General features: G+C 37.5%; 1 long non-coding RNA gene across 1 annotated transcript; it reads right to left on the bottom strand.

Moving 5' to 3' along the window:
- Positions 1-52251: 52251 nt before the first annotated feature.
- Positions 52252-65342, bottom strand: LOC309865089. Its single transcript, XR_014311944.1, has 2 exons — positions 65140-65342; positions 52252-52856 (listed from the first exon to the last, which is right to left on the bottom strand). It is a non-coding gene; the product is annotated as an uncharacterized lncRNA (long non-coding RNA).
- Positions 65343-72089: the final 6747 nt, after the last annotated feature.

Here is a 72089-nt window from a genome sequence, read left to right as displayed (position 1 = left end):
GATAAAATTGGCAAAGTGTGATATATTTTAAGTTCATACCATGGTAATTTGATATGTGTTTATATTCCCCCATCTAGTTAATTAATACATCCATTTCGATATAGACACACACACACATGTGTTTGTGTGTGTTATGTGAAAACATTTAAGTTCCTCTTTCTTGACAAATTTCATTATATAATAGTGTAATCAACTATAGTCATAATGTTTTACATTACATTCTTAGACTACATTCATCTTATAGCTAAAGCATATGTTTTAACCAACCTCTTCCCATTTCCCCCAAACCAGGAAACCACTTCTCTACTATTTCAATGACTTTAATCTCCCTATAAATATACATATAAATGATACCATGTTTATTTGTCTTTCTCTGTTTTTTTATTACCTTTTTGTTAAGTAACATATAATGTATTATTAGCCCCAGTGATACAGGTCAAAATTTTTTTTCAATATTTCTTTCTGATAGTTCATTATTGGTGTAATTTTTCTTTTTTAAAAATTTTCTTAAATTAACATATAATGTATTATTAGCCCCAGGGGTAGAGGTCTATGAATCACCAGGTTTACAATTCACAGCACTCACCTATAGCACATATCTTCCCCAAAGTCCATAACCCAACCATCCTCTCCATAAGCTCCATCCCCCAGCAACCCTCAGTTTGGTTTGTGAGATTAAGAATCTCTTATGGTGGGACACCTGGGTGGCTCAGGTGGTTGAGCAGCTGCCTTTGGCTCAGGTCATGATCCCAGCATCCTGGGATCAAGTCCCGCATCAGGCTCCTTGCTCGGCAGGGAGCCTGCTTCTCTCTCTGCCTCTGCCTGCCATTCTGTATGCCTGTGCTCGCTCTCTCTCCCTCTCTCTCTCTCTCTGACAAATAAATAAAATCTTTAAAAAAAAAAAAAAAAGAATCTCTTTGGTATGTCTCCCTCCTGATCCCATCTTGTTTCGTTTTTTCCCTTCCCTACCCCCCAAGTCCCCCACTTTGCATCTCAACTTCCCCATATTAGGGAGATCATATGATAATTGTCTTTCTCTGATTGGCTTATTTTGCTCAGCATAATACCCTCTAGTTCCATCCACATCATTGCAAATGGCAAGATTTCATTTCTTTTGATGGCTCCATAGTATTCCATTGTGTACGTATACCACTTTTTCTTTATCCATTCATCTGTTGATGGACATCTAGGTCCTTTCCATAGTTTGGCTATTGTGGACATGGCTGCTAATAAACATTCGGGTGCATGTGTCCCTTCGGATGACTACATTCATATCTTTAGGATAAATACCCAGTAGTGTGATTGCTGGGTCATAGGGTAGCTCTATTTTCAGCTTTTTGAGGAACCTCCATGCTGTTTTCCAGAGTGCCTGCACCAGCTTGCATTCCCACAAACAGTGTAGGAGGGTTCCCCTTTCTCCACATCGCCACCAGCATCTGTTGTTTCCTGACTTGTTAATTTTAGCCATTCTGACTGGTGTGAGGTGGTATCCCATTGTAGTTTTGACTTGTATTTCCCTGATGCTGAGTGATGTGGAGCACTTTTTCATGTGTCTTTTGGCGGTCTGAATGTCTTCTTTGCAGAAATGTCTGTTCATGCCCTCTGCCCATTTCTTGTTTGGATTAGACTTTCTTTGGGTGTTGAGATTGATAAGTTCTTTATAGATTTTGGATACTAGCCTTTATCTGAAATGTCATTTGCAAATATCCTCTTCCATTCTGTCAGTTGTCTTTTGGTTTTGTTGACTGTTTCCTTTGCTGTGCAATAACATTTGATCTTGATGAAGTCCCAATTGTTCATTTTTGCCCTTGCTTCACTTGGCTTTGGTGATGTTTCTAGGAAGAAACTGCTGCAGCTGAGTTGGAAGAGGTTGCTGCCTGTGTTCTCCTCAAGGATTTTGATGGATTCCTTTCTCACATTGAGGTCCTTCATCCATTTGGAGTCTGTGTGTGGTGTAAGCAAATGGTCCAGTTTCATTGTTCTGTGTGTGGCTGTCCAATTTTCCCAACACCATTTGGTGAAGAGGCTGTCTTTTTTCCATTGGACATTCTTTCCTACTTTGTTGAAGATTAGTTGACCGTAGAGTTGAGGGTCTATTTCTGGACTCTCTATTCTGTTCCATTGATCTATGTGTCTGTTTCTGTGCCAGTACCATACTGTCTTGATGATGACAGCTTTGTAATAGAGCTTGAAGTCTGGAATTGTGATACCACCACCTTTGGCTTTTTTTTTCAACATTCTATTTGAGGTCTTTTCTGGTTCCATATAAATTTTAGGATTATTTGTTCCATTTCTTTGAAAAAAATTGATGGTATTTTGATAAGGGTTGAATTAAATGTATAGATTGCTTTAGGTAGCATAGACATTTTGACAATATTTGTTCTTCCAATCCATGAGCATGGAACGCTTTTCCATCTCTTTGTGTCTTCCTCAATTTCTTTCATGAGAACTTTATAGATTTCTGAGTACAGATTCTTTGCCTCTTTGGTTAGGTTTATTCCTAGGTATCTTATGGTTTTGGGTGCAATTGTAAATGGGATTGATTCCTTAATTTCTCTTTCTTCTGTCTTGCTGTTGGTGTATAGAAATGCAACTGACTTCTATGCATTGATTTTAAATCCTGACACTTTATTGAATTCCTGTACAAGTTCTAGCAGATTTGGAGTGGAGTCTTTTTGGTTTTCCACATAAAGTATCATATCATCTGCAAAGAGTGAGGGTTTGACTTCTTCTTTGCCAATCTGGATGCCTTTAATTTCCTTTTGTTGTCTGACTATTGAGGTTAGGACTTCTAGTACTATGTTGAATAGCAGTGGTGATCATGGACATTCGTACCATGTTCCTGACCTTAGTGGTAAAGCTCTCAGTTTTTCTCCATTGAGAATGATATTCGTGGTGGGTTTTTCATAGATGGCTTTGATGATATTGAAATATGTGCCCTCTATCCCTACACTTTGAAGACTTTTGATCAAGAAAGGATTCTGTACATTGTCAAATGCTTTCTCAGCATCTATTGAGAGTATCATATGGTTCTTGTTCTTTCTTTTATTAATGTATTGTATCACATTGATTGATTTGCAGATGTTGAATCAAACTTGTAGCCCTGGAATAAATCCCAGTTGGTCATGGTGAATAGTCCTTTTAATGTACTGTTGAATCCTATTGGCTAGTATTTTGGTGAGAATTTTCGCATCTGTGTTCATCAAGGATATTGGTCTGTATTCTCTTTTTTGATGGGGTCTTTGGTTTTGGGATCAAGGTAATGTTGGTCTCATAAAATAAGTTTGGAACTTTGTCTTCCATTTCTATTTCTTGGAACAGTTTCAGAAGAGTAGGTATTAATTCTTCTTTAAATGTTTGGTAGAATTTGGGGAACCTGGGTGGCTCAGTGGGTTAAAGCCTCTGCCTTTGGCTTGGGTCATGATCTCGGAGTCCTGGGATCGAGCCCCACATTGGGCTCTCTGCTCAGTGGGAAGTCTGCTTCCCCATTTCTCTCTGCCTGCTTCTTTGCCTACTTGTGATCTCTGTCAAATAAATTTAAAAAAAAAAATGTTTGGTAGAATTCTCCTGGAAAGCCATCTGGCCCTGGGCTCTTGTTTGCTGGGAGAGTTTTGATGACTGCTTCAATCTCCTTACTGGTTATGGTTCTGTTCAGGTTTTCTATCAAAACTTGTTCAGTTTTGATAGTTTATACATTTCTAGGAATGCATCCATTTCTTTAAGATTGTCAAATTTGCTGGTGTATATTTGCTCATAATATGGCCTTATAATTGTTTGTATTTCTTTGGTGTTGGTTGTGATCTCTCCTCTTTCATTCATGATTTTATTAATTTGGGTCCTTTCTGTTTTCTTTTTGATAAGTCTGGTCAGGGGTTTATCAGTCTTATTAATTCTTTCAAAGAACCAGCTCCTAGTTTTGTTGATGTGTTCTACTGTTCTTTTGGTTTCTATGTCATTGATTTCTGCCTGATCCTCATGATTTCTCTTCTCCTGCTGGGTTTAGGCTTTCTTTGTTGTTCTTTCTCCAGCTCCTTTGCTATATACTTTCCTCTCAGGACCACCTTTGCTGTGTCCCAAAGATTTTGAACAGTTGTACTTTCATTATCATTTGTTTCCATGAATTTTTAAAATTCTTCTTTAATTTCCTGGTTGACCCATTCATTCTTTAGTAGGATGCTCTTTAGCCTCCATGTATTTGAGTTCTTTCCAACTTTCCTCTTGTGGTTGAGTTCTAGTTTCAAAGTGTTGTGGTCTGAAAATATGTAGGGAATGATCTCAATCTTTTGGTACTGTTTGAGACCTGATTTGTGACCTGGGCTTTGATCTATTCAGGAGAATGTTCCATGTGCACTAGAGAAGAATGTATATTCTGTTGCTTTGGGATGAAACATTCTGAATATATCTGTATGTCCATCTGGTCTGGTGTGTCACTTAAAGCCTTTATTTTCTTGTTGATCTTTTGCTTAGATTACCTGTCCATTTCAGTGATGAGGGTATTAAAGTCCCCTACTATTACTGTATTATTGTCAATGTGTTTTTGATTTATTATTACTTGGTTTATATAATTGGCTATTCCCATGTTAGGGGCATAGATATTTACAACTGTTAGATATTCTTGTTGGACAGACTCTTTAAGTATGATATAGTGTCCTTCCTTATCTCTTATTATAATCTTTGGCTTAAAATCTAATTTGTCTGATATAAGGATTGCCACCCCAGCTTTCTTTGGATGTCCATTAGCATGGCAAATGGTATTCTACCCCCTCACTTTAAATCCAGAGGTGTCTTTGGGTATAAAATGAGTTTCTTGTATACAGAATATTGGTGGGTCTTGTTTTTTTATCCATTCTGATACCCTGTGTGTTTTGGCTGGGGCAGTTAGCCAATTTACATTCAGTCTAACTATTGAAAGATATGAATTTAGTACCATTGTATTGCCTGTAAGGTGACTTACTGTATATTGTCTCTGTTCCTTTCTGGTCTGTAACTGGTGGGCTCTCTCTTTGCTTGGAGGACCTCTTTTAATATTTCCTGTAGGGCAGGTTTGATGTTTGCAAATTCTTTTAGTTTTTATTTGTCCTGGGAGCTTTTTATGTCTCCTATTTTCAATGACAGCCTAGCTGGATATAGCATTCTTGGTTGCATATTTTTCTCATTTAGTGCTCTGAATATATCATGCCAGTCCTTTCTGGCCTGAGAGATTTTTGTGGCTAAGTCTCCTGTCAATACAATATTTCTATTTTTGTATGTTACAGACCTCTTGTCCTAAGCTGCTTTCAGGATTTTCTCTTTGTCACTAATACTTGTAAGTTTTACTATTAGATGACAGGGTTTGGACCTATTTTTATTGATTTTGAGGGGGTTCTCTGTGCCTCCTGGATTTTGGTGCTTGTTCCCTTTGCCATAATAGGGAAATTCTCTAAAATAATTCACTCCAATATATCTTCTGCCCCCCCCTTTCTTCTTCTTCTGAAATACCAATTATTCTAATATTGTTTCATCTTATGGTATCACTTATCTCTTGAATTCTCCCCTTGTGGTTCAGTAGTTTTTTGCCTCTCTTTTGCTCAGCTTCTTTATTCCCCATTATTTGGTTTTCTATATCACTAATTCTCTCTTCTGCCTCATTTATTCTAGCAATAAGAGTCTCCATCTTTTATTGCACCTCATTAATAGCTTTTTTTTATTTCAGTTTGGTCAGATTTTAGTTCTTTTATTTCTCCAGAAAGGGCTTTTATTTCTCCAGGCAGGGTTTCTCTATTATCTCCCATGCCTTTTTTGATCCCATCTAGCTCCTTGAGAATCGTCATTCTGAACTCTAGATCTGCATATTACCAACATCCATAGTGATTAGGTCCCTAGCCTTTGGTACTGCCTCTTGTTCTTTTTTGTGTGTGTGTGGTGAGTTTTTCTGCCTTGTCATTTTATCCAGATAAGAATATATGGACAGAGAATAAAATACTAAAAGGGTTGAAAAGACCCCAGAAAAATGTTCACTAATCAAATCAGAAGAGATCCCAAATTGGGAGAGAAAAAAGGAGTAAAAAGAAGTTAAAAACAATTTTTTTAATTAAAGAAAAAAATTATATATATGCATATTAGAAATATAATATGCATATTATATATAATATATGCATGTGTGTGTGTGTATATATATATATATATATACACACAAAAATAAGGGTAAACATGATGAAGGGATGGAATATGACTGTAAACATGAAAATTTGTTTAAAAATTCTAAAAAAGGAATTGATAAGTTATTTGGAAAAAGAAAGAAAAAGAAAGTGGAGAGAATGTGCGTAGGCTGGAGACTAGAACAAAGCCTTGTGCTAGATTTGGAGTATATATTGATCTATTAGAAGAAATTATTTCCCAAAAATTTTTCAGAAGAAAAAACCCTATATGTATACAAAAAATAAGGTTAGATACAATGAAGGATAAAAATGAGTGTAATAATGAAGGTTTAAAAAGATTTTTTTAGAAAGGTATTGTTAAGATACACTAGTTTAAAAATGTTAAAAGAGGAAAGAGAAAAAGTCTAAAAAACTAAAATAAGAAAAAAATAAAATTTAAAAAATTTAATTAACTTTGTAAGACTAAAGAATCATGGGAAGAAAGCCATGAATTCCATGCTTTGTTTTCCCCTCCTCTGGAATTCTGCCATTCTCCTTGATCAGTGAGCTTGGTTTTGGCTGGGTGTTCTTGCTGATCTTCTTGGGGAAGGGTCTATTGTAGTGATTTTCAAATGTATTTGCCTGAGGCAGAATTGTACTACCCTTGCCAGGGGCCTGGCTAAGTAATCTGCTTGGGTTCGCTCTCAGAAGATTTTGTTCCCTGAATGTTTTCCATAGAGCTCTGGAGGATGGGAATGAAAATGGCAGCCTCCCAATCTCTGGCCAGAGGAGATGACAGCTTGGGGCCCCACTCCTCACTGTCCCTTGAAGAAAAACACTCATCACTCCCATCTCCCTGGTCTCTGGCTGCACTCTGAACTCAACCAGTTTGTGATCAAGAACCTCCATTTCTGCACCAGCCCCATTTGGAGTCTCCCAACCCAGCAAATTCCTGCCTCTAGAGAAGGAAGGTGGGTCTCCCCAGATCTGGCACTTGTGGGGTCCCTGCTCAAAGAGCAGTGGTCCTACTGTGCCACAGATCACAGTTTAAGGTAATCCCAAGCTGAGAGCTCACTCCTTGGCTCCATCTCTGTACCTGACTTCCCTGCTCTGATACCTGTGAGCTCTGCTATACTCAGACACCTCTGATCCTTCTGTGACCCCATGGGACTTGAGACCACACTGTCCCCATGATGGTTCCACCCCTCCTTGGCCACTGGAGCAATGTCCCTCAGTGGAGCAGACTTCCCAAAGTTTGAATTTTGTGCTCCATTGCTCTGCCACTTGCTGGGAGCTGGCCCCTCCCCCCATGGTCTGTGGCTTTGGATTCACTTCTCCGCATGTCCTACCTTTCAGAAAGTGGTCAATTTTCTGTTTCTAGAATTGCTGCTCTTCTTCTATTCAATCTCCTGTTGGGTTTATAGGTGTTCAGAATGGTTTGATAACTATCTAGCTGAACTCCTGTGACCTGATGTCATCTCAGTTGGCTACTTCTCCGCCATATTGACTCTTACTGAGTTTCTCTGTTTTTGTTTTTGTTTTTTTAACATAATGCTTTCAAGGTCCATTCATGTTGTCACAAATGGCAAGATGTTTTTCTCTTCTCAAAGAGAATGATATACCATTGTATATGTGTACCACAACTTCTTTATCCATTCATCTGTTGACAGATACTAGGTTGATTCTATATTTTGGCTATTGTGAATAATGCTGCAATGAACATGAGAGTACAGATCTCTTCAATATCTTGTTTTTATTTCCTTTGATAGACAAAAGTGGTATTGCTAGACATATGGTAGTTCCATTTTTATTTCTGAGGAACCTCCATACTTTTTTCATAGTGACTGCACCAATTTACATTTCCACCAACATTACACAAGAATTACATGTTGTCCATATCCTGGTCAACACTGATCATCTCTTCTTTTTGTTGGTAACCATTTGATATGTGGGAAGTGATATCTCATTGTGGTTTTTATTTGCATTTCTCTGAAGATTAGTGATGTTGAGTGCCTTTTCATGCACCATTTGGTCACTTGAAAGTCTTCTTTGTAAAAAGCTTTTATTTAGTTTCTTGGTCCATTTTCTTTTACTTTGCCCAGTATTAGTTATTTTAAAATATTGGAAACCTTGACATTTAAAAAATTCAGTATTTGTTTCAAATAAGAACTCCAGTATTGAAATTTGAATAAATTGCCTCAGAGAAAATCACTGGTAAACATTACAAATAGCATTACTGGTTTGCAAAAGTCACCAACATAGTATAATGGTTTTGGTAGAGCCAGGCACAATATCTGAGAAAAAAAAGAAAAGAAAAAAAGCTTTCAGCAGAAGCAATGCTGAAAACCATAAAATCAGTAATTAGATTTAGAGAAAAACCCTGTGGGAAATAAAGCCACTGTGAGGCAGTCAGCTAATCTAGAGCTGGTTAAAATTATAGCATATCTTAGATGCCAAGTGATACCTATTGCTGATATAAATTGAAGGAACAACAGCAAAAAAAAAAAAAAAAAAAAAAAACATAACTCTGATGACTGAGGTGGCAGAGTAGGAAGACCCAGAGCTTATCCCTTCCCACAACATACCAAAACTAACCACATTTAGAGCACTCTCTGAGAATGACCTAAAGGCCAGCAGAGCAGCTCTTCCACAACTAAAGATAGAAAAAGCCACACCAAGTTATGTGAAAGGAGTAAATATAACCTCAGAATCCACAATCCCAGCACAGGGACCAACAGTGGGAGCAGAATCACAAATACAGAGCTTCTCCTGAGGAGTGAGAGATTCAAGCCCCATTGTAGGCACACATACCCAGGGGACCTGTATTGGGAAAACAAGCCCATATAGTATCCTCCTTTGAAATCAGCAGGGCTTAACTCTGATAGAGCTGGAGGGCTATAGGATGCCAAGAATCCACTCTTAAAGGGCCCACACACAAACTCACTTCCTCCAAGATTCAGCAGAAAGGCAGCAGTTTAAAAGTCCTTGGGCAATATGTGAAGATTTATTGACCAGTTTTAGGGAGTGCAACATAGGAGCAGGGATCTGTAGTAACTTTCTTCAGGAATGAAGCACTGGCAGACACCATTATTTTTACCCCCCTCTACCCAACTGGCCCAGTGCTAGCAGGTACCATTTCTGACACTGTCCATCTACCTTATTAGCATTGCTTACCCAGACTTGCCATTCCCCTATGGACCTGCCCCAGCAGGAGACTCTCCAACATGGCTCCCATAGTGAATCACCTGGTAAGCAGCCTTGGCCAGAACCCGTTCTCCCCCAAAGTGACTTCCACACTGCCACACTCATCAGGTAGACTCAGCTAGGAAAAATGTTCCCACCAAAGAGATTCCTGCTCCACAAAACACAACAGGTGGCTTTGAATGTAAATAATGCCTCTCCAGGATCTTCTGCCCAGTAGAGCCAGATATACACACCACTGCAGCTACAACAGTTGTGGCCAGCAATTGCAAACAGCTTATCTGATGCCAGCCCCATCCTTGAGCAACACTTAAAGCCCAGCCACAATAGAATCGTCCACACAGTGCATACAAAGGACATCCCTGAAGTCCCTGGTTCTGGTGACAAGGTAGGAATGCACTTCTGGGATACACAGGACATTTTCTACATAGGGTGATGGCTTCAAGACTGGGAGACAGGGGGAGGAGTCAAGATGGCGGAGAAGTAGCAGGCTGAGACTACTTCAGCTAGCAGGAGATCAGCTAGATAGCTTATCTAAAGATTTCAAATACCTGCAAATCCAACGGCAAATTGAAGAGAAGAACAGCAATTCTAGAAACAGAAAAACACTTTCTGAAAGGTAGGACTGGCAGAGAAGTGAATCCAAAACGACAGGAAGATAGACCCTGGGAGGAGGGGCCGGCTCCCAGCAAGCGGCAGAGCAACGGAGTACAAAATCAGGACTTTTAAAAGTCTGTTCTGCTGAGGAACATTGCTCCAGAGGCTAAACCGGGGCGAAGCCCACGTGGGGTAAGCGTGGCCTCAGGTCCTGCGGGGTCACAGAAGGATCGGGGGTGTCTGAGTGTCACAGAGCTTGCGGGTATTGGAACGGGAAAGCTGACTACAGAGACAGAGCTGACAGTGAGCTCACAGCTCGGTGTTATCTTGAACCGGCCACAGGCTCGGTGAGCTCGGAGCGTGGCCAGAGGTCAGGTGGATGGGAGTTACTAGACGCTGTTCTCTGAGGGCGCACTGAGGAGTGGGGCCCCGGGTTCGCAGCTCCTCCAGGCCGGAGACAGGGAGGCTGCCATTTGTATTCCCGTCATCTGTAACTCTACGGAAAGCGCTCAGGGAACAAAAGCTCCTGAAAGCAAACCTGAGCGGATTACTCAGTCTGGCCTCTGGTAAGGGCGGTGCAATTCCACCTGAGGCAAAGACACTTGAGAATCACTACAAAAGGCCCCTCCCCCAGAAGATACAAGAAATCCAGCCAAGATCAAGTTGACCTACCAAGGAGTGCAGTTTCAATACCAAGGAGAGCAGCAGAAGTCCAGAGGAGGAGAAAACAAAGCATGGAACTCATGGCTTTCTCCCTGTGATTCTTTAGTCTTGCAGTTAATTTAATTTTTTTCTTTTTCATTTTTTTTCCTCTTCTTCTGCTAAAATTATTTTTAACTTTTACCCTTTTCTTTTTGTAACGTTTTTTAACTAGTTTATCTAATATATATATTTTTTTCTTTTTTATACTTTTCTTTATTCATTTTCTTTTTTTAATTCTTTGTTTTTTCTTTTTCTTTCTTTCTTGTTGAACCTCTTTTTATCCCCTTCCTCCCCACCTCACGATTTGGGATCTCTTCTGATTTGGTTAAAGCATATTTTCCTGGGGTTGTTGCCACCCTTTTAGTATTTTACTTGCCCCTTCATATACTCTTAGCTGGACAAAACAACAAGACGGAAAAATTCACCACAAAAAAAAAAGAACAAGAGGCAGTACCGAAGGCTAGGGACCTAATCAATACAGACATTGGTAATATGTCAGATCTAGAGTTCAGAATGACAATTCTCAAGGTTCTAGTCGGGCTCAAAAAAGGCATGGAAGATATTAGAGAAACCCTCTCTGGAGATATAAAAGCCCTTTCTGGAGAAATAAAAGAACTAAAATCTAACCAAGTTGAAATCAAAAAAGCTATTAATGAGGTGCAATAAAATATGGAGGCTCTCACTGCTAGGATAAATGAGGCAGAAGAAAGAATTAGTGATATAGAAGACCAAATGACAGAGAATAAAGAAGCTGAGCAAAAGAGGGACAAACAGCTACTGGACCACGAAGGGAGAATTCGAGAGATAAGTGACACCATAAGATGAAACAATATTAGAAAAATTGGGATTCCAGAAGAGGAAGAAAGAGAGAGGGGAACAGAAGGTACACTGGAGATAATTATTGGGGAGAATCTCCCCAATATGGCAAAGGGAACGGGCATCAAAATTCAGGAGGTTCAGAGAACACCCCTCAAAATCAATAAGAATAGGCCCACACCCCGTCACCTAATAGTAAAATTTATAAGCCTTAGAAACAAAGAGAAAATCATGAAAGCAGCCCGGGAAAAGAAGTCTGTAACATACAATGGTAAAAATATTAGATTGGCAGCTGACTAATCCACAGAGACCTGGCAGGCCAGAAAGAGCTGGCATGATATATTCAGAGCACTAAATGAGAAAAACATGCAGCCAAGAATACTATATCCAGCTAGGCTATCATTGAAAATAGAAGGAGAGATTAAAAGCTTCCAGGAAAAACAAAAACTGAAAGAATTTGCAAACACCAAACCAGCTCTACAGGAAATATTGAAAGGGGTCCTCTAAGCAAAGAGAGAGCCTACTAGTGGTAGATCGGAAAGGAACAGAGACAATATACAGTAACAGTCACCTTCCAGGCAATACAATGGCACTAAATTCATATCACTCAATAGTTACCCTGAATGTTAATGGGCTAAATGCCCCAATCAAAAGACACAGGGTATCAGAATGGATAAAAAGACAAAACCCATCTATATGTTGCCTACAAGACACTCATTTTAAGCCCAAAGACACCTCCAGATTTAAAGTGAGGGGGTGGAAAAGAATTTACCACGCTAATGGACATCAGAAGAAAGCAGGAGTGGCAATCCTTATATCAGATCAATTAGATTTTAAGCCAAAGACTATAATAAGAGATGAGGAAGGACACTATATCATACTCAAAGGGTCTGTCCAACAAGAAGATCTAACAATTTTAAATATCTATGGCCCCAATGTGGGAGCAGCCAACTATATAAACCAATTAATAACAAAATCAAAGAAACACATCAACAATAATACAATAATAGTAGGGGACTTTAACACTCCCCTCACTGAAATGGACAGATCATCCAAGCAAAAGATCAGCAAGGAAATAAAGGCCTTAAATGACACACTGGACCAGATGGACATCACAGATATATTCAGAACACTTCATCCCAATCAACAGAATACACATTCTTCTCTAGTGCACATGGAACATTCTCCAGAATAGATCACACCCTCGGTCCTAAATCAGGACTCAACCGGTATCGAAAGATTGGGGTCATTCCCTGCATATTTTCAGACCACAATGCTCTGAAGCTAAAACTCAACCACAAGAGGAAGTTTGGAAAGAACCCAAATACATGGAGACTAAACAGCATCCTTCTAAAGAATGAATGGGTCAACCGGGAAATTAAAGAAGAATTGAAAAAAATCATGGAAACAAATGATAATGAAAATACAATGGTTCAAAATCTGTGGGACACAACAAAGGCAGTCCTGAAAGGAAAATATATAGCGGTACAAGCCTTTCTCAAGAAACAGAAAGGTTTCAGGTACACAAACTAACCCTAAATCCTAAAGGAGCTGGAGAAAGAATAACAAAGAAACCCTAAGCCCAGCAGGAGAAGGGAAATCATAAAGATCAGAGCAGAAATCAAGGAAATAGAAACCAAAAAAACAATAGAAAAAATCAACGAAAGTAGGAGCTGGTTCTTTGAAAGAATTAATAAGACTGATAAACCCCTGGCCAGACTTATCAAAAAGAAAAGATAAAGGACCCAAATTAATAAAATCATGAATGAAAGAGGAGAGATCACAACTAACACCAAAGAAATACAAACAATTATAAGAACATACTATGAGCAACTCTACGCCAACAAATTTGACAATCTGGAAGAAATGGATGCATTCCTAGAGACATTCAAACTACCACAACTGAACCAGGAAGAAATAGAAAACCTGAAAAGACCCATAACCAGTAAGGAGATTGAAACAGTCATCAAAAATCTCCAAACAAACAAAAGCCCAGGGCCAGATGGTTTCCCGGGGGAATTCTACCAAACATTTAAAGAAGAACTAATTCCTATTCTCCTGAAACTGTTCCAAAAAATAGAAATGGAAGGAAAACTTCCAAACTCATTTTATGAGGCCAGCATCACCTTAATCCCAAAACCAGACAAGGATCCCATCAAAAAAGAGAGCTATAGACCAATATCCTTGATGAACACAGATGTGAAAATTCTCATCAAAATACTAGCCAATAGGATTCAACAGTGCATTAAAAGGATTATTCACCACAATAAGTGGGATTTATTCCAGGGCTGCAAGGTTGGTTCAACATCCGCAAATCAATCAATGTGATACAACACATCAATAAAAGAAAGAACAAGAACCATATGATACTCTCAATAGATGCTGAAAAAGCATTTGACAAAGTACAGCATCCCTTCCTGATCAAAACTCTTCAAAGTGTAGGAACAGAGGGCACATACCTCAATATTATCAAAGCCATTTATGAAAAACCCACCTCAAATATCATTCTCAATTGAGAATAACTGAAAGCTTTTCCGCTGAGGTCAGGAACACGGCAGGGATGTCCATTATCACCACTGCTATTCAACATAGTACTAGAAGTTCTAGCCTCAGCAATCAGACAACAAAAGGAAATTAAAGGCATCCAAATCGGCAAAGAAGAAGTCAAATTAACACTCTTTACAGATGATATGATACTATATGTGGAAAACCCAAAAGACTCCACTCCAAATCTGCTAGAACTTGTACAGGAATTCAATAAAGTGTCAGGATTTAAAATCAGTGCACAGAAATCGGTTGCATTTCTCTACACCAACAACAAGACAGAAGAAAGAGAAATTAAGGAATCAATCCCATTTACAATTGCACCCAAAACCATAAGATACCTAGGAATAAACCTAACCAAAGAGGCTAAGAATCTATACTCAGAAAACTATAAAGTACTCATGAAAGAAACTGAGGAAGACACAAAGAAATGGAAAAATGTTCCATGCTCCTGGATTGGAATAATAAATATTGTGAAAATGTCTATGCTACCTAAAGCAATCTACACATTTAATGCAATTCCTATCAAAGTACCATCCATCTTTTTCAAAGAAATGGAACAAATAATTCTAAAATTTATATGGAACCAGAAAAGACCTCGAATAGCCAAAGGAATATTGAAAAAGAAAGCCAAAGTTGGTGGCATCACAATTCCAGACTTCAAGCTCTATTACAAAGTTGTCATCATCAAGACAGCATGGGGGGTACCTGGGTGGCTCAGTGGGTTAAAGCCTCTGCCTTCAGCTCAGGTCATAATCCCAGGGTCCTGGGATCGAGCCCCACGTTGGGCTCTCTGCTCCGCAGGGAACCTGCTTTCTCCCCTCTCTCTGCTTGCCTCTCTGCCTACTTGTGATTTCTCTCTCTGTCAAATAAATAAAATATTAAAAAAAAAAAGACAGCATAGTACTGGCACAAAAATAGACACATAGATCAATGGAACAGAATAGAGAGTTCAGAAATAGACCCTCAACTCTACGGTCAACTAATCTTCGACAAAGCAGGAAAGAATGTCCAATGGAAAAAAGACAGTCTCTTGACCAAATGGCGTTGGGAAAATTGGACAGCCACATGCAGAAAAATGAAATTGGACCATTTCCTTATACCACACAGAAAAATAGACTCAAATAGGATGAAGAACCTCAATGTGAGAAAGGAATCCATCAAAATCCTTGAGGAGAACACAGGCAGCAACCTCTTCCACCTCAGCCGCAGCAACATCTTCCTAGGAACATCGCCAAAGGCAAGGGAAGCAAGGGCAAAAATGAACTATTGGGATCATTTTTATCAAGATCAAAAGCTTTTGCACAGCAAAGGAAACAGTTAAAAAATCCAAGACAACTGACAGAATGGGAGAAGATATTTGCAAACAACATATCAAATAAAGGACTAGTGTCCAAAATCTATAAATAACTTAGCAAACTCGACACCCAAAGAACAAATAATCCAATCAAGAAATGGGCAGAGGACATGAACAGACATTTCTGCAAAGAAGACATCCAAATGGCCAACAGACACATGAAAAAGCGCTCCATATCACTCGGCATCAGGGAAATCCAAATCAAAACCACAATGAGATATCACCTCACACCAGTCAGAATGGCTAAAATCAACAAGTCAGGAAATGACAGATGCTGGCAAGGATGTGGAGAAAGGGGAACCCTCCTACACTGTTGGTGGGAATGAAAGCTAATGCAACCACTCTGGAAAACAGCATGGAGGTTCCTCAAAATGTTGAAAATAGAATTGCCATATGAGCCAGCAATTGCACTACTGGGTATCTACCCTAATGATACAAACGTAGTGATCCAAAGGGGCAAGTGCACCCAAATGTTTATAGCAGCAATGTCCACATAGCCAAACTATGGAAAGAACCTAGATGTCCATCAACGGATGAATGGATAAAGAAGAAGTGGTATATATACACAATGGAATACTATGTAGCCATCAAAAGAAATGAAATCTTGGCATTTGCGACAACGTGGATGGAACTAGAGAATATCATGCTTAGCAAAATAAGTCAAACGGAGAAAGACAACTATCATATGATCGCCCTGGTATAAGGAAGTGGTGATGCAACATGGGGGCTTAAGTGGGTAGGAGAAGAATAAATGAAACAAGATGGGATTGGGAGGGAGACAAACCATAGGTGACTTTTAATCTCACAAAACAAACTGAGGGTTGCTGGGGGGAGAGGGGTTGGCAGAGGGGGGTTGGGGTTATGGACATTGGGGAGGGTATATGCTTTGGTGAGTGCTGTGAAGTGTGTAAACCTGGCAATTCACAGACCTGTACCTCTGGGGATAAAAATATATGTTTATAAAAAATAAAAAAATTAAAAATTAAAAAAAAAGGAAACAAATACATGGAGATAAATGATAATGAAAACACAATGGTCCAAGATAATTGAGATGCAGGAAAACAGCCCTAAGAGGGAAGATTATAGCCCTACAGGCCTACCTCAAAAAGCAAGAAAACTCTCAAATAGAAAACAAAACATTACACCTTATACTTAGCTCCTGAAGTAACTAGAAAAAGAGGAAGAAACAAAGCTGAAGCCAGGAGAAACAAAATAATAGATTAGAAAAGGAATAAATATGGATAAAACATAATAGAACAGATCAATGAAACCAGGAGCTGGTTTCTTTGAGAAGATCAACAAAATTGAGAAACTTTTAACCAGATTCTTCAAAAGAAAAAAAGAGAGAGAGAGAGAGAGCAAACTCAAATAAGTAAATCAGAAATGAAAGAGGAGAAATAACAATCACCATCATAGAAATACAAGGGGATTATTAAAAAATCATAAAAAATTATGTGCCAACAAATGGGATAATCTAAAAAAAAAAAAAAGGATAAATTCCTAGAAACATACAGTCCTATAAAACTGAATTAGAAAGAAATAGAAGGGGCATCTGGGTGGCTCAGTGGGTTAAGCCGCTGCCTTCGGCTCAGGTCATGATCTCAGGGTCCTGGGATTGAGTCTCGCATCAGGCTCTCTGCTCAGCAGGGAGCCTGCTTCCCTCTCTCTCTCTCTCTCTGCCTGCCTCTCCGACTACTTGTGATTTCTTTCTGTCAAATAATTAAATAAAATCTTAAAAAAAAAAGAAATAGAAAATGTATTAGGCTGATTACTAATAATGAAATTGCACCAGTAATCAAAAAACTCCTAACAAAGAAGAGTTTAGGACCAGATGGCTTCACTCATGAATTCTATCAAATATTTAAAGAAGAGTTAATACCCATTCTTCTCTATCTCCATAAAGATAGAAAAGGAAGTAAAGCTTCCAAATTCATTCTATGAGGCCAGCATTACATGATACCAAAATCAAAGATACTACAAAAAAAGAAAACTATAGGACATTTTCCTCAATGAGTGTAGATGCAAAAAACCCTCAAAAAATACTATCAAACCAAATTTAACAATATATTAAAATTATTATTCACCATAGTCAAGTGGGATTTATTCCAGGGATATAAGAATGCTTCAATATTCACAAATCCATCATTGTGGTGCACCACCTCAAAAAATTAATGGTAAAAATCATATAATCTCAACAGATATTGAAAAAGCATTCACTAAATTCAACATCTGTTCATGGTAAAAATTCAACAAAGTGGGTTTAGAGGAAGCATAACTAAAGATAATAAAGGCCATATGAAAACCCACAGCTAACATCACACTCAGTGGGGAAAAACTGAGAGCTTTTCCTCTAAGATCAGAACAAGGTAAGTAACTCGACTCTCATATTATTCAACTTTTATTCAACATAGTACTTGAAGTCCTAGTCATAACAATCAGATAAGAAAAAGAAATAAAGACATTCAAATTAATAAGGAAAACGTCAAACTGTCACAATTTGCAGATGACATGGTAGTATACACAGAAAACCCTAAATCTCCACCAAGAAATTATTAGAAATAATAAATGAATTCAATAAAGTTAATTACAAATTAATAAATATATAAAAATTAATATACAAATTAATACATATAAATTGGTTGTATTACTATACACAACAAAGTAGCAGAAAGAAAAATTAATAAAACAATCCCATTTATAATTGCACCACAAAGAATAAAATACCTAGGAATAAATTTAATCAAGAGAGTGAACAAGCTGTACTCTGAAAACTGTAAGACACCGATGAAAAAAATTGAAAACCATTATTCTGGGGCACCTGGGTGGCTCAGTTGGTTAAGCGGCCAACTCTTAGTTTCAGCTCATGATCTCATGGGTCATGAGATGGAGCCCCACATCAGAATCTGTATTCAGCAGGGAGTCTGCTTGAGGATTCTCTCTCTCCCTCTCTGCCCCTCCCCCCCAAAATAAATTTTTTAAATCTTTTAAAAAATTAAGGGCCACACAAATGGAAAGATATTCCACATATACCATACAACTGGTAGAATTAGATATAAAAAGTAAACAAAATATTATGCAACTGAACCAGCAATATGTAACAGAATAACACATCATGAACCTAATAACAGATTAATTTAACATGAAATAAATGAGTGTTGGGTACAAAATCAATATATCAAAAAATCCCTCATATATTTATATGATAGAAATAATTAGAAAAATTAAGTTTAGGGCATTTGGGTGGCTCAGAGTGTTGAGCCTCTGCCTTTGGCTCAGGTCATGATCTCAGGGTCCTGAGCTCAAGTCCCACATCAGGCTTTCTGCTCATCAGGGAGCCTGCTTCCTCCTCTCTCTCTGCCTGCCTCTCTGCTTACTTGTGTGATCTCTCCCTCTGTCAAATAAACAAATAAAATCTTTTAAAAAGAAAAAAAGAAAATTAAGTTTAAAAATTATAGCATTTACAATAACATCAATAAAAACATTAAATTCCCAGGTAGAAATCTAAGTAATGATGAGCAAGACTTCTACACTGAAAACTACAAAATATTAAGAGAAACTTAAAATGATGTAGATAAATGAAGACTCAATATTGTAAAGATGTCAGTTCTCCCAAAATTGATCTATAGATTCAATACAAATTCAATAAATTTTCCAGAAAGTTTTGCATGTGCATTTGTGTACATTGACAAACAAATTAAATTGAAATTGAAATAAAAATTCAAAGAGAAAATAGCTAAGATAAGTCTTTAAAAATAAGTGGGAGAAATTACTAGATTTCTAAGTACTAGAAATTACTACCAGAAATTACACTGATTACCAAGACTCATTATAAAATTATAGAAATTAAGATAACTTAATACTGACAAATAGCTAAACAAATAAATAGGCCAATGAGATAGAATAGAGTGTCCATGAATGTACCTATGTGTAAATGAACACTTGACTTATGACAAAAGTGACACTGTAGATTTGAAGGAAAGGAGTTGGACCAAATGTATATCCATATGGAAAAAATATCAGCTTTGACCTCTACCTCATATCATACTCAAAAAACCAATTCTAGGTAGATTATAGATTTAAGTGTGATATGTAAAATGATAACGTTTCTAGAGGATAGCATTGGGGAATATGCAAAAATGTTTTTAAACAGGACATAAAAAGCATTAGCCATAAAAAATAAATTAGACTACATTAAAATGAAGAACTTGTGCCTATCAAAATACTCCATTAGGAGGAAAAAAAGGAAATACATAGAGTGAAAGATGATCTTTGTAATCCATACAACTGATAAAGTGTTTGGAAAATATAAAGACCCATAAATCAGTAAGAAAAACACAGAACCAAATATTCAAAATGGATTAAAGATATGACTCTTCATAAAATAAACTATCCAGAGGGTGCTACACAAATGAAAAGATGCTCAATCTCCTCAGAACTAAGGAAGAAAATTAAAGCCATAATGCTAAATCACTACTACTGAATCACTAGAATGACTAAACAAACAAAAAGAACCTAACATAATAACTGACATTATAAAGAGTCGGCAAGAACATGGAGCAATAGGAATTGTTTGTGTTAACAGAAATTGGTACAAACATTTTGAAAATGTGTTTGGCAGTGTGCTTATTGTGCATAGTGTTATAGACTGATACATAGTAAATTACCTGAAAACTTAGGAGCTGGAAAGCACAGACATTTATTATCTTATAGCTATTGTGGATCAGGCATAAAGGACTCAATTGCCAAGGTAGTTCTGGCCCAGGGTCGCCCGAAAAAGCAGTAATGAAGATGTTAGGTGTTAACTGGGTCTACATTCATCTCAAGGCTCAAATTGGGGAGGATCTACTTCACTCACCTGGCTGCTCCTGGCCACAGAGATTGACTTTTCAAGGTTTCTTGATAAGGCGTCAAATAGTCCTCTCTATATGGCAGCCAGCTTTTCCCAGGATGAACAATCCAAGAGATAGGAAGGGAGAGCACACAAGACAGAAATCACAGTATTTTTGTAATTCAGTCTCTAAAAGGACATGCCATTGTTTCTAGTATATTCATTTTCTTAGAAAGGATTCATTACGACCAGCCCACCCTCAAGGGGAAAAGGTTATATACAAGGGCAGGAACACCAGCAGGCAATGACCACGGAGCACCATCTTGGAAACTGCTTACCACACAAAACTGAACAAAAGGCATACCCTATAACCCAACAACTTTCTTTCCAGGTATGACACAACAAAAATGCATATATATGTATATATATATATGGAGGGTATATCTATCTAATCTATCCATATAACGAATGTTAACCTCATATCAGTTAAATGACTTGTAAATATTTTCTCTCATTTGGTAGGCTGCCTTTTCATTTTGTTGATTTTTTTTTTCCTTTGCTGTGCAAAAGCGTTTTAGTTTGATGGCGTTCCACTTTTTTATTTTTGCTCTTACTGTTTTGGCTTTTAATGTCAAATCCAAAAATTATCACCAAGACCAAGGTCAAATTGTTTTTCACTTACATTTCTTCGAGGAGTTTTATGGTTGCAGATCTTATATTCAAGTCTTTAATCCATTTGAGTTAGTTTTTGTATATGGTGTTAGAGAGTGGTCCAGTTTCATTCTTTTGCATGTGACTGTCCAGTTTTCCCAACACCATTTATTAAAGAGACTGTTCCTACCTATTGTATATTCTTGCCTTTTTTGGTCATAAATTAATTGACCATATATTCATAGTTTTATTTCTTGGCTCCCTATTTGTTCTTTTGATCTATGTGTCTGTTTGTTTTTTTGTTTGTTTTTGTTTGCTTGTTTGTTTGTTTTTGTTTTTTTTTTTTTAGGCAGAGATCACAAGCAGGCAGAGAAGCAGGCAGAGAGAGAAAGTAGAGGAAGCAGGCTGTCTGCCGAGCAGAGAGCCCGATGTGGGGCTTGATCCCAGGACCCTGGGATCATGACCTGAGCCGAGGGCAGAGGCTTTAACCCACTGAGCCACCCAGGCGCCCTATGTGTCTGTTTTTATGCCAATACATACTGTTTTGATTACTATACCTTTGAAATAAAAAAGCATGATACACGCAGCTTTGTTCTTTCTCAAGATTATTTAGCTAGGGACACCTGGGTGGCTCAGTTAGTTAAGCATCTGCTTTTGGTTTGGTTTGGGTCATGATCCTTGGGTCTTAGGATCAAGTCCCATGCTGGGCTCCTTGCTCAGTGGGGACCCTGCTTTCTTCCTTTCTCCCTGCTTTCTTTAGCCACTGCCTCTGCTTGTGTGCTCTCTCTGACAAATAAATAAAGAATCTTTAAAAAATGATTGCTTTAGCTAATCAGGATCTCTTGTAGTTCTATAAAAAATCTTTATGATTTTTTATTCTATTTCTGTGGAAAATGTCATGGAATTTTGGTAGGGATTCTGTTGAATCTATAAATCTTTTCAAATAGTCATGGACATTTAAAAATAGGAATTCTTCCAATTATTGAGTATAGAATATCTTTGCATTTTTTGTGTCTGCTTCATTTTCTTTCACCAGTGTATTATAGTTTTTAGTGTATGGGTCTTTCACTTCCTTGACTAAATTGATTCTTACATATTTATTCCTTTTAATGCAATTATAAATAGGATTGTTATCTTAATTTATTTGGGCTACTTCATTATTTGTATATATAGGCATGACATATTTTTGTATATTGATTTTGTATCCTGCAAATTTACTGAATTCATTTATTAGTTCCAACAGTTTTTTGGTGGAATTTTTAAGCTTTTCTATATGTACTATCATATCATCTGCAAATAATGACAGTTTTATATCTTCCTTTCTGATTTGGATATCTTTTTTCTTGACTAATTGCTTGGCTAGGACTTCTGATGCTGTGTGGAATAAAATTAGTTAGAGAAGGCATCTTTGTCTTGTCCTCCATCCTAGAGGAAAAGCTTTTAGTTTTACACCACTGAATATGATGTTAGCTATGGGCCTGTCATATATGGTCTTTATTATGTTGAAATATGCTCCCTCTATAATCACTTTGTTAAAAATTTTTTAATGTAAATGAATGTTGAATTTTGTCAGATGCTTTTTCTGCATTTATTGAGATAACTATGATTTTTTTACCTTCATTTTGTTATTATGGTATAGCACATTGATTGACTTCTGGATGTTGCATCCCTGCGTGGGGGGAATTTATTCCCTAAAATAAATCCCATTTGATTATATGTGATACTTTTAATATATTGTTAAATATTGTCAGCTAGTAATTTATTGAAGATTATTACATTTGTGTTAATCAGGGATATTGACCTATAATTTCATTTTCTTATAGTGTCCTTGCCTGGTCTTGGTATCAGGATAATATTGGCTTTGTAAAATGAATTTGGAAGTGTATTCAATTCTACTCTTTTGGAGCAGTTTGAAAAGTATTGGTATTCTTCTTTAAGTATTTGATAAAATTTACCAGTGAAACCATCTGGTCCTGGACTTTTGTTTGTTGGGAAGATTTTTGATACCAATTCAATCTCCTTAGTAGTGATCAGTCTGTTCAGACTTCCTATTTCTTCCTAATTCATTCTTGGTAAGTTGCAAATTTCTAGAAATTTGTTTCTTTCTTTAGGTTGTGAAATTTATTGGTGCATAGTGATCTATGGTAGTCTCGTTATCCTTTGTATTTATGTGGTATCAGTTTTAACGTCTCCTTTTTCATTTCTGGTTTTATTCATTTGAGTCCTTTCGCTTTTTTCCTCAGTGAGTTTAGCCAAAGTTTTGTCAATTTATCTTTTCTATTGTCTTTTTACTCTTTATTTTATTTATTTCTGCTCCAATCTTTGTAAATTTCTTCTTGCTACCAATTGTGGGCTTTGTTTTTTCTTTTTCTAGCTACTTGAGGTACAAAGTTAGGTTGTTTGACATTTTTCTTATTTCATAATATAAGCCTTTATTGCTATGAAATTCCCACTTAGAACTGCTCTTGCTGCATCCTGTTAAGTTTTTGTATATTTTGTTTCCATTTTCATTTGTCTTAAGGTATTTATTGATTTCTCTTTTGGTTTCTTCTTTGAGCAGTTGGTTGTTCGTAGCATGTCATTTAATCTCAGCCTATTTGTGGATTATCATTTTTGTTCTTATAATTTCTAATTTTATACTATTTTGGTTGACATGTTCTGTAAATGTCTGGTAAGTCCATCTAGTTTAATGTGTCATATAAGTCCAGTATTTCCTTATTGATTTTCTGTCTGGATGATTATCCATTGCTAAATATGAGTATTAAAGTTTCCTATTATTAGATTATGTTTTGCCCTTTAGGTCTGTTAATATTTGCTTTATATATTTAGGTGTTCCAATGTTGGATACATAAATATTTACAAATTTTATATCCTCTTGGATTGACCTCTTTATCATTATGTAATGGTCTTTTTTGTCTCTTATTACAGTCTTTGGCTTAAAATCTAATTTGCCTGATAGAAATATAACTACCCCAGCTTCCTTTTGGTTTGAAATGCATGCAATATCTTTTTCCATCCCTTTATTTTTTGTCTGTGTTTTTCCTTAAATCTGAGGTGAGTTTCTTATAGGCAGCACATAGATGTATCTTGAATTTTTTTAAAACCATTCAGCCACTCTATATCTTTTGATTATAGAATTTAGCCCACTTACATGGAAGTAATTATTTATAGGTAATTATTTATAGTAAGTAATTATTTATAGTAATTATTTATAGTAAGTAATTATTTATAGTAATTATTTACTTACTGCCATTTTGTTCATTGTTTCTAGCTGTTTTGTAATTCCTCTGTTCCTTTCTTCTCTTGCTTCCTATTCCTTGATGATTTGATAATTTTATGTAACTATATGCTTGGGCTCCTTTTTCTTTATCTTTTTAATATTTACTATAAGTCTTTTTTGCTCTGTGGTTACAAGATTTATATAAAACAACTAATTTTGTAAGTCTCTGTTAAGTTGATAAGAACTCACCTGGAATGCATTTTAAAGCTCTTCCCCTTCAGACCGCAGCATAAAGATGAGCTAATAAGCTTCTTTCATAGAATGTCTGGGTCACTAAGTTGCTTCTAGGTGTGCCCTGGGAGTGGTGGCCAGTTAAGAACTTTTTCTTCATTTATTACAGTCCTGTGGGATCCTTGAGCAGAAGCCCAGCTGGGCACTAGACCCAGGCACTCTGGAGGGTCCCCTGGGTGGAGCCACAAACATAAGGCACCAGATGCATACATGAGCTTCCTTCTAGGAGATACTGGTGAGCTGAAAGAATATTTCTGAAAGAATATTTCTGAAAGAAATATTTCAGCAGGTCCCTAGATATGTGTTAAATTAGAATATTTCTGAACGAATATTTCAGCAGGTCCCTAGATATGTGTTAAATTAGATGCCTGCCACCCAGGTTGATCCTTTAAGTTAAGCAAATAAGGTCCTTTTATAGAAAGTCTGGGTACTTTTCATTTGGCTGCATCTGCTCTAGGGCCTGGGGCAGGTAAATCTGCATGTGTGTACTATTTAAGAACTGTTCTCAGTTCATGGAGTTTTGTGGGTCTTGTGGATGCAAGCTATGTTGGCTTTCAAAGCTAGCTGAGAGCCTCATCTCTCACAAATGTCTTCCCTCATCATTAAAACCTTTTAGTCCTGTAGTGTTTGATCATTTGTTCTCAGATATTCACCCACATTTAAATGTTTATCTCACTTACTTGTAGTGGGGCTGCTCCTTTACAGAAATAAAAGAATTCAAGATGCAAGTAGTTCACTGGGAAGTTTCATTCCTATAAAGAGTTTTAAGTGAACTTGCTTAGTCTCTTTTGAATCAAGTCCAGACAGACAAAATGTCAGTTTTATTCTTGGCACCATGATTTCATTCTAAATTAAGCAAATATATATTTAATTGATAAGATGGGTTGATTCTTTTCTACCTTTTTTAAAAAATATTTTATTTATTTATTTGACAGATAGAGATCACAAGTAGGCAGAGAGGCAGATAGGGAGAGAGAGGAAGAAACAGGGAGCAGACAGCCCAACATGGGGCTCAATCCCAGGACCCCGGGATCATGACCTGAGCCGAAGGCAGAGGCTTTAACCCACTGAGCCTCCCAGGCACCCTTGTTTTCTATCTTTAAATATGAGTTATAAACTAGTATTTTAACTGGGTTAATTATATTATCTTTAGGAATCCTTAAGGGTACAGGTCTTAAGAGTACAGGTGTGTGATATGGGCTCCAAATCCTTTGCTCTTCAGGTTGAGCTTGAGGCTTTGAGTTTCCTCTCTGTTGGGGTTGCTATCCTGGGGGGGGGGGCTCCCTCATTTTTCTGAGGTGTGGGAGTTACTTAGCTAGTTGGGATTTTTGTTTTTTGTTTTGGTTTTGTGTTGGTTTTTGGTGGGAGTTGGGGGTAGCTCAGAGGAAATTATTTCCTAGGTAGCTAGAGATTTTGTGTGTCCATGAGAGGAGATAGGTTCAATATCTTTCTACATTGTCATATTGAACCAGAACCCCTTAATTTTCCTTTTCTAATTGTTGCTAGTATGTGGATCTGTAAGTAATTTTAGTATATTGACTTTGTATCCCTTGACCCTACTGAAGTCACTTATTTATTCCAGTAATATTTCTGAAGAGTTCATAAAATTTTCTATATACACACATCATCTCAGTGTGAACAAAGAGTTCTCTTTCTTCTTTTCCAAATTATATGCTTCCATTTGTTTTTCTTGCCTTACTACATTAGCTAAGACCCCCTGCCCCCAGTATAATGCTGAAAGAGAAATGGTGAGAATGGATGTCCTTATCTTGTCCCAGATGTTAAAAAAAAAAAAAAAAAAGCATTCAATCTTTCACAATTAAATATGGCATTATCTCTCAGATTTTCATAGCTGCCTTTTATCTGGTTAAGGAGGTTCCTTTCTAATGCTTGTTTACTAAGCGTTCTTTTTTATATGTATATATCATGAACAGATGTTAAATTTTGTCTACATCTATTGAAAGTATTACATGGGTTTTTTTTCTCTTTTATTTTGTGAAATGTTGAAGTACATTAAGTAATTATTGAATGTTAATCTGATTTTGCAATCCTGGTATAAACCCTATTTCGTCATGATATATTGTCCTTTATATATATTACAAGATTGTAGTTTCTAACATTTTGTTACAGATGTTTGTTTCTATCCGTGAGGGATATTGGTCTGTAATTTTGTTTTCTTGTGATGTGATTGGGTTTTTTGGTATTAGGGCAGTGCTAATTTTGTAACATGAATTGGGAAGTGTTCTGTCCTCCATTTATTTTTTGAAAAAAATTCTGTAGGATTGATAGTATTTAGTTTTTCAATATAACCCAATATTTAGAATGTACCAGTGAAGCCATTGGGTTTAGCTTTTTGTGGGAAATTTTCAAGTTACAATTATACTTTATATTTACAAAGGGCTCTTCAGGTGGTCTATTTCTTTTTGAGTCAGTTTTTGTAATTTTTATTCTTCAAAGGGGCAAAATTTTGGCCCTTTCATCTATATGAAGTATTGCTAACTCATGGCTCCTATGTCAAATCCGGCCCATTTTAGGCCAATCTAGTCATTTGCATTTGTGCATGTGTTGTCTATGTTGGCTCTTGCACTGTAATAACAAAGTTGCATAGCCGCAAAGAGATTATCAAAGCAAGAACAGAAAATATGTACTATTTTGGGTAGAGATTTTATTAGGACACCTCTGAAGTCCCTGCTGTTAGGTAGGCTTAAAAGGAGGCAACAGCCCAGGGATGCCTGGGTAGCTCAGTTGGTTAAGCATCTGCCTTCAGCTCAGGGATCCAGTTCCACATCAGGCTCCTTGCTCAGTGGGGAGCCTGCTTCTCTCTCTGCCTCTGGCTGCCATTCTGCCTGCTTGTTCTCTCTCTCTCTGACAAATAAATAAATAAAATATTAAAAAAAAAAAAAAAGGAAGAAACAGACAAGCAGATTAGTGGTGGATTGTATTTTCCCAGTGTAAGTGGCAGGAATCTGCAGACAGCCTTCTCATTAATTTTATCCTCCTATACAATGAATAACACCTTCACAAATAAGCTGTTTTTCCTATTGTAAGGATAAGGTAACCCAGAGGCAGTATGTATGCCATGGTGCCTTGGTGCTTTTTACAGCCTGGATAGGAGATATGCGTAACTCTGGTGTTTATCTTATTTTAATGTACATATCCAGTTGTATTTGGATTTAAGTGATAAGCTTAGTACCAAGAAGTTGGGTGTGCCCCCACAGCATCTAGCTTCTACTGGAACCTACTGACAGGAGACATCTGCCATATAGCACAGTGGCCTAGATGGGACTTCAAGAGAAAAATCCAGAGCTTCTCTCTTGATTTCCATGACTAACAACCCAGATTGCTTCTTATGAAAGATAGGTTGTTATGGTTTAAGGAGGGGGATTGAATTGAAATGACAGGGAAGATCGCCTGGTTTAGACAAGGGACTAAATGTGCAGTCCTCTGAACAAGACATGAGAGTATGATATGTTAACTATTCTTGAGAAGCTGATGGACAACACAAAGCATGTAAAATTTCCCATGCTTTTGTGTGCCAATTCTGGCTCCACTTTTTCTATATTATTCCCCAATAGCAAGGAAGCCACAGTTAGGAGAAATCCTAGTTGTTGAAACTCCTCATGATTTTGAGAGTCTGTAGTTTGCTTTTATCTGAAGAGATAAGGGTTCTTGAATTTTTATTCTGTAGGTTACAGTTAAAATATAATTCTTATTTTTTAATGAAAGAAATATTCTTCTTTTGAAGTTTCCAAAGAAACTTAATAGAATAAAATAGAAATAAAATCTAGCAATTATTTAGAGGTTGCCATGTGTCAGACCATGTACAAAGCATTTTGACAACAAATTCTCGTTTAATCTCACGCCAACACTAGGATATAGTTAATATTGTTATCCCAATTTTATAGATGAGGAAATTGAAGCAAGAGAGTTAATTAACTTGCCAAAGACAACTGTAAAGCATTGATCTAGTTGGGGCCTGCAGTTGGAGCCCTTGGTGAAAACCAGTGATGGAGTAGAAAGTGCACAGGCCAGAGAATCACAGTGCCTGATTCCATCAGGGAGTTTGTGACCCAGCTCAGGGGGCTTAACCTCTCCATGTGTCATGTTCTTCTTTAGGGAAAATGCAGATGATCACTATTCATATCCACTCCCAGATGTGCTATGATAGCACCTGATTTTATATGCATGAAAGTACTTTTGAAGTTCATGGAGATTGTAGTATACCACCATTGTCATTGGGAATCATATGTGGGCCACTGAAATATTACAACCCTAAAAGAGAATATTTATGATGTTTTCTATATACCAAAGCTTTTCCCTTTAAAAAAAAAAAAAAAAACAAGCAATACTCTGTGACACCATTTCAGCAACATTTTATACTACAGTATATGCCATATATAGGGATCCTACAGTTTCATAGGTTTTTGTTTGTTTGTTTGTTTGTTTTTACAGTTTCACAGTTTTTAATTCTCTGTCTACCCTGCCTGGACACAAAGGTGAAGCAGTCAAAAAATGAATCCACTGACATTAATTCTTTTTGCTAAAACTTTTTTCCCCCCTTACCTACTATAGTATAATGTACATAACAGGATCATTCTAGGTGAGCAGTATTTTCCAGAATGGATGCCCCTCAAAGAGGGAGGAACCATGTATAACATTTATTGGAAGGGTTGATTATCAAATAGTAACATCTAACATTTACTAAGTGTTACAATGAGCCAAGCAGTGTTCTAAATGCTGCAGATAAAACAGCGCTATTCTTTTTTTCCCCCAAAGATTTTATTTATTTATCAGAGACAGAGAGAGAGAGACAGAAAGAGAGAGAGAGAGAAGGAGCACAAGTAGGGGGAGTGTCAGGGAGAGAGAGAAGCAGGCTCCCCACTGAGCAGAGAGCCCGATGCGGAACTCCATCCCAGAACCCTGGGCTCATGACCTGAGCTGAAGCCGAGGCTTAACTGACTCAGCCACACAGGCATCCCTGAATAGCACTATTCTAACAGAATTTTCTGTTCTAATAGAATAGCCCTTCAAGTGGTTGCAATTATTATTCTCATTTCATAGGTGAAGCAAATTAAGCACATGAAAATTAAGGAAGTTGCTGAAGGTTTATCTGAAGCCCGTGTCCATTCTACCCCTTTATGCATAGGTCTTAGAATCATTGAGTCTGAGATTGCTGTGGGATAAATAACCACTCATTCCCTCAACACACATTTACTGAGTGCCCAAGATTGCCATGCACCATTCTAAGAACTAGAGACGATGTTAATTATTAAGGATTTAAATATGAAAATGATATAATTCCTGTCCTCAAAAACTTTATAGTCCAATGAAGGGGAACATAAGTAAATGGATGATTATTAATACAAGAAGTACTATGATGGAAATATAGCAGATGGCCTAAAAGGGGCAATGAACCTATATTGGTGTCATTGTGCACTGATGTAAAGTTCTCAAGACACCAATCTGAGTGGTCCTGAGGGGCTACCTCTGCAAGGGAAAGCAGCTACAGCTGAATTCTGCACATAGCTTTTATATTCTTGTTTATCAGAAAAGCAAGGACAGAGGCCTCAGAGCATGGGAAAGGGGTACAAAGGGATGGCAAATATCTTGAAGCCATAAAGCAGGCCTGCATTCTCCCCTACACATAGGCATGCAGGGAGGCAGTCACCGGATAAGGGATGTTTGTGCTGGCAATCACCAGGTGCAGAAAGGGGGACTGAGGGTTCCATTCTTTCATGGCTCCTAACTTATGCGTTGCTCCTGGGGATCATGGGATCCTGCTCAACAGCACGAGAACAGGAATGCTGCTGATATTTTGGCTGCTTCCACAATCACCCCTTAGGGCTTACAATATACTTTCTAAGAATAACTCCACATATTGGTTCATCAGAGAAGGCTGAAAGAACGTATTCCCCGTCTGAGCCTTCAAGGAGGAAGAGCAGTTAGCAGGGCAAGGAATGGAAGGGTATTCCCGGCAGGAAGAGAAACAAGGAAGCCAGAGATGAGAGAGGATAGTGAATGTGCCGGCCAAGCATGTTTGGAATGGCTAACTCACAAGGCTGGATCATAGAATCGAGAATGAATAACAGATAATGGTAATAGATGGGACTGGGGAGGCAGGCAGCGGTCAGGTCATAGAGGACGTCAAACACCTAACCATAGGCAGTTGGACTACTTCACATAGGTAAGGGAGAGCCATGCTTAAGGAGGGTTGTGGGAATAGATGCAGGGGAGGCAAATGGAGACTAGAGAGTAAGTTAAAAGATCACCATGGTAATGGAAGTTAGAAGTGATGAGAGAGTAATCCAATGCAGTGTAAGTGGGAATAGAGCAGAAGAAAGTGTTTTGGATTTCTCCGCATTGGCACTACCGACATTTTGAGCCAGATACTTGTAGTGAGGGGCTGTCCCATGCATTATAGGCTGTTTAGCAGCATCTTGACCTCTCCCCACTAGCTACCAGTAGCAGACTCCTCTCCAGTTGTGACAACCAAATGTGTCTGCAGACATTACCAGAGGTCTCCTATGGTCAGAACGACCCCCAGTTGAGATCTACTGGTTTAGACATGCTGGTATTAAAACAAAATCCACTTGACTTGGACGTATGGAGAAAGGGAGACGATAGTCAAGGTTAACTTCAGAGTTCCCACAAAGACAGACTTGGGGAAGGAAGAATAGATTTTATTTTGGACACATTAGAGATACTTGTGGGACTCCTAATGGAGAGGCCCAAGTGGTAGTTGCATGAATGGGCCTGTGCTCAAAGGAGGGGTTTCAGTCTGAGATGCAGATCTGAGAGTTAGGGTGGTAGAAGATTATTAAATCACCATTGTAGGACTGCCTGGGTGGCTCAGTTGGTTAAGCATCTGACTCTTGATATCAGCTCAGGTCTTGTTCTCAGGGTCATGAGTTCAAGCCCCAAACCGGGCTCTAAACTGGTCATGGAGCCTACTTAAAAAATAAACAAACAGGGCACCTGGGTGGCTCAGTGGGTTAAGCTGCTGCCTTCAGCTCAGGTCATGATCTCAGGGTCCTGGGATCGAGTCCCGCATCTGGCTCTCTCTGCTCAGCAGGGGCCTGCTTCCCTGTCTCTCTCTCTGCCTGCCTTTCCGTCTACTTGTAGTTTCTCTCTGTCAAATAAATAAATAAAATCTTTAAAAAAAAAAAAAACAGGGTGCCTGGGTGGCTCAGTGGGTTAAAGCCTCTGCTTTCGGCTTGGGTCATGATCCCAGGGTTCTGGGATCGAGCCCCACATCGGGCTCTCTGCTCAGCGGGGAGCCTGCTTTCCTTCCTCTCTCTCTGCCTGCCTCTCTGTCTACCTGTGATCTTTGTCTGTCAAATAAATTTTAAAAAAATAAATAAATAAACAAACAAATCACCATTCTAATTCTCTGAGATGAAAGGGAAAATAAAAGAGAGCCAAGTAGCACTATATCCTTTTAAATGAGTAACAAAGATTGTGATATTCTCTATGACTCAAGTGGAAGCTAAAACTGAACAAAACGTAGAGGAGGGGATAAGGAAAATTTGCATGAGATGTTTCATTTTCCTGTTACACAGTCTTAAATGCATCATTTGCTGAATTTATTCTCTCTCTGTGCATTCAGTGCAAAACTAAAACAAACAAACCAAACCAAACCCAAAGACCCTTAAAGAGCTTCATAGTTCTGTTACAGTGAATGAATACCTAGAAACGCAGAGCTGAATTGAAAAACCAGTCATGCACTTATTAGCAGTGTTGTTTCACAACCTTGTCATCAATGTTCGAAAACAGCTTTGCGATGGAAAGCTCAGGGGAAATACAGAAGCTTTACATACAGATGTATTCTTCAGCTTCTGATAAGATTCTACAGTGATAATTCTTGGAGAAAATAAAATGTCATAAAGCAATGGACAAAAATGGCTTATGAGATATAAGGCAAATCCAGTAACAGGAAATAGCCTCACTTTTGGCAGGAAGGTCAGATAAGTGGAAAGATAATTTCCTGCAGGTGACAAGATTTCTATAGAGTCACAAAGCTAATTGCCTACAGTGCCAATTACAGAGAAGAGCCTTACACTGGGGTAGTATCTACTTGTCAGGAACTCAGTGCTGAGAAGAAGGCCAGCTGCTGTGGGTAAATAAGTGATTACCTGACCGTAAATTAGACACCCTTGCGAGAAACACTAACTCTTTGAGGCAACCATGTGTCTGGGAGACCCTCTCCCAAGTAATTTGTGCATCTTCCACAGGGCCTGACAACCAAATGGGCAAACCCTTTCAAAATGAAACCCTCACACCCTGCAGTTCTGTCTGTGTGTTGAAAGGGATGCAAACCAAATGAAGTTCTTAAAATAATTTCCCCATCTTACTCATTTGTCAGAGGAGATATTTGCCATTTTTCTTTGGATTGCCCAATTTCTACAGGGAGCCCTGTCTTTCCAGTTCCAGCCCCGCCCGCCTCTCCATCAGCCTTCTCTCTCCCTCCCTTTGCCAACATTGGGAAAGAAGTTAACAAATGGATCTAATTACCATGGTGGTTTGAGGCTTCTCAATTTTTTTTTCCTTCCAGCTGTAAAGATGTCCTCAGACTGAACTTCACATTCAGAGCTGCTGTCAAACTCTCACTTTAATGGGCACTTAAATTTAATGTCAAGCTGATGCCTGTGGAAGACCTTGATTAAATTTGCAAACAGTAGACTCTAACCAAGCCAGAACTTTAGAGTTGTCTCATTTTGCCTTTCAAGCTTAAATCCCAGAAGTTTTCTTTTCTTTGCAAAGAATTACAGAAGTTTGCTTGCAAAGACGCTGGGTATCAGTAAGACAGCAAAGTGTAACAAACAAAACATTCTGAATGCTTTTAGAGAAAGAAGAAATCCCCCAGCTTATTAAAATTCTATATGAATTAAAGATTTTTTCCCATTGTTTTATTTTGCTCCCTCTCATTCAAAATCTATAACTATTCACTTTTATAACTCTATAATATTATAAGCAGTCCTAAAAAGTTTATTTAAAATCTTCCTAGTGTTCTTTTACGCACATTGCAATTTAGAGTTTTGTACTGTATGGGCACAGTGAGAAACATTATGGGGAAACAACATGAAAGAAATATGATAGAATCTCCACTAACAATGTCATCGTTTCAACCAGCTACAAATTTCCAGCCTGTCTCTTTCTTTGGTTTCTTTTTTTGTCTCTGATAATCATAGAGCCTCTCCTCCCTCCTCCTTGAAGAGGTAATGAAAAAGACTAGAAGTTAAAAGAGCTGGAAGACTTGTATCCTTTTTCATTGGCTACTCTTTTGAAAAGAGGCTGCTGGCTTTGATTTTTCTTTGGGGTTCTTCCTGCATCATCCAATTCAAACAGGTCTGCTTTCAAAGAAAACAAATCAAAATTGTCAAGACCTGTGAAGCATGAAAAATAAATTGCTTTTCCCAACTCCAAAAAGCACCAGAAAGGCATTAATTTCTATCTTCTTATATAAACCTCTAACCCCTCTCTTCTAATCTATAGACTTCACAAAATATTTATATATTCTTCTGTATAATACATAACAGAGAGATCAAACCTTATTACAAAGAAATTGAACTTGTAATACAACTAATATTTAAACTAGTGTTATTCTGGAATTTGACTAGACATATATAAAACATTCAAGTAGGATGACAAATCCTTGGGGCTGCCAATATAAATAAATAGTCAACTAGGACACATCTACTGTGTGTTAATGGCTCTTTTTACCTAGTGGGAGCACAGGCTTCATAAAAGAAGGAGAACATGAGGCAGTAGAAAAAGATAGTCTTGCAAAATGTTACCAGTTAAGGGGCGTCTGGGTGGCTCAGTGGGTTAATCCTCTGCCTTCGGCTCAGGTCATGATCTCGGAGTCCTGGGATAAAGCCCCACATCAGGCTCTCTGCTCGGCAGGGGGCCTGCTTCCTCCTCTCTGCCTCCTCTCTGCCTACTTGTGATCTCTGTCTGTAAAAATAATAATAATAATAATAATAATAAATGTTACCAGTTAAGAAATATCCCGTCATAAGATTTCTCATTGAACTACAGCAATGAGACCGTTTCTAATATTTCTGTTGTATTTTTTCTTTTTCCTTTTTTCTTTCTTCTTTAATACAACAGAGACCTACAATCTATGCTTGGCTTTCTAAAGCTGACTTAATTCTGTGGTTAAAGCAGCTCCATGTAGTACTTATTCTTACCATTAAAAAAAAAAAAAGACTTTTTTTGCAGTTCATGGATAAAGTGGTAGGCAGTCATCAGATTCCTGTTGAGAATTATAGATGGTAAAAGGAATGGCGGATGGTTTCAGAAGGGAGAGATTTATAGAGGTAATTTGTAGTGGAATAATACTATTTTCTGAACTTGGTAATCATAATTCACAAAGACAGGTAAAGATCCAGATAGTATCTCATTTAATGAGATGTTACTAATATTCCAAGAAATCTTTGCTCAGCAGCTTAAAAGAAAAGCTCAATCAGCTGAACATTTTTAGGTTCTGGTGATCAGCTGCTGTTTAAAACCCTTTCATATTGCCATAGCTTCTCACAGAATTTAAAATGTGCTTCTAACAGTGCAGTTTTCTGAATACAATGTCCTCTTTTCAATTTAGTCAGTATCTGGTCTGATTCAATAGGATAAGGGGAAAGTCTCTCTCTTCACCAGGAAGAGAAAACTGAAATAAAATAGTATCTTATATAATCCAAGGTAATAGGTGAGGAATGGTTACATTTCAAACTGGGCTTCCCTTTTAAGAGCCCTAAACCCTCTGGGTAAGTGAGGGGAGACCACAGGGGGACAATAAGTTAGTTATATAAGGGCCTCTACAGGACCCCGCTCCAAGTGCACTGAGTGCACTACCTGCTAGCCAAAGGAAGGCAAAGAGAACAGGGCATTGCTGTAGATGTCTGTGATCAGCCACAATGTTTACTATAGCCCATTGCTGGCACCGAAAGGAGGGGGTTATGAATATTCATTACTGAAGTTAATGAATTTACCAAACCTATTTGGCAATTTGTAACAATCACAGAAGCAGTAAGGTAAGGAAGCTGGAGGGTGGAATTGAGAAATAATTCAGACTTTCCTTAAAACCTTCTTGCTGTAGTATTTGTCTGTTCTTCTGAACCTGTGCCCAGAGTGAGTGGAAAATCATAGAGATAAGGACTACCACCAGTTTTCATAACAAAACATTTCTTTTCAATAATGATATAACTGACTATACAAATTCTGATTCTCTTCATTCCCAATCACAGTTCATTTCAGTGGTTTGCTGTCACTCAGACAGGCAAAGGTTCTCTTTGCTGATGTGGAGTAACCACAAATGGCCAATTCAAGGAAAAAAGAAGGAAGAAAACTAGTTTAAATTGGTGCTGGGCATGTTGGATATTCCAAAATACCTTTAAAAACTGAGATAGTGTCTGATTTGTTAGACTACTATGACACTTTTTTATTTTCTTAACTGAAGTATAGTTGACATAAAATATTATTTTCAGGTGTACAACATAGTGATTCAACAATTCTATACATTACTCAGTGCTGACCACAATAAGTGTGGTTGCCATCTGTCACGATACTAATTTATTACAATATTATTGACTGTATCTCCCATGCTGTACTTTTTATTCCTATGACTTATTTATTTTATAACTGGAAGTTTGTACCTCATAATCCCCTTTACATACTTCACCCCTCCCCCTCCTAGCTCCCCTCCAGGAACCACCAGTTTTTTCTTTATATTTAAGAGTCTATTTTTGGTTTTTGTTCATTTTTGGTTTTTTAGATCACATATAAGTGATCTATGGTATTTGTTTCTGTCTCAATTATCTTACTTAGAATGATATTCTCTAGGACCATCCATGTTGTTGCAAATGACGTTTTTATGGTTAAATAATGTTCCATTGACTAAATATATACGTTACATCCTCTTTATTCAACTATCAGACAGAGGTTGCTTCCGTATCTCGGCCATTGTAAATAATGCTACAATAAACATAAGGGTGCATGAAACCTTTCGAATTTGCACTGGTTTTTTGTTTTCTTGGATAAACACCCAGAAATGAAATTACTGAGTCATAGTATTTCCTTTTGAGGAAACTCCATACTGTTTGCCGTAATGGCTATACCAATTTGCATGCCACCAACAGTGCATAAATGTTCTTTTTTCTCTACATCTTCACCAACATTTTTATTTCTTATCTTTTCTAAATACTAGCTATTTTGACTGGTTTGAGGTAATATCTCATTATGGTTTTGATTTGCATTTCCCTCATGATTACTAATGTTGAGCATCTTTTCATATGTCACTGGTCATCTCTATATCTACTTTGGAAAAATACCAGTTGTGGCCCTCTGCCAATTTTTAAATCAGATATTATCTTTGTGTGTGTGTGTGTTTTGCTATATGAATTTTTTATATAATTTGTATATTAGCCTCTTACTGAACATGTCATCAGTCCACAAATAAGTGAAACCATATGATAATTGACTCTCTCTGCTTGACTTATTTCACTCAGCATAATCTATTCTAGTCCCGTCCATGTTGCTACAAAAGTTGGGTATTCATCCTTTCTGATGGAGGCATAATACTCCATAGTGTATATGGACCACATCTTCCTTATCCATTTGTCTGTTGAAGGGCATCTTGGTTCTTTCCACAGTTTGGTGACCGTGGCCATTGCTGCTATAAACATTGGGGTACAGATGGCCCTTCTTTTCAGTACATCTGTATCTTTGGGGTAAATACCGAATAGTGCAATTTTTTTTTCCCATTCAGTAGGTTACCTTTTGGTTTGTTGATGGTTTCCTTTACCATGAAAAAAAAAAAAAACTTTTTAATTTGATGTAGTCCCAATAGTTTATTTTTGCTTTTGTTTCCCTTGCTTGAAGCGACACATCAAGAAAGATATTGTTGACACCAATGTCCAAGAGATTACAGCACAAGTTTTTGTTTAGAATTTTTATAGTTTTGTATCTCACATTTAGGTCTTTAATCTATTTTGAGTTTATTTTTGTGTAAGGTGTAAAAAATGTGGCCCACTTCCATTCTTTTGCATTTAGTTGTACAATTTTCCCATCATTTACTGAAGACATCATTTACTGAAGACGTTGTCTTTTCACCATTACCTATTCTTGCCTCCTTTGTCATAGATTAACTGACGATATGTGTGGGTTTATTTTTGGGCCTTCTGTTCTATTGATCTATGGGTGTGTTTTTGTGCCAGTACATAATGTTTTGATTACTTGAGCTTTGTAGTATAGTTTGAAATCTGGGATGTGATACCTCCATCTTTGTCTCTCTTTGTCAAGACTGCTTTGGCTATTTGGGGTGTTCTGTAGTTCCATGCAAATTGTAGGATCATTTTCTCTAGTTCTATAGAAAAATATGATTGGTATTTGTACCAAATCTATAGATTGCTTTGGGTACTGTAGACATTTAACAATATTAATTTTTTCCATTCATGAGCATGGTATATCTTTCTATTTATTTATGCCATCTTCAATTTGGTTCATCATTGTCTCATAGTTTTCAGAGTATAGTTTTTTCACCTCTGGGTTAAATTTATACCTAGGTATTTTCTACTCTCTGATGTACTTGAAAATGGGATTATTTTCTTAAGTTTTCTTTCTGCTTCTTCATTATTAGTGTATATAAAGACAACCAATTTCTGTGTATTGATTTTGTGTCCTGCAGCTTTACTGAATTCATTTATTACTTGTAATAGTTTTCATAGAGTCTTTACCATTTTCTATATATAGTATCATGTCATTTACAAATACTGACAGTTTTAATTCTTCCTTCCTAATTTGGATCCTTTTTGGTGTGTGTGTGTGTGTGTGCGCACGCGTGCCTGTGAAATTTCTTTTTCTTTTTTTTTAATTTATTTTTTATTTATTTTCATCATAACAGTATTCATTATTTTTGCACCACACCCAGTGCTCCCTCCATGCAATCCGTGCCCTCTATAATACCCACCACCTGGTAAACCGACCTCCAACCCCCCCGCCCCTTTAAAACCCTCAGATTGTTTTTCAGAGTCCATAGTCTCTTATGGTTCACCTCCCCTTCCAATTTCCCCCAACTCCCTTCTCCTCTCTATCTCCCCATGTCCTCCATGCTATTTGTGATGCTCCACAAATAAGTGAAACCATATGATAATTGACTCTCTCTGCTTGACTTATTTCACTCAGCATAATCTCTTCTAGTCCCGTCCATGTTGCTACAAAAGTTGGGTATTCATACTTTCTGATAGAGGCATCATACTCCATAGTGTATATGGACCACATCTTCTTTATCCATTCATCTGTTGAAGGGCATCTTGGTTCTTTCCACAGTTTGGCGACCGTGGCCATTGCTGCTATAAACATTGGGGTACAGATGGCCCTTCTTTTCAGTACATCTGTATCTTTGGGGTAAATACCCAGTAGTGCAATTTCAGGGTCATAGGGAAGTTCTATTTTTAATTTCTTGAGGAATCTCCACACTGTTCTCCAAAGAGGCTGCACCAACTTGCATTCCCACCGACAGTGGAAGACATTTCTCCACATCCCCTCCAACACATGTTGTTTCCTGTCTTGCTAATTTTGGCCATTCTAACTGGTGTAAGGTGATATCTCAATGTGGTTTTAATTTGAATCTCCCTGATGGCTAGTGATGATGAACATTTTTTCATGTGTCTGATAGCCATTTGTATGTCTGCATTGGAGAAGTGTCTGTTCATATCTTCTGCCCATTTTTTGATATGATTGTCTGTTTTGTGTGTGTTGAGTTTGAGGAGTTCTTTATAGATCCTGGATATCAACCTTTTGTCTATAGTGTCATTTGCAAATATCTTCTCCCATTCCGTGGGTTGCCTCTTTATTTTCTTGACTATGCTTTTATTTCTTTTTCTTGCCTGACTGCTATGGTTATGGCTTCCAATATTATGTTGAATAAAAATGGTGAGAGTGGATATCCATGTCTTTTTCCTAATCTCAGAGTGAAGACTTTAAGATTTTCAACATTGAATATAATGTTCCCTGTGGGTTTTTCATACACGACCTTAATTATGTTGAGGTATGTTCCCTCTAAACCCACTTAGTTGAGAGCTTTAATCATGAATGGATATTGAATTCTGTCAAGTGCTTTCTGCATCTATTAAGATGGTCATGATATTTATCCTTCATTTTGCTAATGTAGTGTATCATGTTGATTGAATTCCAGATACTAAGTCACCCCTGCATTCTTGGGGAAAAAATTCCCATTCGATTGTGGTAAGTGATCCCTAATGTATTATCAAATTTGGTATATTAATATTTTGTTGAAGATTTTTGTATCTATATTCATCAGGGATATTGACCAGTAGTTTTCTTATTTTGTAGTATCTTTATCTGGTTTGGGGATCAGAGTAATGCTGGCCTCATAGGATGAATTTGGAAACTTTCCTTCTTCTATAATTTGGAACAGTTTGAGAAGAATGGATATCAACTCTTCTTTAAATTTTTGGTAGTATTCACTTAGGAAGTCATCCGGTCCTGGACTTTGTTTCTTGGGACTTTCAAAATTACTAATTTAATTTCTTTACTAGTATTTGGTCTGTATGGATTTTCTACTTTTCGGATTCAGTCTCAGATTATGTGTTTCTAGGAATTGATCCATTTCATCTAGGTTGTTCAATTTCTTGGCATATAATTTTTTGTAGTAGTGTTTTGTAATCCTTTGTATTTCTGGGGTGTCTGTTGTATCTTCTCATTCATTTCAGATTTTATTCTTTTGAGTCTTCTTTTTTTCTTCATAAGTCTGGCTAAAGATTTATCAATTTTGTTTTTCTCCTCAGAGAACCACTTCTTAGTTTTATTGATCTTTTCTTTTAGTTTTTTTTTAATCTCTATTTTATTTATTTTTACCCTGACCTTTATTATATCCTTTCTTCTACTAACTTTGGGTTTTGTTTGTTCTTCTTTTTCTAGTTCCTTTGGATGTAAGGTTAGATTGTTTGCTGAGCTTTTTGTTTCTTGAGGTAGGCCTGTACTGTTATAAACATCCTCCTTAGAAATGCTTTTCCTGTGTCCCAAAGATTTTATACCATTGTATTTCTATTTTCATTTGTCTCTAGGTATTTTTTTATTTCCTTTTTTATTTCTTTGTTGACCCATTGGATATTTAGTATCATTAGCATGTTGTTTACACTTCCTCTGTTGTTACTTTTCCAGATTATTTTTCTTGTAATTGATTTCTACTTTCATGTTGTTGGGTTCCAAAAAGATATGATTTTGATCTTGAATTTATTGAGACCAGCTTCATGGCTTACTATGTGATCTGTCCTAAAGAATGTTCTGTGAAATGTTCTGAAAAAAAAAAAAAAGTGTATTCTACTGTTTGGGGATAGAATGTTCTGTATATATCTGTTAAGTCCACTTGGTCGAATGTGTCACTCAGAGGCACTACTTCATATTGATTTTCTATTTTGTCTGATATAAGTATTACTACTCCAACTTTTTTCTCTTTCCACTTGCATGGAGTATCTTTTTCCATCCCCTCACTTGCAGTTTTTATGTGTCTTTAAGTCTGAAGTGAGCCTCTTGTAGGCAATATATAAAGGGGTCTTGTTTTGCATTCAGATAGTTGCCCTATGTGTTTGGGTTGGAACATTTAGATAATTTATATTTAAAATAAATGTTAATAGGTATGTATTGTCATTTGTTCATTGTTTCCTGCTTGTTTTTATAGTCTCTTGTTCCTTTCTACTTTTCTTACTTTTCCCCATTGTGATTGATGACTTTATCAGTGTTGTGCTTGGATCTTTTTCTCTTTATTGTGTATCTACTGTAGGGTTTGATTTGTGGTTTACCATGAGGTTCATGGTTTTGCCATGAGGTTCATAATAGCATTTTAAGTATATAGCAGTCTTTATTAAGTTGATGGTCACTGACGTTTAAACACATTTAAAAAGCACTACATTTTTACTCCCTACCTCTGTGTTTTAATTATACAATATCATATTTACATCTTTCATTTTGTGAATACTTTGACTTTTGTTTCTATATAATTGATTTTAGTACTTTGCCTTTTAACTTCTTATTAGCTTTATAGGTGGCTGATCTACCATCTTTACTGAATGTTTGATTTTTCATAACTTGATAGAGCCTTTTCTTTTTTTTTTTTTTTTAAAGATTTTATTTATTTATTTGACAGAGAGAAATCACAAGTAGATGGAGAGGCAGGCAGAGAGAGAGAGAGGGAAGCAGGCTCCCTGCTGAGCAGAGAGCCCGATGCGGGACTCGATCCCAGGACCCTGAGATCATGACCTGAGCCGAAGGCAGCGGCTTAACCCACTGAGCCACCCAGGCGCCCCGAGCCTTTTCTTGTTGCTTAAAGAAGTCCCTGTAACAGTACTTGTAAGGCTGAGTTAATGGTGACAAACTCCTTTAACTTCTGTCTGGGAGATTCTTTATTTTTCCTTTAATTATAAATGATAACGTTGCTTGGTAGAATATTCTTGGATAGGGTTTTCTCTCCAACCTCTCCCACCCCTGCACCAGCCCTTAGCACTTCGAATATATCATTCCACTCCCTTCTGGCCTGCAAAGTTTCTGCTGACAAGTCAGCTAATAGCTTTATGATTTCCCCTTGTACATAACTAATTGCTTCTCCCTTGCTGCTTTCAAGATTCTCTCTTTAATGTCAACATCTCAATTGTTATGCATCTTAGTGTGGACCTGCTGGGGTTCATGTTGTTAGAGGCTCTTTGTGATTCCTGGACCTGATGTCTGTGTCCTTCTACAGATTAGGGAAGTTTTCGGCTATTATTTCTTCTAGTTTTCTGTTCTTTTCTCTTCTTTTAGGAACTCTTATTATGTAATTCTTAGCATGCTTGATGTTGTCCCAGAGATCCTTTGCTTTAACTTCATTCTTTTTTCTTTCTCTACTTCCTGTTGAGCTTGAGTGCTTTTCAATATCCTGTAATTCAGATCACTGATCTGTTCTAAATCCTCTAATCTGCTGTTGATTTCTTCTAGTACTTTTCATTTCAGTTTTCTATTCTTCTACTCTGATTTCTTTTATATTTTCTATCTCTTTGTTGATGTTCGCACTGAGTTCATTTACTCTTCTCTCAAGTTTGGAGAGCATTTGTATAACAATTCTTTCAAACTGTTTATGTTTTTTTTTTTTAATTTTTATTTATTTATTTGTCAGGGAGAGAGAGCACAAGTAGGGAAGCAGCAGGCAAAGGGAGAAGCAGGCTTCCCACTGAACAAGGAGCCCAATGCAGGAATTGATCCCAGGACCCTGGGATCATGACCTGAGCTGAAGGCAGATGCTTAACCAACTGTGCAACCCAGGCATACCTCAAACTCTTTTCTTGAAATTGAAGAGTAGTTGGCATACAATGTTACATTAGTTTCAGTTGTATAACATAGTGATTCAATATCTCATTATGCTATCCTCACCATAAGCATAGCCATCATCTGTCTCTATACAAAGCTATTACAATACCATTGACTTTATTCCCTATGATATACTTTTTAGCCTCCTGATTTATTCATTCCATACCAGGAAGCCTATTGTCTCCCACTTCCCTTTACTCATTTTACTGACTCCACCAGCACCCTCCTCTCTGGTAACCATCAGTTTGTTCTCTATCTTTATAGATTTGTTTGTTTACTCATTTTATTTTTTTGATTTCACATATGAGTGAAACCATATGGTATTTGTCTTTCTCTGGCTTATTTTACCTAGTGTAATACTCTCTAGGTCCATCCTTCTTGTTGCAGATGGCAAGATCTCATTCTTTTTTAATGGCTGAGAAGTACCCCATTGTGTGTGCAGGTGTGTGTGTGTGTCACTTCTTCTGTATCCCTTCATCTATCAGTGGACATAGGTTGTTTTCATATTCTGGCTATTAAAAATAATGCTACAATAAACATAGGGTTGCATATATATTTTCAAATTAGTGTTTTGTATTCTTTGGGTAAATACATACCAGTGGAATTAGTAGATCATAAAGTATTTCTTTCTTTCTTTTTAGGACACGCCATACTGTTTTCCAAAGTGATTGCACCAATTACATTCCCACCAAGAATACATTACACAAGGGTTCCCTTTTTTCTACATCTTTGCCAATACCTATCTCTTGTATTTTTGATTCTAGCCATTCTGGCAAGTGTAAAGTAATATCTCATTGTGGTTTTGATTTGCATTTCCTTAATGATTACTGATGCTGAACATCTTTTCATGTGTCTGTAGGCTATTAGTATATCTTCTTTGGAAAAATGTTTATTCACTTCCTCTGGTGATTTTTAAATTGGATTATTTGGGGTTTTTTGAGTGTTGAGTTGTATAAGTACTTTATGTATTTTGGATATTAACTCCTTATTCAGTAGTTTCTCTCTTTGTTTTGTTCATGTTTCCTTTTTCTGTGCAAAGCCTTTTATTTTTCTGTAGTCCCAATAGTTTGTTTTTGCTTTTGATTGCTTTGTCTGAAGAGATATATCTAGACAAATGTTGCTAAGGTCATGTCATAAAAATTACTGCCTATATTTTCTTCTGGAACACATATGGTTTGACGTTTCTTATTTATGTCTTTATTCCATCTTAAGCTTCTTTTGTGTGTATGGTATAAGAAAGCAGTCCTGTTTCATTATTTTGTACTTAGTTGGACAGTTTTCCCAGCACCATTTATTAAAGTGACTGTCTTTTCTTCATTGTATATTCTTGCGTTTGTCATAGATTGATTTTATGTTTTTGTGGGTTTATTTCTGAGCTCTTTATTTTATTCCATTGATAAATTTGTCTACTTCTGTGCCAGTACCATACTGTATTGATAATTATAACTTTGTAGTATATCTTGAAAACTGGAATTGTGATATCTCCAGCTTCGTCCTTTTTTCTCAAGATTACTTTGGCTATCTGAAATCTTTTGTGCTATATAAATTTTAGCAGTATTCTAGTTCTGTGAAAAATGATGTTGGTATTTTGATAGGGATTGCACTAATGGTCTAATGAGTCATTTAAAGATTGACTGGGGCCCCTTGGTGGCTCAGTTAATTAAGCATCTCATTCTGGATCTCATCTCAGGTCTTATTCTTGGTGTAAGTTCAAGCCAAGATTGGGCTCCATGCTGGATGCAGAGCCTACTTAAACAAACAAATAAAGACTGTTTGATTATTAATCTTCTGCTATTGTGTTGCTAAAGTCCTCTATTATATTTCTCCCTTATGTCTGATAACATTTGCTTTAAGTATTTAGGTATTCCAATCCTGAGTGCACAGGTATTTATAATTGTTATGTCTTCGTGTTGGATTGATGTCTGTATCATCATGTCATGCCTTTCTTTGTCTCTAGTTATAGTCTTTGTTTTAAAGTCTATTTTGTCTGATATAAATATTGCTACTCCAGCTTTTTTCTTTTTCAATTGTCACCAGTATCTTTTTCCATCCCTTCACCTGCAGTCTTTATGAGTCTTCAAGCCTGAATTGAGTCTCTTATAGGCAGCATAGAGACAGGTCCTGGTTTTTTGGTTGGTTGTTTTTTGTTTTTTAATCCATTCTGTCAAGACTCTACTTTCAGGGATCATTTCTATAGTTTGTTAATCCATTCTGTCACCCTATGTCTAAAAGGAGCATTTAGGCATTTTACATTTAAAGTAGTTATTGGTAGGTATGGCAGGTGTTACTGATCAATATTTTCATTTGGTTGTTTTCTGGTTGCTTTTGTAGTTCTATGTTCCTTTCTTTAGAGTTTCAGTTTGCTGTTAACATGAGGTTCATACATAACATCCTGAGCATAAAGCAGTCTATATTAATTGATGTTCGCTTAAATCTAAATACATTCTATAGAACTTTTTTACTCCCCTCCCATGCTCTTTGCATATGTTGTCATATTTTACATGCTTTTTCCATAATTTTCTTCTTTATGGCCTTTTCTTTTTCACTTAAACTTTTTATAACCTTTCTGTTAAAAATTTATTTATACAGTGATAGAAAATTAGAATATTGTAGTAAATACACTGAAGTCACTGCCCTTTATTGAAATACACACAAATTCACAAAACAAAATTCTCCTAGTATAGTCTGGTGTGATTTTCACCAGGGTGATAGTCATTATTATAATTACATATTTGTACATGTGCATTCTTTCTTATTTTATTTATTTTTAAGATTTTATTTTACTTATTTGAGAGAGAATGAGAGAGAGAGAGAGAACACTAGACAGGGGAGGGTTAGAGGGAGAAGCAGACTCTCCGCTGAGCAGGGATCCTGATGTGGGACTCAATCCCAGGATCCAGGATCATGACCTAAACCAAAGGCAGTCAGTTAACCGACTGAGCCATCCAGGTGCCCTCTTTTTTTCTTTTAAAGAAATGTTAGGCCAGATTAAAATAAACATTGTTTTATGCATTTATATACAGATGGGTATCCTGAAAATTTTGCTAATTTACTTTCTTACTCTGCCATGCGGAAGAATGTCCAACGAAACACTTCATAATTTTATATGTTGGTATTATGATAGACCATATTATTAAATGCTTTTGCCTTAGCTCAAAGCCTCTAGCATGGCCCCCAGTGATTCCCCTCCTGGTATTCAGGCAGTTGGATAATCCCCTCCTCTTGAATGTGTTCTGATCCCAGTGAACCAGTTCTCCAGCTGATACCTTAATTTCAGCCCTGTGAGTTACCCTGAGAAAGATGACCAAAATAAGTACAATCATATTCCACACCCAAAAGAAGCTATGAAATAATAAATGCTTATTTTAGGGTCCAAATGTTTGGTAATTTTTTATACAATAGTACATAAACAATACACTGGACAAAAACCTCAGAAACATTTTTTTGAAGTATAATTGATAGATAACATTATATTAGTTTTAGGTATGCAGCCTTATGATTTCATATATGTATATATTGCAAAGCAACCACAACATGTCTAGTTAACATCCTTCACCATATATATTTATAAATTTTCTTGTGATGAAAACTTTAAGTTCTATTCTCTCAGCAACTTTCAAATATGCAGTACACTCTTATTAACTGTAATCACCATGCTACTCATTACTTCTTTGTGATTTATTCTATAACTGGAAGTTTGTACCTTTTGACCCCTTTCACCCATAAGTTTAACCCAGAAAATTTTAAAATTATTTTTAGATTTATTTTAAAAGTTTAACACACGCATATTTCTACTTCATGAATTTTTTAAAATTGTTTTAAATTTTAACTCCAGTATAGTTAACATACAGTGTTATATTAGATTCAGGTGTACAATAATAGAGGGATTCAACAATTCTATACATTACTCAGTGTTCATTGTGATAAATATACTCTTTAATCCCCATCACCTATTTCATCCACCCACCCACTGCCCCCCTTCTCTCTGATAGCTATCAATTTGTTTTCTAGAGTTAAGAGTCTGTTTCTCGGTTTGTCTTCCCTCCTCTTTTTTCTTTATCCATTCATCTATTGGTGGACACTTGGGCTGCTTCCATAATTTGGCTGTTGTAAATAATGCTGCGATAAACATAGGAGTGCATGCATCCCTTTGAATTAGTGCTTTTGTATTTTGTGGGCAAATACTTAGTGGTGCAATTCCTGGATTGTAGGGTAGCCCTATTTTTAATTTTTGAATGATTTCCATGTTGTTTTCCACACTGGCTGCGCTAGTTTATTCCCACTAATAGTACAAGAGGGTTCCTTTTTATGGAAAAAGGAACTTTCGTTTTTGATGTTATTCCTTCTAACAGGTGGGAGGTGATATCTCATTATAGTTTTGATTTGTATTTCCTTGATGATGAGTAATGTTGAGCACTTTATCATGTGTCTGTTGGCTACCTGTGTGTCTTTTTGAAGAAATGTCTGTTCATGTCTTTTGCCCACTTTTAATAGGATTATTTGTTTTCTGGGTGTTGAGTTGTATCAGTGTTTTGTTTTGTTTTTTAATATTTTGGGTACTAATCCTTTATCAGATATACCATTTGCAAATATCACCTCCACTCAGTAGGTTGCATTTTAGTTCCATTAATTGTTTCCTTTGCTGTGCAGAAGCTTTTTGATGTAGCCCTAATGATTTATTTTTCCTTTTGTTTTCCTTGCCTCAGGAGACATATCTAGAAATATGTTACTATAGCTGATGTCAGAGAGATTACTGCCTGTGCTCTCTTCTGGCAGTTTTATGGTTTCAGGTCTTGTATTTAGGTCTTTAATCCATTTTGAGTTTATTTTTGTGTATGGTCAAAGAAAGTGATTGTTTCATTCTTTTGCATGTGGCTGTCCAGTTGTCTTTTGTTACAGTCTTTGTTTTAAAGTCTATTTTGTTCAATATATGAATTGTTACTTTGGGTTTCTTTTGACAACCATCTGCATAATAAATGTATTTCCATCCTCTCGCTTTCAGTCTGCAATGAATCTCTTATAGGCAGCATATAGATGGGTCTTGTTTTTTTTTTTTTATTGACTGTGTCACCCTATGTTTTGATAGGAACACTTAGTCCATTTACATTCAAGGTAATTATTAATTTGAATTTATTGCCATTTTGTTACTTGTTTTGTGGTTACTTTTGCAGTCTTTTCCCCTGATTCTTTCTTCTCTTGCTCTCTTTCATGGTTTGTTGGCCTTCTTTAGTGATATACTTGGATTCCCTTCTCTCTATTCTTTGTTTTCTATTTCGGTTCTTAATTTGTGGTTACCATATAACATCTTTTGCATATAGCAGTCTATATTAAGCTGATGATTGCTTACATATGAACCTATTCTTTACTCCTTTCCTCCCACATTTAGAAATATGGTTTCATATTTTTACATCCATTTGTGAATCCCTTAACTGATTTTTTTATAGATATACTTATTTTTACAACTTTTATGCCTCCAACTTTTATGTTCTCACATATGGTCTTTCCTTCCCACTCAAAGAGGGCCCTGTAATGTTTCTGATAGGTCTGGTTTAGGGGTCATGAACTTTAATTTTTGTTTATCTGAGAAATTTATCAACTCTCCTTCTATTATGAATGATCGTCTTGCTGGGTAGAATATTTTTGGCTGCAGATTTTTCCCTTTCAGAACTTTAAATATATCATGCCTCTATCTTCTTTCTGGCCTGCAAAGTTTCTGCTGAAAAATTCATTGAGAGCCTTAAGGGGGTTCCCTTGTATGTCCCTTGTTTTTCTCTTGCTGCTTAAATTTTTTTTTTCTTTATCACTACTTTTTGCCCTTTTAATTATTGTATATCTTGGTGTGGATCCCCTTGGGTTTATTTTTGTGGAGGGATCTCTGTACCTCCTGGATCTAGGTATGTTTCTGTTGATTCAGGGAGCTTTCAGCTATTATTTTGTCAAATAAATTTTCTGCCTTTATATCTCTCCTCCTCTTGAGATCCCTCTAATGCAAATGTGATTACTTTTGATGGAGTCACTGCGTTCCCTAAATCTATTCTTACTTTGCATATTTTTTCTTTCATTTGCTCCGATTGATTACTTTCCATTACTCTGTTTTCCAGGTGATTAAATCATTCCTCTGCTTCTTCTAGCCTGTTACCCTTTAGCCTTTTCGGTAAGGCCAGTTTAGTGGTGAAGAACTTCTTTAACCTTTGGTTGTCTGGGAAACACTTTATCTCTCCTTCAAGTCTGAAGAATAACCTTGTCAAGTACAGTATTCTTTGTTATAGGTTTTTTTGTTACGGTTTCCTCTAAGCTGATTTAATATATTTTTGTCATACCCCTCTGGCCTGCAGAGATTCTGCTCAAACATCAGCTAGTAGTTTTATGGGGTTTCCCTTGTATATAACTAGTTGCTTCTCTCTTGATACTTTTGACAATTATTTTATGTTATGGTGTAGACCTTGCGTTTATCTTGTTTGGAACTTTTTGTGCTTCCTGTGTTTGGAACTGTTTGTTCCCTGCCCCCAGGTTAGGGAAGTTTTCAGCAATTTTTTTTCAGATAAGTTTTCTGCCCCATTCTCTCTCTCTTCCTTATGGGATACCTATGATGCAAATGTTTATTCACTTAGTACTATCCAAGAGATTCCTTAACCTATTCTTACTTTTTAAAAAATTCTTTTTTCTTTTTTACCGTCAGTTTAGGTACCTTGTCTTCCAGATTGCTAGTCCCTTGTGATAATCTGTTGATTCCTTCTAGTGTATTTTTCATTTCATTTATTGTATTCTTCAACTCTGATTGATTCTTTTTTATATTTCCTCTCTCTGTAGAAGTTCTGTTTTTCTACTCTTCTCTCCAGTCTAGTGAGCATATTTATGATGATTACTTTAAACTCTTTATGAGACATATTGTTCATTTCTGTTTCATTTAGTTCCTTTTTTGGGCTTTTATCTTTTGGGGGGACATATTCCTCTGTCTCTCCTTTTGCTTGACTTTTTGTATTTCTGTGAATTAGTTGAAACAGCTACTTCTCCTAAACTTGAAGGAATGGTTTTCTGTCTGGTCATCCCATGTATCAACTGTGTGCCTTGTGACATTAGCTGGATGACTAGAGCTGTGGCTAGCATGAGCTGGGGGGTCTGAGGCAATTTGTGCTGGCCTATCCTGGTTGGGGTGGCTGAAACTGAGGTATGCATGGTCAGTTCTGGGCTCTCTGCTCATAAGGTACCCTGGTATGGCTGCTGAAGCTGAAGTGGGTATCAACCAGGAAGTCCTGGGCTGCTCTGTGCAGCAAGTGCTCTGGAAACTGAAGTGGGTGCAAACTAGGGTGTTCTGGTACTCAGTACACAAGGTGTCCTGTTGGGGCAACTAAAGCGAAGCCAGGTGTGCACTGGGTGTCCTGGGGAACTTTGTACATGGATACCCTGGTATGGAGCCTAGAACTGAGGTAAGCTACTGGCCAGGGGTATTCAGAAGGCCTACAAAGCAGATGTTCTAGCAGGGTGGCTGGAGATGAAGCAGGTGTGAGCCAGGAAGTCCCACAGTGCTCTCTTCTAGGGGTGTTCTAGCAAACTGTCTGGAACTGACATGGTTTGGATTGGACATAGAGGATTCTGGTGTGCTTTGTGCCTCTGTCATCTTGGTGCAATGGCAGGAGCTATAGTGAGCACCAACCAGGGGTGTCCTGGTGTGCACCATGCTTGGGCCTTCTGGGTGGGATGGATTGGGTTGGTGTGGGCTAAAGGCCTGGGCCTCAGTGAGGGAGTAGACTGGCTAGGATGTCCAGACTTGTTCCCATCTGCATGACCAAGGTGGATGGGGTAGTTGCACTCTGGTCTTCATCAGCCCCTCCAACCCAAAGTTCCAGCAGTTCCCTTGCTATTTGGGAAGGTTCTATGGTTCCTCCTTTTACAATTTAGTTGCTCTTTTAAATTGTGGCTTTTTTCTTGTGCTCCAGGATGTCCGGGACTTGTGTTGGCTAGAGGTCTGGGCTCACTGAAATGGCAAGCCAGCTACAGCATCCAGAACTCTGCTATCATCTTTGCTTTCAAGGAAGAGAGCATAAATCATGGTGCTTACCAGCCCATCTGATCTGGAAAGAATTCTAGCAACTCTTCCAGTTTGGTGGATCTTTGGTGCTTACCAGCCCATCTGATCTGGAGAGAGTTCTAGCAACTCCTCCAGCTTGGTGGATCTAGTTGCTCTTTTCATCTGGCTTTTTTCTTGTGCCCCACGGAGGAAGAACCTGCTCCTGGTCCTTCAGTACTCTCTCTCCTCACTGCAGTTTGCATTAGGGATAGGGTTTTCTTGTTACTGGGTCTCTGTCTTACCTTGTCATTCTCTGTATGGTCTATTTTTTGTTGTACAGAAGCCCTCAGTTCTTCAGGAGGAATTGGCTTTATACATAGGTGTAGATTTGGTGTGTCCACGGAGGAGATGATTTCAGGGTCTTCCTATGTCATCTTAGACCAGAACTCACTTTGAATTCTTTCACCAGGTACATTGTTTATCGCCATTTAGGGTTTTTTTGTTTTTTCTGATTTTGTAGTGCTCTTTTTTCTTCCTTCCTTCCTTCCTTTTCTTTCAGCATATTCCTCAGTCTCATTTTTTTTTTTTTTTTTACTTTCCCCATTGCTATGAATTAAGGGAAACTACCACCTCTCTGAGTCTTGAAGGAGTGGTCCTGTATAGACTGCATGTTTGGTGGCTTTGATTGGCTGGCTGGAGCTGGGAGAGGTGCAGGCTTGGGTTCCTGAAGCACACTGTGCCAGGGCTGCCTTGGCCTGGATAGCTGGAGCTGAATTAGGTATGGCCAGGAGATCTTGGGGTGCTCTATACTGCTGCAACCCTGGCAGGTGTGGGCCAGGGCTTTATCCAAACTGGGGCTGCCCTGGTGGGGTGGCTAGAACTGAAGCCAGTACTGCCTAGGGGCATCCCAGCATGCTTTGCACCTGGGCCACCTTGGCAAGATGGCTGATGTATAGTGGGCACAGCCCAGGGATGTCCTGATGTATGCCATACTGGGGCAGTTTTGGTAGGATGGCTGGAGCTGGGGTGTCCTAGAGACTCAAGGCTCACTGAGGCAGCAGGTTAGCTAGTGCGCCAAGATGCTGCTCCTGTCTACACTATCAAAGTGGAAGCAAACATAAACAGTATTGCTCACCAGCACCTCTGATCCTGGAGACAATTTCCAGCAGTTCCCCTACTGCTCAGATGCTCTAGGGTTAATAATGTAATTCCTTCACTTACAGTCTAACTGGTCTTTAAGTCACTTTGTTTTTTTCTGTGCCCCAGGCTGGGCGAATCTGCACCTGAGTCCTTAAGTGCTACCCCCCGCCACTACAGTTTGTAGCACTGAGAGTAGGGTTCCCATCATTACTGTGTCTCCAACTCTTCTACCCCATCTCTGTGGCCCCTCTACCTTTTGTGGTACAGAAGATGTAATCAGCCTTTAGTTTTTCAGGAAGAACTTCTGTATGTGTAGGTGGAGATTGGGTATGTCCTGGGTAGGAGGAGAAGTCAGGGTCTTCCTATCCCACCCTCTTGGACACCTTCTCTCATGATCTGACTCTTGCAATTACATACAAATACACTATACACATTTTGATATTTATTAACAAAAATGCTCCAGAAAAGGTTTGAGTAAAAATTATAGCAATAAGGTTTAAAATAAGAGTTGTTTTTAGTTCTATTGTCTCTGGGGGAGTGTAACCAGTTTAGATAGCTGTTTTATTTCCTAAAACAGGACTTAGATCATACCACGCAACTGTCTGATTTTAAAAGAAATTTTTCCTTTTCTTTTTTGTCAAAGGAAAATATAGCGGAAGGCTTAGTTTTTACCCACAAGCCTCCTTTCCAGGGGATGAACTGGGGAGCAGTAGAAGAAGTAGACTAAGAGGTTAAAAAAGAAACAAGCAAAATCTTGAAAGTAAGAAAGGAAAGTTAGTGAAGAAAAGGGTTCCCAAACTGCCTAAGAATTATTCACTGAAGTAATCCTCTAGTCCTTCCATATCCATTTCCAGAGAGGAATTTAGACAGGCCAGAGCAGATGACGCATCCTTGGCTTTCTGGACACCTGGTTTGGGTTGAGGAGTTTCTGGTTGGATGGATTCCTTCCTGATGTCTTTATTACCACTTAGAATCCGTTGGCTCTCAAAAAAGAATTGGTTAGGATGGCTCAAAGAAAAGCCACAATCATCCACCTGTGTAAGAAAGCAAATGTATATCATATAAATACATAGCAAAGGTATAAATAAAGGGGCTTCATAAACCATTCTAGAAGTTGTTCAAAAACCTAGTAGTTGCCCAAAACCTAGTAGGTTCTCGGTCATAACTCTCAATTCACTGATTACATGATTTCATTCAGAAGGTGTGTCAACTACTACCTAAACATGAATGGCTCCAGCATTTATAGCCCGAACCTCTGTACTTAGTTTCAGTTCCCCATCTAGCTCCACTTCACCTCTACCTTCTACTCAGCATCTTAGAGGGCTAAGCAAAATGCCTACCTGCCTATCTGTCAAGAAATACTTGGGGGGGGGGTGAGGGTTTAGTCTTTAAACATAGGGAGTGGATATAAACACATACTATCTGCATATTGGTCCCTGATAGCACTCCTATTTTAGAATATATGTATATGTATAAACATATGCAATCCCATTTAGTATCATATAAACAATGCATAAGCAACCTAATGTATTTTCTTCATTCTAATCTTTGGCTTTCCCTGCTCTTACTTTTTATAGAAAATCTTTTTCTTTTGTAATTTTCAATGGGGCTTAATGTAAACATGACCAGGTTTGCAGCTTTAAGATATATCTTTACTCAAATATTATCACTAAACTTTAAATTAAATTTGGAGTATCATTTCAAATTATCCATTATCCTGTACCTCTAATATACAATGAAACTTTGTAAGAGTATTTTTTTTTTAAGATTTTATTTATTTATTTGACAGAGAGAGAGCAGAAGCAGAGAGAGAGAGGGAGAAGCAGGCTTACTGAGCAGGAAGCCTGATGTGGGGCTCAATCCCAGGACCCTGGGATCATGATCTGAGATGAAGGCAAATGCTTAATGACTGAGCCACCCAGGCGCCCTGTAAGGATGTTAATACTTCTTGTATTTAAATTATTTATTTATTTATTTGACAGAGAGAAATCACAAGCAGGCAGAGAGGCAGGCAGAGAGAGAGAAGAGGAAGCAGACTTCCTGCTGAGCAGAGAGCCCGATGTGGGGCTCGATCCCAGGACCCTGGGATCATGACCTGAGCCGAAGGCAGAGGCTTTAACCCACTGAGCCACCCAGGTGCCCCAATACTTCTTGTATTTAAAGATTTAACGAGTACCACTTTTCCCCTAATTTTGATTCCAAAATTTATTAATGGTGAAGAAAATATATTCCTTAATACTAGCAAGCACTTACTGAATGCCTACTATGTGCCAGACATTATTGTAAGTGGCATAAAACACATGCCATACTCGTTCACACACCGGTTTATCTATACAGTTAACTTCTATAAGAACCCTGTGAAGGGTGATTGTCAATATTCTTCCAGTTGAGAGAGAGGTTAAGTTAACTTGCCCCAGATCGCATATTGGCAGGGCTGGAGCTGGGATATAAAAGAGCAGACCATGCTCATAACCAGTAGGCTCCGCTGTCATGTCCTTGTGCCAAGGTCAGTAATTTTATAATGCATTAACCTTCTTAAAATGTGTGTGCCTTTTACTAACTCTTGGAGTATGATGGAAGAGCAAGATAGCTCCTGAAGTGTGAACCTCCTACACTAGTCCCTTTGTTCACATTCAACCAATGTGAAGTGAAGATCAACTAAGTTGATCACATGTAAAATCTCTGTGCTCCCTGCCTTTTGCAGTTGACGCTGACAACAAAAAATACCATTTTACTTGAGTTATTTGTTGTGTTTTTGTTAGGGCATATTTTACTTTTTTACAAACTGAGAAGCCACTACACTTTCTTTGCTCGTCTTCTATTTATTGACCTTTTTATGTCTCACTCTTTGTACTGAAGTGACTTGCATACAGTAGGTATCTAAATATTTGGTGAGTTGATCCCAGAACTAACCAGTTTATACCAGTCGTACATGCCACATATGAATTGAAGACTTACTGTGTAGAAGGCCACATTATGAGATAGCAGTTTTTCAGCACACACAAATGCATTTGACCAACTCTAAAGAAATTTCCAGCCCAATAAGTCAGATACTTAAAAATCTCTATCAAGAATAAAAAAGTGGTAAGGGTCACAGATATAGCCTTATTATCTCCACATTAGAGAGAAATTCTGGCTGGGTTGATCAAGGAAGGCTTTGTGAGGAAGGGCTATAAGAGTTGAATTTGAGAAGATGGAGAGAGTAAAAAGCTGAGATAATGAGGTCAAGGTTAATATAAGCAGCAGAACCACATGAGCAAGGTAAGAAGGAATGTTCCTGTAAAGCAAGTAGATCAGATGGCCTGGTGTAAAAGGCATATAAAAGGGAATAACAGGAAATGAGGTTGGAAAGATAGGCTGGGGCCAGGCCTCAGAGAGCCCTGAAAACCAGGGTAAGTAGTCTAGACCTAATTTTATAGACATTAGGGAGTCACTAAAATCCTTAAGAGGGGAGGTGATGTGATTAAAGTAATGTATAATCTTATGGTAGATTAAAATGGATTAGCAGGGGGTTAAAAGAGTTGTTGTTATGGTTCAGAATTAACCCTCTTAACAGATGAACCAATAAACAAAGTATTTTCTGGTAATACTTACCTGAATACCCCAGGATTCTCTGATTCTCTTTAGTTAGTTGTTGATACATGGTGGGCCAATAATTTTATAGTAACTTCAGTGTATAGCAGATTGATAGCATACAGACTAATACATTTTAAAAGTTATTACGCAGATCACTAAGAACAAATTTTTGTCTATTACTTTGCTGTCTAATTTTAAAATGTTTCCTGAATGTTTTATGATAAATCTATAATTTTTATTAACAATAGTCATTTGTGAACTTATTATATTCGATTTTTCACCCAATTCATTAAAAAGTGGGAGATCCAATATAAAGTTTGCATTTTACGAAATGTTTCATTTAAAGTTTATTGTAGAACACATTTCAGTCAGAAGGCTTTATGTTTTATAAATAGAGAACATTGGAGATCGGAAAGACCTTGAAGATCCTTTAAGTTGAACCTCCCATATGTACAAACTAAGAAAACAAAGCCTAAGGAGATTACATGATTTATGCAAAACCATAGAACTAGTAACTGGTTTTGTCTGAATTAAGGCCGTCTGATCACTTAGTTGCTCTGAAATCTGTTTTAAGAGGTTTTATGCAAAGTCAAATAAGCTTACAAACCATATAATATTTCTAAAGCTAAACTTGGGTATAAAGATCATAAAAAACACGGGGCACCTGGGTGACTCAGTGGGTTAAAGCCCTTGCCTTTGGCTCGGGTCATGATCCCAGAGGTCCGGAATTGAGCCTCGCATCGGGCTCTCTGCTCAGCAGTGAGCCTGCTTCCCTTCCTTTCTCTCTGCCTGCCTCTCTGCCTACTTGTGATCTCTGTCAAGTAAATAAATAAAAATCTTAAAAAAAAAAAGATTATAAAAAACATAGTAGCATTTTTTCATATAAAAAGAATCTAACACTTTGTGCTATAATTACACATTAGGGATTTTCTACACCTTGTATCAACTTATTAAAATTCTCAATACATCTATCATCACAAAAGAGGACTCTCTAGATTGAAATGAATTCTTAGACTTCAACGTGGACAAAATGAAATATGATCATCTTTCTAAGCCTCAGTTTCCTCAGCAACGAAATGGAGGTTATAGTTCTAATAGCTGCTACATCATAAGGTTACCCCAGGGAAAACCAAGGAAAAAGGAGTGTAAAAAGAAAGTTGTTGGTTCTATGAAATCTAAGTTAACCCCTTTGCAAAGACTCAAGAAAGGCAAGTCACTTAGAAAGGGAAAAAAGCATTTGTTTTCTATGTATTATTAGCTTCCTCTTCCATTTTAAAGAAGGATGAACCGGAAATTGGTGATGGTATATTATGGGTTATTAAAAAAAAAAAATTGAATTCTAATTCCAAAACTACTCAGGTAAGAGACATTGCCTGTATATCAAAAGATGAACAAATAGAGACACTTGGGTGGTTCAGTCAACTAAGCATCTGCCTTTAACTTAGGTCATGATCCCAGGTCTTGGGATTGAGCCCTATGTCAGGCTCCTTGCTCAGGAGCTGAGCTGCTTCTGCCTCTCCCCTCCTCCCTTGCTTGTGCTCTCTTTAGCTTTCTCTCCCTCTCTCAAATAAATAAGATCCTTTAAAAAAGATGAATAAAAGGCCTTTAAATGTTTTATCTTTAAAATATATTGCTTAAAATACACTGTTTAGGGGCGCCTGGGTGGCTCAGTGGTTTAAGCCTCTGCCTTCGGCTCAGGTCATGATCTCAGGGTCTTGGGATTGAGCCCCACATGGGGCTCTCTGCTCAGCAGGGAGCCTTCTTCCCCCACCTCCTCTGTCTGCCTCTCTGCCTGCTTGTGATCTCTGTCAAACAAATAAATAAAATCTTAAAAAAAAAATACACTGTTTAAAAAATGTACATATTTTTTATTCCATTTTAAATTAATGCTCTTATACTACCCTATGACCTAGCAATTGCACTACTGGGTATTTACCCTAAAGATATAAACGTAGTGATCTGAAGGGGCCCGTGCACCCGAATGTTTATAGCAGCAATGTCCACAATAGCCAAACTACGGAAAGAACCTAGATGTCCATCAACAGATGAATGGATAAAGATGTGGTATATATACACAATGGAATACTATGCAGCCATCAAAAGAAATGAAACCTTGCCATTTGTGATGACGTGGATGGAACTAGAGGGTATTACGCTTAGCGAAATAAGTCAATCGGAGAAAGACAACTATCATATGATCTCCCTGATATGAGGAAGTGGAGATGCAACATGGGGGGTTTGGGGGTAGGAAAAGAATAAATGAAACAAGATGGGATCGGGAGGGAGAGAAACCATAAGAGACTCTTAATCTCACAAAACAAACTGGGGGTGGCCGGGGGGAGGGTAGAGGGAGAGGGTGGTTGGGTTATGGACATTGGGGAGGGTATGTGCTATGGTGGGTGCTATAAGTGTGTAAACATGGCAATTCACAGACCTGTACCCCTGGGGCTATTAATACATTATATGTTAATTTAAAAATAAATTAATGCTCTTACTAACCAACTAGAACAGGGACAAGGGTCTTGAAATGAGGGCATGTACCATGTTTTTATGTGATGTTTGGCTTTTCAGCTGTCTCTCTTCGATCTGCAATTGCACTTTCTTAACTCATTGCTAATAAGCTCATTTTACTGAACTCATGGTCTAATTAAATTGCTTGATAGAATGATGAAATTATGAAGAGTTTCCTTCTATATATTGGATTGTATATTCTTCTTCTAAGAGAGGTTCTTTGTTTTTGAATGTTTTCTTTCACTCTTATTTCTGGCTGAAGGAAGTTGCTATTCAGTTTCCTTTCTTCTTGTTAAAAAACAAACAAACAAACTTTGATTTACACTCCCCTACACATTGCCCCCACAAACCCTACAGAATGAAAATAGATTTTACTTCAAAATCAAATTAGAAGACTAGGAAAACAGGTTACACCCATAGAAATCCCCCACTTTCACATAGGTCTGTTTAAACATCAGCATCTATTTCCTTTAATCCTTATTTTAAAAAAAGATAGGAACATTCTAGATATGGAAACACTGAGAATTTTTCAATTCCATGTTTCTTAATTGGTTGCTATTGGTGATGTTTTCCTTGTGGCTGATGACTTTTTCATTGTGTTTTGTACATTGTGCTCACTACTGAGAGAAGGAAATTCTGTGATGCATTTTCATTCTGCCGTATTAGCTTAGAAGTCCTAAAGTACTGTAAAGGATATGAAATAAGACCAGTGTAGTTGGGAGTCCAGAGGAAGGAAATGGGGTGGAGAAGTCTTTATAGGCTACATGGTAAATTTTGGATTTCACCTTTAGAGCAATTGGGAAGCCCTTTTAAGGTTTGCTTTGTTTTGTTTTGCTTTTAAAGCAGTTTACTGAAATAATCATATTCTTCTGTTTTAAAAATCATTCTAACAGCTATGTGGAAGGTAAAGAACTGGAATGGTGCACATGTTGTAGATGCTGGGAAATGAGTTAGGAAGCAACTGCAGTGATCAAAGTGAGACATGATCATGGCTGCTAGCCCAGCAGTCTGATATCCATAATAATGACCTTGAGTTATTATAAAAAAGCTGAATTGTATTATTATATAAAAGCTGAATTGTATTTGCTATATCCTGTTTAAGATTGCAGGAAAATGTGATAGAATTTAGCAAGATTTCTGTAAAGATTTATATGGTGGGGGAAAACTTATGCTCAGCTATTTGGAAAGTAAGTATCAAGAATGACTCAGGGCCTAAAAAGGTCTATTTCTAAAAAAAGATTTTCAATTAAAATTCAGAGATGAACCTACACAAGGCTTAGTATTTTCATTTACACAGGGAGTATACCAAAAGAAAAAAAATAAAACACTGCTCTCTCAAAACACTGAGGAAAATGGATTTCAAGCAGGTCAGATTTTGACATCTACTAACTGAATCTCAAACATTTCTTTGGAATCAACATGTTTTGCATACAATGACCTTCACACAAACATAGGTCTCATATTTCTGCCACAGCAAATGTAGATTTTGAAGGAATGGAAGCAATATTGTTTTACCTATGGGATGTTTGGGTTTTAATCAAGAGGTTTTGCAATGACAGCCTATAATGAGGCAGCTGGTATTACCAAAAAAGCCATATGGAACTATCATAGTGCTGCTGTAAATGGTATCAATTAACTGGTTCATTTTCAAAACTTTCATCAAAATGAGTTTGATCACAGAGTCCTCAGGAAAATAAACAGCTTTAACAAATTTTTTAAGGGGGGGTGCAGACAGGATGGCAGAAAACAGACAATAAAAATGGATTCTATTTTGAAATTAAATGAGAAATAATAATAGATATTCACCACTAAAAACCTATTATGAGATATCTAGTGAATTCAAACAGCCTTTTTATTCCATCAATTTTTATGTGGCCTAGGTTATATGTAGTTATATGTCTACATATTTAGACATACATCTTTTTAATATCTTCGTTAATCTAAGAGAAGTTTTAAAATTGGCCATGGTAGTAATACTCCTATAGGAATGAGATACTACAAAAGCTGATCTGAGAACTAAAAAAAAAATTCTTTTTGGGGGATTATGTCACAAACTCAACATTTCAATCTATTTTTCACATCTTATTTTTAAAAAAGGAAGGAGACTGAATAATAGACCTCAATTTGTAGAAGTTCAGAGGCCTCTTAATTAAGAGTCCACACATAATTAAGAACACATATGAAATGAAACCTCTCAAGCTGAGCAGGCAAATTAAGGAATATGGTCTTTAAGGAAAAGAGTCATGCAAAACCGGTGCTGAAAATACCAAACAAAGGGTGCTCACCTGGTGAGATTCCTATACTCATAAAACTAATGAGAATTTGTGCTTGTCTCCTATTTTATTGATGTCTATTTAGTCCTTCACATTTTGTGAAAACAAGTTTTGAAATAACAGTAATATTTTCAACATGTGTACTAGAAAGAAGACAAGACCCACAGCAGACCAGGGGTGCTAGGTCCAGATCTCCCACTTACCAGCTATGGGACCTCAGGCAAATCATACAGAATTGCTAGGCTTTGGATTTGTTTTTAAATGTAAACCATGATGGTTGGATCATGAATCTAGACAGGTAAATGTCAGGCTCACAAGCTTTAAATAGTTACCTGACAGTCTGGTTCAAAGCCAAGTCCATCCCTTATGAGCAGTAGGACCTTACACAGCTTGCTCTGCTTCTCTAAACTTTATTTGTAAATGGGAATAAAAATAGCATCTAGCTGTAGTACTGCAGTGTGGATCAAAAGAGCTAATGTGGCCAAAGTATTTAGTGCTGGGCAGGACATGTGTTAACGATTCTACAGACGTTGGCTGACAATACCATATTCATGACTGGTAATATTATAAGGCATATTTTTCCTATGAAATATTTCATGAAGTAAGAAATTCCACTATTATATAACCACAACAGAAAAACTATTTCATGAAAACCAGAAAAAATACAAACGAATAGCATGGTAGCTGATGATGAATTCATTACACACAACATCTTTTTGGAGAGGGTCATGGATGGATCCCTTTGAAACTGAGTAACATACTTCAAAAAAATGCATATATACACTCACAGAAAAAAATGTCTCAAGAAGTGCATGGACTTTTAGGTCTATTCTTCGGTATCTGTCCTGGGTTAGGAAGCCACGATCAGGACCAGTGGTTGCCAACAATGGGGTTCTGTGTGTTCAGCTGACTTGTATAGGGTCTTCATACTCATCAATGTGAAGGCCCCTAACGGAACCTGAACTCATCAGCACACAACAGTTCCTCCAGTACTCTCCTATTAATCACAGCCACCTATACTTTTTTGGGTTATCTGCCTAACCTCTCTGTAGGATTCTGAGTTTGTGACCCTTGCTTTACACCTTTCAGAACCTGCTAGCAGGACTTATATAGGCATACCGTGTCCTACTGTGTTTCCCAGGTATTGGTTTTGTTTTTTGTTTTTGTTTTTTTTAAAACAAATTGAAGGTCCATGGCAGCCTTGCAGCTGAGCCAGCTATAGGCACCATTTTTCCAACAGCACTAGCTCACTTCATGTCTGTGTCATATTTTGGTAATCCTCCCAATATTTCAAACTTAATGATTATTTCTGTTATGAGGACTTTAATGTTACTACTGTAGTCGTGCTGGGGCACCAGAAACCATGTCATACAAGATGCCAAACTTAAGTGATAAATGATGTATGTGGTCTCACTCCTCTACTCACTGGCCATTCCCCCTCTCTCCCATTTCCTCTAGTCTCCCTATTCCCTGAGACACAGTGATACTCAAATTGGGCCAATTAATAACCCCAGAATGGCCTCCCAGTGTCAAGTGAAAGGAAGAGCTGCTCATCTGCCATTTTTAATCAAAGCTAGAAATGATTAAGCATAGAGAGGAAGGCATCTTGAAAACAGAGGCCGGGACACTTGGGTGGCTCAGCTGGTTGGATGACTGCCTCCGGCTCAGGCTGTGATCCCAGAGTCCCGGAATCGAGTCCCACATCTAGCTCCCAGCTCCATGGGGAGTCTGCTTCTCCCTCTGACCTTCTCCTCGCTGTCTCTCACTATCTCTCTCTCAAATAAATAAATGAAATCTTAAAAAAAAAAAAAAAAAAGAAAGAAAACAGAGAGGCCAAAAGCTAGGACTTCTTGTGCCAAACAGCCAAGTTGTGAATGCAAAGGAAAATTTATTGAAGGAAATGAAAACTGCTGTTCCAGAAACCACACAAATGAATAATAAGAAAGCAAAACAGCCTTACTGCTGATATTTTTCTGCTGATTTTCTCAGCAGCCTTTACTGCTGAGAAGTTTTCCTGGTCAGGACAAAAGATCACACCAGCCACATCCCTGAAGCCAAAGCTAATCCAGAGCAAAGCTCTAACTCTTCAGTTCTCTGAAGGCTGAGACAGGTGAGGAAGCTAGAGAACAGTTTGAAGCTGGCAGAGGTTGGTTTGCGAAGTGTAAGGAAAGAAGCCATCTCCATAACATGAAGTACAAGGTGAAGGTACATGAAAGTACAAGGTGAAGCATCAGGTGCCGATGGAGAAGCTGCAGTAGGTTACCCAGAGGCTCTAGCTGAGAATTCCTGAAGGTGCTGCACTAAACATCAGATTTTCAGTGTGGATGAAACAGACTTGTAGTGAAGAAGATGCCATTGTAGGACTTTCATAGCTAAAGAGGAGAAGTCAGTGCTAAGCTTCAAAGCTTCCAAGGACAGGCTAATGAAGCTGGTGGCTTGAAGTTGAAGCCAGTGTTGTTTATCATTTTGAAAATCCTAGGAATAATCCTTGAGAATTATGCTAGATCTACTTTGCCTATGCTCTATAAATGGAAAAACAAAGCTTGGATGACCGCTCATCTGTTTACAATATGGCTGACTGAAGGTTCTAAGCCCACTATTGACATCTACTGCTCAGAAAAAAAAAAATTCCTTTCAAAATATTACTGCTCACTGGGGGAACCTCAGTCCCCCAGCTGGCTCAGTCAGTAGAACATGCAACTCTTGATTTAGGGGTCATGAGTTCAAACCCCACATTGGGTATAGATTACTTAAAAAAAAAAAAATGTATACACACACACATTTTACTCCTCACTGACAAGGTGTCTGGCCACCCAAGAACTCTGATGGAGATGTTAATTAATGTTGTTTTCATATCTGCTAACACAGCATCCATTCTGTAGCCCATGGATCAAGGAGTCATTTTGACTTTCAAGTTTTATTATTTAAGAAATACATTTTGTAAGGCTACAGCTGCCATACACAATGATTCCTCTGATGGAAACGAGGAAAGTAAATTAAAAACCTTCTGGACAGGCACTTGGGTAGCTCAGTCAGTTAAGCCTCTGCCTTTAGCTCAGGCCATGATCCCAGGGTCCTGGGATCAAAGCCCACGATAGGCTCCCTGCTCAGCGGGGAACCTGCTTCTCCCTCGTCCTCTACCTATGCTCTCTCTCCTTTGCTCTATCAAGTAAATAAATAAAATCTTTAAAAAAGAAAGAAAAAAAAAACCCTTCCGGAAAGGATTCGCCATTCTAGATCCCATTAAGAACAGCTGTGATTCATGAGAAGAGGTCAAAATACCAACATTTATAGGAGTTTGGGAAAAGACCAATAACCTTACGGGGCTCAAACTTTAGTGGAGGGAGTAAATGCAGATGTAGAAACAGCAAGAGGACTAGAATTAGAAGTGGAGCCTGTAGATGTGCTTGAGTTGCTGCAAGGTCATGGTAAACTTCAACAAATGAGGAGTTGCTTCTTACAGAGGAGCACAGAAAGCAATTTCTTGAAATGACAACAAACGGCTTAGAACATGACAAAAACTTAGTTGAGGAAGCAGTGGAAGGGTTTGAGAGGACTGACTCCAATTTTGAAAGAACTTCTACTGTAGGTACAATGCTATCAAATAGCATCACATGCTACAGAGAAATCATGCATAAAAGGAGGAGTCAGTTGATGGGGCATACATCTTATTTTTCAAAATTACCACAGCTCTCCCTTAAGCAACCACCACCCCGATCAGTCAGTGGCCATCAACCTGGAGGGAGGACCCTCTACCAGCAAAAAGACTGACTTGCTGAATGCTCATATGATGGTGAGCATTTTTTAGCAATAAAATATTTTGGGGGGTGCCGGGGTGGCTCAGTGGGTTAAAGCCTCTGCCTTCGGCTCAGGTCATGATCCCAGGGTCCTGGGATCGAGCCCCTGCATCGGACTCTCTTCTCAATTGGGAGCCTGCTTTCTCCTCTCTCTCTTTGCCTGTCTCTCCGCCTACTTGTGATCTGTCAAATAAATAAATTTTTAAAAATCTTTAAAAAAAAAGTATTTTTTAATTAAGGTATGTACATATTCTAGACATAATGCAATTGCTCACTTAATAGACTACAGTATAATGGAAGCATAGCTGTTATGTGCACTGAGAAACCCAAAATGCATTCAACTCACTTTACTGGGATGATCTGGAACCGAACCCGTAACATCTCCAAGGTGCAGCTATACTACAGAAGCACGTCAAAAGAGGCTCACGAGAGGAAAACCAAATACATTTCCCTGATTCCCTTGCAGTTAGGGGTCCTACATGCAACCAATGTTCTGCCGTTCAGGTAAACAGGAGATTTGGGAAGCAAAATGAATATGCAGGGGGCAGTCACAAGTAAAACAATCAGATTTTCTATAAGAAAGATGGCAAAAGCCTCTGGTTTTTCTAGGCACCTGGGGCAACTATTCTAGATCTATTCCAAGAGTTGCTAATTAGGCCTCAATCTGATCTCTGATCTGTTTTTGTAAATAAAGTTCTACTGGAACACAGAGATGCTCTTTCATTTATATATTGTCTATGGCTGCTTTTGACTACAACAGCAGAGATGAGCAGTTTTGACAGAGACCATATGGACAATAAACTCTACAATTTTTACAATCTGGCACTTTCCTGAGAAAGTTTACTGACCCTTGGTCTCATCCTTAGATGTGAAGTGGTGGGTGGCAGCTGCAGTAAAGGTTTTCTTGCTGAGTAGCTTCTCCTGGTTACAATGTTTCTGATTCTGGAATATCCTAGTTTTTAATTCTCTGGTCCATCTATAAATTTTATAAGCCACCTAATACCATGTAATAAATCCCTTGCTGGTGAAAATAGCTGGAGTGGTTTCTATGCTACAACTAAAATCCCTGAATGAAACATGGAGTAACAAAAACAAATAAAAACAAACAACAACAACAACAACAAAAAGAATTAGGACATAAAGTTTAAAAATGGACTTACGTTATGTATCATCTCGAAGTACTTCTGACAGGCCACTTGGTAATGTGTCCCTTTTACTAAATCCAAGATCTAAAATGCATGGGAAAAAGAGAAAGCAAAATTAAAAACGAAGTCTCTAAACCACTCTAGTTTGTGGGTGTTTTCATAATCTATATTCCAGACAGGAAGTGCATTCAATCACGGGGCATGTTGTACTTCTGCAGCCCAGACACTGTGATAATTCTGACATTACACAGTCGCTGTTTAGGTCAGCATTAAACCACAGATGACAAGAGATAGTCAGTGATCTTTCTGACCTACCAACTGTGAATTTCAATAACTTTACCTTGACAACAAGATGAAAATAGATCCCAGTAATATGACTTTGACAGTTATTGTCAGAACATCATACTGCAACATCCCTTCCAAAATTATAGATATAAATTTAGTAATCTAAATGATTGGTGCATGAAGCAATCAAGTATACTATTTAGATTTTTATTTTCCACATTACCAGTTTATACGGATACAACCTAAAATACAGCTGTATACCCATCAGGAAATTTAATGTAAGCCCTTTGGAAAGTACCTTTGGAGAGGGAAGGCTTTTACCTTCAATCAGATTTGTTCTTTTTTTGAAATGAAGTTATTTCTAGTAAAGCTCAGCAGAATATGAGAGTGAATAGTCTATTCTGAACACCTATTAGGAACATCATCCTATCTTTTGTAAATACAATTTGTTTTCCAATTCTACTTCATGTAATCTCTTTGGAGCGGGACAAATTCCCATTCTTATCAGCCAAGTGCAATGCCAGTGAAATTCGTAAAGTTTCATCACCCTCCTACCCCACCAAATAAATAAAATGTATATTGGGCCTGTTTATCAAACACAGTAAAATGCTGGAATTAAGAGATAGCCTAAAATGAAGGGAAATAGAATTTCAGAGAAATATTCATTTCTATCCCCTTTCAAAGGGCTGACCTTCCTGTGACAACAAGAAATGTACATGAAGCCTCAAATTCCTGCTATCCCCATTATTGAATATAGCTGACATGTTTTGACCAATATACAAAATTACTATAGTTATGGGGTAGGCATCATACAATCCTCAAAGAATGTGCTTAAAAGAACTGTTTTTCTCTGACTGTCTTATAGATTACATTTCTGAACTTCAGGTCTCCTTTTATTAAATCCTATATGAAAGATCTATGTAAATGCCAACCAATCACCAGTATCCAGGATCCTGCCTATTTGACTTGTTTGTTTTTCTTAAATTATTAGAGCAGAAATGAAAATTAAACCCATTTAAAATGAAGAGCTATAAACTTTTAAAAATGAAGAAAGCCACAAAGTTTTCAAAGTAATTCTACACATTGATATTAAAATTGTGTTAAGATAAAACTTGCAAGTGATTATTCGCAAACATCAATGATACCATGAAAGAATATCTGTGAATTTCAATTTTGGAGAGGCAAAGACTTCAACCTTTAGTGGTTTAAATGTTACCATAAATGACCTGAAGATAAAATGAATTCACAGAATTAAAAAAAAGCTCAATTGTGTGGTACATAATAAAGCTCTTATTTAAAAACAAAATATTTAAAAACAAAATAAATCCAACATCATATTCTATGCATAACATATTCTTGAGATATATATTTAAATACATATGAATTTATACACATATTTAAATATGTTCCTTGCAAAGTAAATAGGTAACATTATATACATACATTATAATATACATGTTTGGGAAACACAGCATAAAGTCAATAGTTATGAGTAATGTATTAAAAATATCTAATTGGGGGTTGACTGGCTGGCTCAGTCAGTAGAGCATGCCACTCTTGATCTCAGGGTCATGAGTTCAAGCCCCATGTTGGGCACGGAGCCTACTTAAATAAATATTTAAAAATAAAAATACCTAGTTGGGTGACATACACATTTATAAAAAGTTATCAAGGAAAACTGACATATAGGCCACAGAATGTAAGAAATGCTTATGTATTTTGAAATTTTAGGTTCCATCAAAATTAAATTTAGATTAATCACAGATCAATACCCCTCTGCTCTACTCCCAGGGAAGGCTCGTCCTTAACCAAAATCAGTTCATTTTCCTTTTCCTTTTTGCTTTATCTTTCTAGGATGAGTTTTTATTTAGAAATTTCTTGCAAATCCATAAATAAATCATTCAACCATCATCTATCCTTAAATAACATTCCTGATTATGTTACAGCATACTTGAGGTAAATGAAAGTTTCTACACATATGTAATGGAATAATGGGGAAAAAAATAAGATAACAGAGTGCTTTTCATTGGCTGGAAAAGCTACTCGAAGACAGATTTAGGCCTAAGGAAAGGAAGGAAGGGAAGAAAGAAGGGAAGGAAGAAGAAAAACAAGTAACAGAGATGTGGAGACAATAAATGAATGAGAAAAATCCAAGGGAAAGATTGTTTTGAGGAAATTAGGTATTAATTGACGGGTATTACCCTCATTTCAGAGATAAAGAAATATATCCTCTTAAATAGGGATGTTTATCTAGCGAGTGCCATTTACTGTGAGAAGAATTTAAAAATCCTATGCAATTTATGATTTTTTTTCCTTAAGAGGAATATATGGACCATAACTCAAAAATCCAATAACTAATAAGATGGATTTCACATTATGATCTAGATTACAGAGATACAAGAAGAGAAAAAAAAAGAAGAAAGAGAAAGATCTTGTGGAACAGTGAATGAAGTCTGGCTTTTTCGCTGAGTAAAATGGGGTGCTAAAATGGGAGATGACCTAACATTGCTAACATAACAGGATTATTCTGCCCCCGCTATGCTGGGAACAAACTAGAGGGAGTAGGGATACAAACAGGGAGTTTTTTTTACAAGAATCCAGTCAACAGATGATGCTGGCTTAGGCCAGGGTGATAAGAGTAGTGGTTAGAAATGGTCATACTGTCCACTTATTGGCTGTAACTGTTTTTGAAAAACAGCTGTTCTACACAAAAATGCTTAACAGGAACCTATTCCCTGATGTTTTAGAGTAATTCATTACCTGTCACTCAACCCCCACTCTCTCCAACTGATTTCTTAAATAAAACTAAGTAGCTTAAAACCTCAGTAAAATGCAGTATGTAAACAACAAACTATCATGTAAAATAAGTGTAGAATGTAAAAAATACACTGAATAGTCATTAAACAGAATGAGTAACAAACTGATGCTTCTTATGCAATAGCCTGTGAGTAGGACACCTGAAGTCCCTCAGTGTCAGCAGCCCCTTAGATGCACACCTGCTCTGAGGATTTCAAAATACTCAGCAAGTGATTCTGATATTCTACCTTGTACACATGAAGTGCAACTTGGGACTTTTTCTGCACCTAGTTTTCTTAAGTTTTTCTGATATTATCCTCATGAGCAAATGCTATACTAAGATAGTCTTAGGTATGTTGAGGATGGTGCTGGTACCATTTGTCGATGGGCTGGATAACTCCCAGGCAGGAAAATACAAAGCTAAAAATCAAGAGAAAAGAGAATTGAGGTATCAGCAATGCACCAAAGTTTGTGAAATAGAGGAAAAATAGAAACTTGGCAAAGAAACACCAAAATCCAAGAAAGGTACCTGAGGTAGAAAAGAATTAGGGATCAGGAGCTAAATTCTCACAATATGTTTTTTATAACCTCGAAAAGACTCTACTTTTCCAAAGGTGGATGGACCATTTGTGTGTTAATGGACAGATGGTGAAAGTGCTCCCTGCTAAGTCACTAAGACTGAACAGAGACAGTTAAGCCGTGAGGGTTCATACACAAGATGACTCTGCTACTAACCCATCCTTATTCTGTGAAACTCAGGTTTCTTAGCAACGGTTGGGTTCATTTAGAATTTAAATTTTGTGTGTAGTCATAATTCAAGTTATCTTTGTTAAGAAAGTTTTAACAGAAGAGCACATGCCCAAGGCCAGTGGACATATATGCTTGACTTGTAGCCAGACAACTGGAAACCTGAGAAAGATTAAGGGTTTATTCAAAAGTGGTGTGCTTTTCTTTGAAACCAAAATTTTTCTTTGCTGTTTTCAAGAACGAATAGTAGCTGTGGTAGTATTTTGTAATATGTCAAATTCTGAACTTATCTACCTAAACTTGCTCTTGTTTGCTTATTAAAAATGGGGAGTTAGTTCATGAGGTGCTTGTTTATATATTTTTTGTGTTGGAATCTTATTTAATGTGACATTAACAAATTTTTAAAGATTTTACTTATTTGAGAGAGAGAAGTAAAAGAAAGTAAAGAGAAAAAGAGAGAGAGAGAGAGCTGGGTGGGACAAGCAGACTCCACACTGAACACAGAGCCCAATGCAGGGCTGGATCTCATGACCCTGAGGTCATGACCTGAGCCAAAATCAAGAGTTGGATGCTCAACTGACTGAGCCACCTAGATGCCCTGACATTAAAATTTTTTAAAGAAAATAAAATTCTGTAGGGAAGTCAAAATGAATATGTAGTTAGGCAACACTACTTTTTGGCAGCATTCATCTTGCCAGATAGCATCTGAAGGGTCAAGCCTCCATCCTTCTACATTGGCCTTTGCTCTTCCTAAAGGGATGGCTTCCCAAGGCTGGAGTTGAGCAGGCAGGGACTGGCCAGAGAGAAAGTCAGAAGTAAAACAGGGGAAGGAAACTCATCAAGAGGGAGAAATGTAAGAAGACAAAAAGAAACAAACAGGAAAAGGAAAGGGCCAGGTAGAAGGAAAGTGTAGAAAGCCAGAGGGGTGAAGTTAAATGAAATGGAGTCCACAGTTTACTAGTTACGTGGTCTGTAAATATCAAAGTGTAATCCACAGCTCTCAAAAAGGGTTTCATATTCCAGTCTGGAAGACCAGAGCAGACCACAATTTCCTCTGATATGAACCAAAGTAAGTGTCCATTCTTTCTGATGCCTAGGTTAGAAGTCTTTCTAATTCTGCTTCAGAAAAATATAACCAAGCAATTTGAATAATCATATAAATTAAGGCTTATTTGAAAATACAAAATTACTTAAAGAAAAATTACTATGAAGATATAAGACTGCTGCTCAAACAGCAATTTGAATTTTTTAAATTTTTAATGCCACTATTTCCAGACTGAAGTACAAAACGTCAAACGTAACAATCCATTTATTGTTCTACTATAATTCATCAGTAATCAAAAAGCTAAGAAAAACTTAAAAGGAGTAGTGATATCAAATTATTATATTTTGGTAACTAATATTCTTTATTTTGCTCTCTCTATATTTGAATTATTTTTTATGGGCTAACTAAAGTCCATCATGAAGAATATTAGATCTTTTTTTTTCTTTAAAGCAATATACTTTGTCATCTTTACAAGAAAACATCATATCTGTATTTGCTAAGTTAGGTAAAAGCATTAATTACACTTTATCTACTACTTCATCTTCAAGGCAAATAACTATTTCAGTTTTGAATTTTAAAGTGGTTAACCAAGATACCCCTGCAGTAGAGGAAGAAGGAACAAATTAGCTGATATTTTTATTTGATTGGTAATAGATCATAGCAAGTTGACAACTATGATATATAAAATACTGATGGGAAATCTATACTCACACACACATATTAGACAGAAATATAGATGACATTTTAGAACTTTGTCTTTCACTTCCTTCTCTCTTCCTAATGTTCTCCACTATACCCTGCCATCTGCAGCTTCCTCTGTGCCTTTTTGCTCAGTGCCTGCCAACGAGGTCCAGATGATTCTCTGGCAGCAGAACGCAGCCACCTGCCTGTCCTTGGCTTCGGAGAGCTGTACGGCTAGGTGTGCTGCACTCACCAATTAGATATGCACTTAATCTGTCTCTAATTCAAGGTCATATTCTGTTTTATTTAAAAGTGATACTGACCTTGTTTCTTCCTAAAAAGCTCAACCTTTCAACAGTCAGCAGGCTGGTATTTTTCCACTTCATTTCTAACCGTCCTTTATTTCAAAGGTGAAAGAGAAAACATGGCAGAGAGGCAGAGTCTGGAACACTTTTGAACATATTACTTTGCTCCTGATTCTCACACACTCAGCATAGCTTAGCTAGCCGCCACCTTACAACTTTGCTGTGACCTTCAGTTACTGGCAGATCAGGGGCAAGTTTCCCTCTCTTGAAGATGTACTTTCATTCGTTTAAAACACTACACGCCAAGAATTTTTCTGACTCACTCTTCATTTTCTATCAACACAGTTATCTGACTGAATCAATTCTACCTCCAAATGTCTCTAAAAACATAATTTTTCCTCCTCATTGTTCAGGCCCTAATCATTCTGTTTTATTGCAAAGCTTCTTGACTTATCTTTTCTTCACTCTTCCAAAAAAGACAGTTTCCAAACTGCCACCATAGGAACTTCTCTAAAATAAAATCTAATCCTGGCATGGCCAGCTCCCAGCTGAAAATGGCTCACATGGTCCGAAATGCCTTGTACATTAGGCCCCTAGTTGCCCTCACTGGGCCCCTCTTCTGCCCTGCCTGGCCACTGGGGTTCTTACATTTTAGTTCAGGTTCTCCCACAGTGTATTCTTTGGAATTTTAGCTCACAAAATCCTACTAACTCAGAAGTTTTTCTCATCTAATCCATTTTTTAGTTTGATTTAATCTAGGATTATCTAAGTTTCTTTAAAGCAGGGCTTATCAGGGTGGCATTTCTCAAATTAATCTGTCTCCAGGACCTGTTCTCATACCTCTCCTAGGATTAGGGTTCCTCAGAACACAACCAACAACCTATCCACACATGCTTCTCCTAAGTCTTATGCTAGAGTTCCTTGTCTTGTTTAGTTTCCTCTGACTACACCTCATTTGTTCAGTCTCTGGCTAGAATATCTGTTCCATAAAGGCAGAGGACTTGTGCCTTGAATAGTAACTGGAATAAAGTCCTCACCTTGTTATTTGTTATTGTCAAATGAATGTCATTCCCTTTGCCTCAAAAGCCTTGCTTCCCTCCACTGGG

The sequence above is a fragment of the Mustela nivalis genome, assembly GCF_964662115.1.
Source record: "Mustela nivalis genome assembly, chromosome: 5".
Lineage (NCBI taxonomy): Eukaryota > Metazoa > Chordata > Mammalia > Carnivora > Mustelidae > Mustela > Mustela nivalis.
The sequence above is the reverse complement of the archived record's forward strand: the minus strand, read 5'-3'. Positions and strand labels throughout refer to the sequence as shown.